General features: G+C 43.9%; 2 protein-coding genes and 1 long non-coding RNA gene across 5 annotated transcripts; 1 reads left to right on the top strand and 2 right to left on the bottom strand.

Annotated features, from left to right (window-relative positions):
- Window positions 1–5,031: 5,031 nt before the first annotated feature.
- On the bottom strand, window positions 5,032–6,064 carry LOC134459984 (uncharacterized). The gene is made up of 3 exons (XR_010036932.1): window positions 5,650–6,064; window positions 5,249–5,425; window positions 5,032–5,087 (listed from the first exon to the last, which is right to left on the bottom strand). It is a non-coding gene; the product is annotated as an uncharacterized LOC134459984 (long non-coding RNA).
- Window positions 6,065–28,191: 22,127 nt separating this feature from the next.
- Window positions 28,192–30,994, top strand: LOC134460205 (piggyBac transposable element-derived protein 4-like). The gene is made up of 3 exons (XM_063212657.1): window positions 28,192–28,346; window positions 29,278–29,608; window positions 29,897–30,994. Exons 1-3 carry the CDS (start codon window positions 28,192–28,194, stop codon window positions 30,992–30,994), a joined length of 1,584 nt encoding a protein of 527 aa, XP_063068727.1.
- Window positions 30,995–47,324: 16,330 nt separating this feature from the next.
- On the bottom strand, window positions 47,325–67,538 carry LOC134459211 (apoptotic chromatin condensation inducer in the nucleus-like). Of its 3 annotated transcripts, none has more exons than XM_063211511.1 (12): window positions 67,450–67,538; window positions 66,047–66,241; window positions 64,843–65,053; window positions 62,686–62,911; window positions 62,271–62,315; window positions 61,421–61,524; window positions 60,778–60,999; window positions 60,177–60,270; window positions 53,599–53,887; window positions 50,735–52,419; window positions 48,861–49,178; window positions 47,325–48,074 (listed from the first exon to the last, which is right to left on the bottom strand). In XM_063211511.1, exons 2-12 carry the CDS (start codon window positions 66,166–66,168, stop codon window positions 48,049–48,051), a joined length of 3,342 nt encoding a protein of 1,113 aa, XP_063067581.1. In that variant the 5' UTR covers window positions 66,169–66,241; window positions 67,450–67,538; the 3' UTR covers window positions 47,325–48,048. The 3 variants fall into 3 exon arrangements, with proteins under 3 accessions (XP_063067581.1, XP_063067580.1, XP_063067579.1); XM_063211510.1 differs by lacking the exon at window positions 67,450–67,538 and adding an exon at window positions 67,159–67,424; XM_063211509.1 differs by lacking the exon at window positions 67,450–67,538 and adding an exon at window positions 66,298–66,519 and having other exon boundaries at window positions 66,047–66,177.
- Window positions 67,539–72,089: the final 4,551 nt, after the last annotated feature.

Below are 72,089 nucleotides of genomic sequence, written 5' to 3'. Positions count from 1 at the left end.
CCTTGTACTTCTTCTTAAGGTTCTCCCACTTCTTTGAGGTCTGCTGGGAGGTTACCTTACCCTGGAGGCCAAGATCCTTGATCAGTGTCCTGTATTACATTGACAGATAACGCATAAAGGAGGAGTCACTTTAACAACCAACAATGATCATATGAACATGCAGTCATGCACATCTAAACCGTTTGCCCCCAAAAGTTGTTTATCGCAATAACACCACTATTATGATAACGTAGACGGGATCATAACAACCCAAAACACTGAGAAGAAACCTATGTCAACTCACTCCCATAGTTGTTTCGCACAAGCTTTGGACTTGAGGAACCGCTGCTCATTTTCGTCCCGAAAGCAAATCAGCCGCCGTGTTTCTTCTGGAGTCCCTGATGCTGGAAGAGAGATGCTGCACGCCTTGACAGACTGGTGAGGAAGGCGGGGTCAGTGGTGGGCATGGAGCTGCAGTCACTCACCTCAACAGCTGAGAGCAGAACACTGAGCAGACTGGACTCTATTATGGACAATCAGCCTCACCGCGTTAACGCCACCTTCACTAACCAACTGAGTCTGTGCAGTCACAGACTCCATGCTTTCACCTGCAGGACAGACAGGCTAAGGAGGTCCTTTGTCCCTTGGGCCATTCAACTGTTTAACAGTATACAGAAGGACACTAAGAAGGACATCATTATTGGGGATTGGACTGCCTGAGATGCCAGAGCTGGCCCAGATCTGGAACCTCTTGGCATGTGTGTGTGTGTCTGTGTCTGTGTCTGTGTTTGTTTTTATGTAGCTACTTAACACCTGAATTTCCCCCTGGGGATCAATAAAGTTTCTCTACTCTGTAAAGCACAGGGAAATTGTTATGTAGGCCTATTCCTTTAATCTGTCACCGACACGTAGTTGTACTGGATCAGGTGGCGCCGTGAACTTTTATTAGAGTCAGACCTATAGACAACAACCGTGCAGGGCTACCGTTCTCGAAACCTTCGTTGCTAACTAAGGTAGCAACTAACGACCCAGCTGCGACAAAACTGTTTCTGGAACACTTCGTTCGGACTTACAAAGTACCAATGTTTACAAGTAATGTAGTTAGTCGTTCGTCCGATGTTGGTGCGAACGACGCAGGTGTTCCTGCAAAACGAAGTAGGGGCTGTTCGTTAGTACTACTGTCGGAATTGGAACGACTAGCATGGTTAGCTAGTTCACCTTTGTTTTGGGAAGCACGTCACTCTTGCTCGTGGTTTGGGGCGGGTTCAGGCAGAGTTCAAGCAACATCGATCGATTACTGCCACCAAGTGCACAAGCCTCCGACCCATACTACACCAAATGTCTAGTCATGTTACGAACAGGGCTGAAAAAAAAAACCCCACCAACACAATATTCAAATAGGGGATAAAAATATTGTCCAAATATAGTAGGAAATTATATGTTCCACTATCGTGCTTCACAAGCTCCGATCAATCAAAGCTGCGCCAAAAAAAGAACCGTTTGATTACCATCGGGATTTGAACCCACACCAAAAGCAGCATCTCGCATGAATGCAGATTATTTAACCACTCACCTATCTCCACACATAACAAAGCCAATAGCACATTTTGATTAAACTCCAACAAGCATAGGCTACATGGAAATACATGTAGCCTATAAGTTGCCATTGCGAAATGCGCTGTTCACTATTATTTTTAAAAGGCACCAGTGTGCGGTGATCCTTCTTGTAGGCCTATTCCTTGCATTGTAGGCTATGTCTTAGTCCACAAGAACTCCAAACTACATCGTAGGCTACAACAAGTTCAAAAATGGACATTATGCAACTGCCCTAGTATGTTGAAATAGTGCGTAATGGAAAGGCACTCGGAAAGGCGAGCGTGATGACAAGAATAGGACACTTCTTCGCGTTACTAGGTCTTATGTCATAGCATTCATATTCTTCTTTTCATTTCAATTCTACTGTTGTAATACAAGTCTGTCACAAGCAGCCGGCCAATAGGCTACTGTTAAAGCAAATGTTGTTTCAGCAGTGAGCACACTCCAAATAGCGCCATGGCCCATGGCGCACGAAGTGCAGTGCAGTCAGGGGGATCAGAAAACAACACAGCGCATCGTGTCATTCTTTCTCTATCTGTGTAAATTGGGCCATCGTTTTGTGTTTTTGTAAAATACAGGTGAAAAGCAATTTGACTTGGCCTTAATGTGACTGCGTGCGTGGCTGCGAGGCAAAGACTCTCCGATGCCAGAGCTCCACAAGCGCGCCCAACAGCACGCGTGGATCGACCAATTTACGCACACACACAGAGGTTGGATAAACAGTTGCGCAGAGGAATAGACACCTGCGCTTAATGTAGGCCTATCTTACTGAGGGAATCGAAATCTTGTCACACTGAAAACGCCTTCGCGCTTACCATTCACCGCCCATTGCTCTTCATTGATGGTGATGTGTAGACCGACATTTGGTTACTGCATTTAATGGGGTGGATTTTGGGGATATGATTGCGTTAACAGGTCTTTTCCGACGTTGAAGGACTTTGATTGTGCCATGTTTACAGACATTAACGGCCCCTTCCATAGGTCCCTTCCTGCGCGTCTTTAGGCCTATGTACAACGGCAATAATGGCAGTTCCACCCGCTTACGTTGCGCGTAAAGACGCGTGCAGACTGGAGAATTAAATAAACATTCTGATATGTTTTATTAATTCTCAAGCGTAATTTCAGTTATCATTTCAAGCAGCATTTAACTGCAATCTGCCTGGCCATGACCTGTTGAAAGTGTTGCGTTGCGCGTGAGAATGACTTCGCTTGCCGTTCTGGAAAAAAGATGTGTTGGGTGGTTATTATAGTATATTCACCGGGGATTGAACTCACGCCTCCGATAAGGAAACGGCAAACGTGTGTGAAATTCCGACATTCTAACCACTCACCCACCAGCCGTGCTTCCATATTAGTGGTAGGCTATAGCCTACAATATTAAACATTATATGCAAAACCTAAGTAAAAATAATACATGGTGGATTGTAATGTCGCATTTGGTAACTGCAGTTGAAGAGGGTTGAAGTCGGGGACATGATTGTGTTGACAAAGATTTGCAGACTTTGATAGGCTAGATGTATAGCCTGAATTTGACAGGCACTGTGTGGTACAGCGTCACTGCTTTGCGACAAATGCACCCGAGCTGAGGCGAGACACTCCGAGCATTTCCGACAACTTCATCGTGCGTCTGAACTTACTTGGTTGGAATTTCATCGCACTTACTTCGTACCTACATCGGACCACGTTGGTCTGAGGGTTTCGAGAAATCATCGTTGTTGGTTAGTTGTTGTGTCGGACTTTGTTCGTACTTACTTGGTCCGAAGGCTAATTTTGGTCGGATTCGAGAAATCCACCCCAGGTCAGCGACAACCTAGTATTATTTCTATGAGCGACAACAACAACCCAACTGTTGCCATTGAGATACAGTATGTGTTGGCCATAGGCCTACTGATTCTATCCTACGGGACACGGGAACAGTCAGCAGAATAACACATTCAAAAAGCAGCCAGTTCAACCAAACGGAGTATTTGAATAATCTTTGGTTCAACAATAGTTCTAATTAGAGCTGATATAAAACCCGGAGGATCCGGTTGGAGAGCCGGATCAAGACCTCATCCGAACAGACCGGATGGCTGTCGTGCATTGATCCGCCAAAGGCGGGTCAGACGGCATTTCATTAATATGTCAACAAAATGGCAGTTACAGCGTGAGAAATTGTGAAACCGGAATATATCCTCTTTAGTTGACTACAACAGCCATTCTCTAATCTACCTAGTATGCTGTTCAGTCACGAACACTCACTGAGTAAAACTGAACCAACTCCCGCCTCGTCATTCATCGAGCCTGTTTGATCCGTCCAGCCTGTTGTGGCCAATTGAGTCGCGGATCCCCGCTCCCTATGTGTGTGCTTCTGACTCTGTTGAGGTCTACATTTCTAAATGTTAACAGTGCTCTGCCAACGCTTTAACATCTCAGTCTGTAGGCTACTCTTAGGGAAATTATGGTCTACAGACGTGACTCTACTATCACTCACTGCGTTACAGCGTACAGTCTTTAAAGCCACTGCTGTCACTCCCCTCGTCCGAGTCACTCAGCAGCGGCGCCCTCGGCGAGACGAATCCTGACTGAGTTGTTGGTAGCAGCGAATCCCCTATGGATCGGATCAACGCTTAAGTTTCGTTTTTGCCACGAGTGTGCGAGTCGCAAGGCAACTCGGCAGCGGAAGCGAGTGGTCATCTGCTGCTCGCCTCCTGACTGTCCCTGCTCAACTAGACTTCTGCTCCCAAATATTTGACTTTTAGTCTTCTTAAATACAAACACACACATTATTTATTGCAAAATCAGGAACATGCCGTTTCACTGCTGCCAAAGGCTGTTCGAGTTGTGGTTGCATGTTTAGTGAGGAAACCCAGGTGGGTCGGATCGCAGCATGAGTTTAGGAACTGTGACATTCATAAAGTGAGTTTTGTTGATCAAACTGTCTTACTCTTTGATTTATCAACGTGAATTGATAAATGGAACAACAAAGGCGAGGCGCATAGCTACTTAACGGCAGAAACGTTTTAAAAAATACATTATTATTATTTATTTATTTTTATTTTAAATAAGTGATCTGAGTGATCCGTCTAATCCGGATACCCTCCTTGGAATGATCCAATCAATCTGAATGCCTCAAAGATTCGAGTTAAGCATCTCTAGTTTTAATCATCACTGGAGTTACATTGCCTACAACACCTGTTGCACGATTAACTTTTTTCCTCACCAGCCAAATGTGAATCTTCCTTACCAAACACACAATCAGTGGTGAAAGTGGGTAATTTGGTGTTTTAAACCAGTCAAACTGACATTTCACTAGCATTTGGCGGGTTGGTGTTTACAGTTTTAGAGCACTGCTAATAGACTAACGGTTTCCATTTGCGTTTTATGGGGGAAACGAACATAGCGACAATGTTAGTATAGCTGCTCCCAACTTTTTCTAACTGGTTGATGAAAGTGCAACGCTCCGACTGATGGTTCCAAACGTTTTATTACAGGATTTTCCGTCGTACAAACGCCCAAGACCACCGTGAACACTGCAATAGAATACACGGTGGCAAATACTCATCAGTAAAACCGTCATGTTCCCATATTCATGAATTGTTAAACTGAAACTTATTACATAAAATATAAATGCTCTCAAAAACAATATTCACACACATACAAACACAAGAATATTTCCCTCAATTGTCCATACCGTATACCCCTCCAACCAGAAGGTTAGGAGTTGCTAGAAGTCCATTTCTTCATATTTCACAGTCCTTTGTCTTCCTATTACCGCTTGCACACGCCGACTGAGTATGCAATGAAATCCAGAACTTTCTATCAAAGGCATCACGTGACCAAGTGATGACCTAATTGCTGACGTGTCCATCTGACGTTATTAATTAAACAATTTTCCCCAAAGAATGTACATATTAATACAAAAATACACAAAATATGAAATGGATATTAAAAGAAAAAATATATTCATATTCACAAAATAAATAAATTCACACAGAAAAATGGTGATGTTACAGCGTTCGCTACAGTTAGCCTTTACACAATGCAACATTTCATCAAGGTTTTAAAACCCTAAATTACCCAAAAAATACTTACATTTGTGTGATGTTTTTCCTGCTGTTTCTGCCATTTTTAAAAGGAATCGTGCAATGTTTCTTCTTTTATGACAGCTGGTTTAAGATCCTGTAGAGCACACATAGAACTGTACCTCTACTTCAGAAGGAACCTGTGCAGTCCCACCTGAGGTTTGCCAACGAATATCAGACTGGTTTAGGATATGATAAGGAGGTGCTGTAGTCAGATGAAACCAAAATCAACCTGTTCGGCATTAACACAATTCAATGTATTTTGAGAAAGAACTGCTGTCTATGATCTCAAGAACACCCTCCTCACCATCATGCATGAAAGTTGTATCATTATGGTTTGAGGGTGTTTGTCTGGCCAAAGCACAGGACAACTTCACATCATCAACGAATGGATGGAGGGAGACATGTAATGTGCAATCCTGAGTGCAAACGTCCTTCCCTCGACCACTACACTGACGGTGGGCCATTTTTGGATCTCCCAACATGACAATAATACACAACATATAGTCAAGTCAAGTCAAGTAGGTTTTTATTGTCAATTTCTTTACATGCACTGGTCATACAAAGAATTTGAAATTACATTTCTTGCTTTCCCATACAGACATAGACTAATCTAGGTAAGGACATAGACAGTATAGACATAGACAGTACTTATACATGGACTTAAGACAGTATGGACATAGACAGTGCTCATACAGACATTTAAAGTGCAAGACTGGACAACAGAAGACTTGTAGAGGACATACATTAAGAGGTATTGTTGTGCTTTTGTGCTTTTCCTAAAAAAGTCCTTTATAGCGTTCTGACATGGTAATAGTAGCATTTTGAAGAAAAATAAATATTAAAAAGGTCTGTCAAGTACACCAGCAGCAGTGTGTGTGTATGTGTGTGTATGTGTTTAGTGCAGGTAGAAGGCGCGGTGTGCGTCTGTGTGTGTGTTCGTGTGTCTGTGTGTGTGTGTGTGTGTGTGTGTGTGTGTCAGTGTGTGTATGTTTGGGTTTAGTGCAGAAAGTGCAGTGTGCTTGTGTGTGTGTGTGTGTGTGTGTGTGTGTGTGTGTGTGTGTGTGCATGTTTTGAGTTAGTGCAGGTTGAAAGTTCAGTCACAAGTATAGTAGTGCAGGTGGAATGTTCAGTCGCAGATATGGTGGTGGGGGATGGGGGGGGGGGGTTGTCAGTGGCCTTGCTGGCTAGAGGCTGACAGTGGAGGGAGAGTGGGTTGAGTGTTCAGCATCTTGATCGCTTGGTGCATTGTGCTGCTCGCCAGCCTGGTGGTACGGGAACGGAGGCGCCTGTACCTCTTTCCAGAGGGCAGGAGGCTGAACAGTTTGTGTGCAGGGTGGCTTGTGTCTTTGATGATCATCAGTGCTTTCCGGGTGAGGCGTGTGGTGTAAATGTCCTGCAGGGAGGGGAGTGGTACTCCAATGATCTTCTTCGCTGTGTTCACAACACGCTGGAGTGTCTTCCTGTTTTTCTCCGTGCAGCTTCCTCCCCACACTGTGATGCAGTTGGACACGACGCTCTCTATGGTTCCTCTGTAGAATGTTGTCATGATGGAGGGTGTAGCACTTGCCTTCTTTAGTTTGCGCAGGAAGTAGAGACGCTGATGGGCCTTCTTCGCCAGTGATGTAGTGTTGGTGGTCCAAGAGAGGTCGTCGCTGATGTGCACTCCAAGGAACTTGGTGCTGCTCACTCTCTCCACAGCATCGCCGTCGATGGTCAGTGGTGGCAGTTGTTTTTGGACCCTTTGGAAGTTGACAACAATCTCCTTGGTGTTGTTGACATTCAGCAGGAGGTTGTTGTCTTTGCACCATCTGGCCAGCAGGTCTACTTCTTCTCTGTAGTGAGTCTCATCGCCCTTGGTGATGAGGCCCACCAGTGTTGTATCATCCGCAAACTTCACTAGATGGTTAGTGCTGTGGGTCGTTGTGCAGTCGTGTGTCAGCAGCGTGGAACAGCAGGGGGCTGAGAACACAACCTTGCGGAGCCCCCGTGCTCAGGGTCAGGGTGCTTGAGGTGTTGTTCCCTACCCGTACTGCTTGTGGTCTTTGCATCAGGAAGTCCAGCAGCCAGTTGCAGAGGGAGGTGCTGAAACCTAGTTTGTCCAGTTTTCTGATGAGTTGTTGTGGTATTATGGTATTGAATGCTGAACTGAAGTCAATGAACAGCATTCTCACATATGAGTCTTTATTGTCCAAGTGGGTGAGGGCTGGATGGAGGGCAGAGCAAATTGCATCCTCCGTGGATCGCTTGGCTCGGTATGCGAACTGGTAGGGGTCTAGGGTGGGGGGTAGGGTGGCTTTGATGTGTGACAGGACTAGCCGTTCGAAGCACTTCATGATTATGGGCGTCAGTGCTACAGGACGGTAGTCATTGAAGCATGATGGTGATGATTTCTTCGGCACAGGTATGATGGTAGCAGCTTTGAAAAGTGATGGGATGACTGCTTGCTCCAGAGAGATGTTAAAGATGTCTGTGAAGACATCCTTCAGCTCTTCTGCACAATCCTTCAACACTCGGCCTGGTATGTTGTCTGGGCCAGCTGCTTTGCGTGGGTTGATGGTGGCCAGTGTCCTCTTAACACTGGCAGAGGACAGGTAAAGGGGTTGATCATGGGGGGGAGGGGGAGTTTTCTGTGGGTGAGTGTCATTTTGTGTTTCAAAGCGGGCAAAGAAACTGTTCAGGTCGTTTAGCAGAGAGGTGTTGTTGTCACAGCTTCGTGGTGCAGGCTTATAGTCCGTGATGGCCTGTATGCCCTGCCACAGGCTCTGTGCATCTCTGCTGTCTTTGAAGTGTGTTGTTATTTTGTCTGAGTATTCCTTTTTTGCTTTCCTGATGCCCTGGGACAGGTTTGCCCTTGCTGTCTTTAGGCCAGCTACGTCTCCTGCTCTGAAGGCTTTGTCTCTGGCCCTCAGCAGTCGGTGAACGTCTCCTGTGAACCATGGCTTCTGGTTGGCCCTGGTGGTGATGTGTTTTATTTCTGTAACATCATCGATGCATTTTGTGATGTAGGAGGTCACGGTGTCTGTGTACTCCTCAATGTCAATGTGATTGCTGTGGGTGGCAGCTGTTTTGAAAATGTCCCAGTCTGTGGTTTCAAAGCAGTCCTGTAGTCGTGAGATGGCTACCTCAGGCCATTTTCTCACCTCCTTCTGAACTGGTTTGGTGAGTTTTGCCTTTTGTCTGTAAGCTGGCAGTAGCAGAATCGTTGTGTGGTCTGATGATCCAATGTGGGGGATGGGCTTTGCCTTGTATGCTCTCTTCTGATTTGTGTAAACGAGGTCCAGGGTGTTTTGTTCTCTTGTTGGGAAGTTGACATGTTGATGAAATTTTGGAAGTACTGTTTTGAGATTTCCGTGGTTGAAATCTCCCAGGACCACTGTGAAGGCATCTGGGTGTGCATCTTGTTGTTCACTGATGCCCCGATGCAGCTCGTTCAGTGCCTCGCTTTTGACGCTATTGTTGTTGCTGGGTGCGAGGTAGACGGCGACTAATAGGATAGCGGATATTTCTCTGGGTAAATAGAAGGGTCGGCACTTGATGATCATGAACTCCACTCGTGGAGAGCAGTGCCTCTGTACTACCGTAGCATTATTGCACCAAGCATCATGTGTGTAGACACATATTCCTCCCCCTCGTTTTTTCTCTGCAAGGGCTCTGTCCGCTCGGTGGCACGTTAGTTGTTCCAGTTGTAAAGCCGAATCGGGTATGCCGTCGTTCAGCCATGATTCGGTGAACACCGTAACGCAGCAGTTCCTCACGGTTTTGTTCGCTGATCTTAGTAGCCGTATGTCATCCATCTTATTGTCCAGAGATCTGACATTTGCCAAGAGAATTGATGGTATTGCTGGACGAGTTGGGTTGGCTGCAAGCCGTGTCTCGACGCCACCTCGTTTGCCCCTTTTCCTAATTCTGGAGCATCGCTTTCGGTGTCGGCATAGCGAGGCAGACGGGTCCGATGTAGTCCTATGCCGCCGCAGAATTCCTAGTTCTTCCAGAGTCTTCATTGGTACATCCAATACATTGCTTAAGTTGTCCATTCTTATCTGCAACAGCTGTTGCCGACTGTACGTGCGTTCCGACATATTTTCCGACGATAGACATTTCGAAAGACACATTTTAACACAAATAAACACTGAAAGTTGGGAAAGCAAGGGGCTGCTGCAACCTACGTGCGCCGCCGCCGGAAGTGTATATAGTCAAAGCAATGAAGGAGTGGCTCAAGAAGAAGCATATTAAAGTCGTGAAGTGGCCTAGACAGTCTCCAAATATTAACCCTATAGTAATTCTATGGAGGGAACTGAACCTCCCATTTGCTAAGCGACAGCCACAAACTATTAATGTTTTAGAGATAATCTGCAAAGAAAAATGGGAGCAAATCTTTTCCACTATATGCACAAACATTGTCATCAACTAAAAGAAGCATCTGACCTCAGTGCTAGACAACTAGGGCTTTGCCACAAAGCACTTTATCTTCTTTAGCTAGAGGGGTCAAATACTTATTTGCCTAAATGAAATACAAATAAATTAAAATATATTATTTGAAGTTATTTTCTGGAATTTCTTTTTCATATTCTGTCTCTCCATGTCTGATTACATATTATCATTACATTTATAGACTGATAATGTCTTTAATAGCGGGCAAACCGGCAAAATCAGCAAGGGATCAAATACATATTGGACTCGCTGTATATTGTAATAAATAATCTAACCCCTCTATTCTCGTTTAGTCAAGCAAGGCTGTTGAGGATGAGGTTGAGTGAGAGAGACTGAAGAGTAGACTAATTTTGCTGTCCAGAGCGTGATACAAGCATTTCTAAACCACCACCCAAATCAAGATTAATTGAAGAAAAATAGTTGAATGTAGTCACAGCACATTTACTGATGTTTTCTGTTAGCTGAAAGACTGATTTGTACTTCTGGCAGGTCTGCCATTTTTTGCATACCAGGTTTCACACTCTGAAACTTGCAAATGAGAGATCTGGATATGACTTTTTTCACTACTGTTGGTCCACTTGTGATCCAGTACTTTTTCCTGGCAGTGGAAAGAACATGGGCTGTGTCTCAAATCACACACTTGTGCACTTCAGGCACTGTTTTTCAGTGCTTAGGGTGCTCACGCTGAAAATTTCAGTTGAGCAGCCAGAGCACTGAAAGTGCCAGGATGATCCACTAACAATGGCGGACAAATGCAATGGTTGGCTGAATCTCAAATGGTGCACCTGTGCACTTTAGTGTTCATGTTTCAGTGTGTATGCCGTATTAGTTACGCACTGAAACATAGTGCCCGAAGTGCACAAGTGCGCCATTTGAGATCCAGCCGTTGACTGATGGACACTGCACGCACTAAACGGCGGCCATGTTGACAATGACACAGAGGAAATGTGGCATTCAGTTCAGTAGAAGAGTTTGGTCAACAGTCTCCTAATTCTGTAAGTAATGCTGATGGGACACCAACCTTTTCATGCCAACCAAAGTATTGAATGTGTGATTGTTGACCTTTGGTGTGAAGGACATGGAAATACAAACACCAGACACTGTGCATTGTAAACAGTAGCCAACTCATATTTTGGCGAGCTAATGCCATGCTCAGCCGTCACTTCCAGCGAGGACACAGTGCATAGTGCTCACATTTTTCCACGACACTATGCACTAAAGACCTCAGTGCACTGTGTGCACTATGCACTGACTGTCAGTGCACTGACAAAAGTGTGTCATTTGAGACATAGCCATGGTTTCTGCCACCGTGTCCAAGCTGTAGATGGAGGTAACGGAGGATTAGTTCAGAGATGTGCTGATCTTTGGACAAGATGAGGGGGTGTTTAATGTTCTCAGGAATAGCTGCTTTGTTCAGATGCCCCCCAACTCGTAAAAGCCCTCCTTCCAAGACTGGATTCAGCTTGAAAATGCTGCTACTTCTCGGCACATGGGATTTGCCAAGAGCTAGGGCTGAGAAGTCAACGGGAAATCTCTGTCTCTGGCAGAAAGCAATGATGGAGGTTTCAGCCTCCGAGAGATCTTCCAGGGTCACCTTCTGATTCTCAAGTGTCTTTGAGAAAGCTTGCAGCTCCCTTTGAACATCAGACACTACTGACCTGGTAGCATGAGTGTTTGATAGCTGCAACTCTTTCCTTTTCTGACTTATTTTGAGCAGTGTTCCTTTCAATTTCAGAAACCATACAACTGCAACCTTTAATCTTTGCCAGTCAGAGAAGTGAGTGATCAGCTGTGATGTGGCATTGGTGTCAGTAAGTATGGCGTTGACGGTCAGACTGTTCTTGACCTCTGGATCATCAGCGGTAACACTTACGTCCACAGGAAATGTGGGCCACCTTTCTTCAGGTTCACTTAAGAATTTTGGGCCTTCCATCCATCTTTGTTTCACAAGATCTTTTGCCTTACATCCACGTGAAGCATCATCAGCAGGGTTCAGGGATGTGGGAATGTATCTCCATTGCTCAACCTCAGAGTTATCCCTGATTGTGCTGATCCTGTTAGCAACAAAGGTTTGAAATCTGCGGTCCTCGTTCTTTATATACTTGAGAACTGATGTGCTGTCAGTCCAGAAGCATGTCTTCTCCAGTGGAATCTCCAACTCTGCCTGAATCATCTTGTCCACTCTTACAGCAACTACGGCAGCAGTGAGCTCTAAACGGGGAATGGTGACAGGCTTCAGCGGAGCCACTCTGGCTTTGCCAAACAGGAAGGCAACATGAACCCTCTTCTCCATGTTCTCCATCCTCAGGTAAGTAGCCGTGCCATATCCATTTACGCTTGCGTCAGTGAAGTGATGCAACTGGGCGCTGACCACTTTCCCAAATCCATCAGGCTTCAAGCATCTGTGGATCTTGAAATCTGCCACCTTCTCCAGATCTGCCAGTCACTTGCTCCACTTTTGCTGGAAAACTGGGGGTATTGGATCATCCCAGTCACATTTAGCCCTGCACAATTCCTGCAGCAGTAACTTGGCAGGTAGCACTACAGGTGCCAGGAATCCCAGCGGATCATAGACAGAACTGATGATAGACAACATGCCTCTCCTAGTTGGCGGCTTCTCTTTGACTTTCAGCTTGAACTTGAAAGTGTCTGTCTCGATGCACCACTGCAGGCCCAGGGCTCGATCTAATGGCAGTTTATCCCTGTCCAGATCAAGTTCGTGCAGGTTCTTGGACTTGAAGTCCTCTGGAATGCTTTGAAGCACTTTCCTGCTGTTACTGATCCATTGTGTGAGGGTGAAACCTCCCTTGCTGCAAAGGTCCGTAAGGTGCTTGACAGTAGTGACAGCTTCCAGTTCGGAGGGCAGACTCTGCAACAGATCATCCATGTAGAAATTACGGTTGACCGTTTTAATCACTTCTGTTGGAAAGTTGGCTTGGTTGTCTTCAGCAGTCTTTCTAAGTGTGTGGCAGGCTACACTAGGTGAGGACACTGCTCCAAATAAATGGACAGTCATACAATGCTCAACCAGATCTTTTTCCAGGTCACCTTGAGGCCACCACAGGAATCTTAAGTAGTCTCGGTGCTGCTCTGCCACCCTAACCTGGTGGAACATGGACTTTATGTCTGCCATTATGGCTACTTTGTCCTCTCTGAACCTCAGTAGAACACCAACTAATGAGCTGGTGAGGTTTGGACCTTGCAAAAGCTGACTGTTGAGAGAGACTCCTTTAAATTCTGCTGCGCAGTCAAACACCACTCGCAGCTTCCCCTTCTGCGGATGGTAAACACCATGGTGTGGGATATAGCACACCTTTTTGGTTGGTGCTGTGAGCTGTTGCTGAGGCACCTCCTCTGCATAGCCATTGCTGATGACATCGGCAAGAAAGCTTTTGTACTCATTGTGAAAGCTTGCGTCCTTCTGCAGTCTCCTCTTCAGACCACGAATACGCTGCACAGCGATACTGAGGTTGTTTGGCATTGAAACATCTTTGCTTTTGAAAGGCAATTCGAATGTATAGTGCCCCTCTTGCAGCTGAGCGGAGCTTTTCATTATCTCCATAAACCTTTTGTCTTCCTGTGACATTTCCTCCTGTTCATCAGCAGCTCGCTCATTGAAATCGTGATTGTACTGACTAATTAGCAGTTCTTCAATTCGATCAATTGCGATTCTGTTAGCATGAACTTGAGGGTGATCAGTTTCACAGTCGCTGCTACCCTTTAACGGCCAGTTAATTACCCACCCCAGTTTGCAACGAATGGCATACGGACCTTGTTCGTCTTCACGACTGTTGATGACCTCCCACGGTTCCATTAGCTTGGAGGCATTTGTGCCAATCAATAGGTCGACTCCAGCATTTAGGTGGGGAAATTTCACGGTCTCCAAATACGGCCATTTTCTCAGCTCCCTTTCACTGATGATGTTTGCCGTAGAGACAGGCATTTCTTCCTGAGTGCATACTTTGGGAAGTGGGTAGAAGCGGTCATTTGAAAAGGCTGATATTTCCAGGTTGTCAACTACAGAACTTTCCACCACATTGGCATTGCCTAACGTGCGAATATGTAGCTTGAGTTTTCGGCCTTCCACATTCAGCTTCTCAATGAGGTTCCTGGTGCAAAAAGTTCCTGTACTTCCCGGGTCCAAGAAAGCATGGGTCTCAATGACTTTGTTACCCTTGGAGCACTTCACTTTTACAGGCAGAATGGGCAGAATTCCATTGCAGTGGCCAGCCCCTGTAAGACCACAAGCGGAGGATGTAGAACAGCTGTCGGATGTCTTTGACGGCTCAGAATTCTTTTGTTCGACACCCATATGCACCACTCTTTGCTTGTCTCCGATGTGTAGTACAGTGGGGTGCGTTCTATGACACTTTTTGCAAGTGATGCGCCTGTCGCAATTCTTGCTCAGATGGCCTGTGCGCAAGCAACTGAAGCACAATCCATTTTCTTTTAAATATTCCAGTTTCTCTCTATGGAGCTTTCTTCCCAGCTTAAAACATTGATCCAGAGTATGACCGCTAATGTTGCAATACATGCAGGAAATGGAATCAGTGTTAGTGAATGCAACATGGATATCATCATCATCATCATCATCTTGTGCGCTGGATCCATCCTGAATGACCACCTGTGTGGCAAAGCTGTTGCGTCTCAGGTAGGGTTTAACACTAGAACTACCACGGAGGGGTCAATTGACCTTTTTACCTAAAAGCCCCACAAGAGGGTCATTTGACCCTTTGGACCCCCTGCGGACACTCCTTTTGTTGTGGAAATGTGGCTGTTAGCACCTCACAGCGTGTGTGTGTGTGTGTGTGTGTGTGTGTGTGTGTGTGTGTGTGTGTGTGTGTGTGTGTGTGTGTGTGTGTGTGTGTGTGTGTGTGTGTGTGTGTGTGTGTATGGATCATTTCCAATGCCTGTTGAGTGCTGTATCTCTGCATCTTCGTTCCTTGGAGAGGAGCTTCTTTCACCACAAAATTCTTGAGGGAAGTGAAGCAGTAGTCCACATGCACTGGTATTTATCCATCTAACAATTGCCAGGTTGCATTCACATGAGTCGTTATGGTAACATGGCATGGGAGATTCACACGTTACAGTTTTTCTCGATTGGTTTGGCTAATTTCTCGAAACTGAGATGACATTCTCAAAACAACACGGACAAATCCCCAAACCAACTTGCAATTTCCCAAAACAGAGTGGCATTTTTCATTGCTTTCATCAGATATCAAATGCTTTGTACATGTCTCAAATGTTTAGTACATCTCTGCAGATGGATATGTACAAATGCCCTTCAGTTGACACATTCAGCATAGATTTAGCACATTTTCCAAATAAATTGACCTTGCTTATCTAAACGAATTAGACAATTCTCAGTCTAATGGTTGCCCTCTCCAAAACACGTCAGCATTATTTCATTGTGTAAGTCATCATATGCAAAGTGGTCTACGCAATTCCCAAAACAGTCAAGGACATCATATTTTAAGAATTGCATTACATAGTAAATGTTCAACAGGTCAGATGGTATTGTAACTTTATTAGTTAGTAGAAAATAATTTTACAACCGTGTATACTAGAAATTCCTCTGTTATTTGGCTAATTTCATGACATTTTTTCAAACGACATTCTGTTTTGAACAATTGCTAGTTGCTTTGGCATTTGTCCATGTTATTTTGTGAATGTTATCTCTGTTTTGAGAAATGAGCCAAACCCATGAGAAACCTGTGATATATGGGCATTACTTTCTGTATATGAATTTACAGTAAAGAAAATCACTGATAAATGTCCTTGGTAAATTATCTGTGTTGTCAAACTTCAATGGTTTCACTCACTTTTTCATTTTTATACATAGTCGAAATCTGTTAGCTGAACGTAGATAAAACACCTAACCATTTTGACTGGCAGTGCTTACACAATGGCAAAGGGACAATTTATTTTGGGGGTACTGATGATATATGTGGGGAAGAAATTTAGTTTTGACACATGGGTAAACTGTTTTTGGGGTGATGAGGATCCAGTAGTTATGCTGAACCATCCAGTTTATTTTGACAGATGGACTAAATGAATGCAAATGAGCCAAAGCAATTGAGAAGGATCTATGCCATTTTGATGGTACTGACTATTTATATGTGAGACGGTTTAGTGCTGATGCAAGAATGAGGTGTTTTGGGAGGTATATGACATTTTGCTAGTTATCTGAACTGTTGTGCAGAAGTGTAAGAATGTTTGGCCAAATGACCCAATGGTTATAGGAATGTCATCTCAGTTTCAAGAAATGAGCCAAACCAATCGAGAAAAACTGTAATTCAACCATTATCTGGTTGCAGTCATATGATACGTCATGATCACATGGGACATTCACAAGTTCATTGATGACTTATATGAAGAAAATGTGCCGACATGTTTTCAGGACAACCATTACACTGAAAATCAACCAATTGGGATAGATCAGCAAGGTACATTCATTTGAAAATTCTACTAAATAGTGGAGCGGTTAACTGCCCATATACCCCATAATAGTTCACTTTGGTATGCAAGCATGAAAATTGGCACACGTGTTCTTTAGAATGCACTCTTTCAGCAGAGGGCGTTGTCCAAGCACAAATCCAAGATGGCCGCCATTTTTTCAAGATGGCCACCTTCTCCAATTGAAAATAAGGTCAGAAATAGTTCACTTTGGTATGCAAGCATGGAAATTGGCACACATGTTCATTAGAATGCACTCTTTCAGTAAAGGGTGTTGGCTGTGCAAAAATTCAAGATGGCCGCCATTTTTCAAGATGGCTACCATCTCCAGTTGTAAATAAGGGCAAAAAATAGTTTCCTTTGGTATGCAAGCATGAAAATTGGCACACATGTTCATTAGAATACACTCTATTGGCACAGGGCATTGGCGGCGTAAAAATCCAAGATGGCCACCATTTTTCAAGATGGCCACCCTCTACATTTACAAATAAGGACAGGAATAGCTTACTTAATGATGAGAGCTTGAGATTTGGCGCAAATGTCAACTATAATCAATGTTTCAAAAGACTGGCATTGGTTTCAGTAAAATCCAAGATGGCTGCCGTTTTCAAGATGGCCACCCTTTCCACGTAAACAAGACCAGAAATTCTCTAAGCTATGAGATAGGCATCTCTCATTGGCTCCCATTATAGCCCCGTTGGCGAACGCAGCCAAGTAAAAGATGAATGGGAGCCTATTGGGCTAAATGGCTCAGCAGGGATTTGTGACGGTTCTGTTCTCTGGTTTGTAAAGATGTGTGCACATTCTGTACCTTATCATAGAAGTTGTATTAGAAGTGAAGTTAAAGGTTCCTGACATGGCTTTGTTCTCCCAAAGACGTGTTAGTTTTGTCCTGCAACACGCTAGCATTCGGCTAATACCTGCTGGCTGAGGAATCTCTGCGACTATTCACGACCAGAGCTGACGAGAGACGTACTCTGACTGATCCTAGCAGAAACATCTACGGTCACACACCTCAAAACCCCCCACCGCCGTCCAACATGTTAATTGAAGGTGCCCAAATTCTTAAGGATGAGCACAGTCATTTCCTTTACGCAATGTACACATGCCGCTTTTCCACCACCTTAAATGCAATAAATAACAGGTGTCCGCAACAATCCTAACATAATTTAAACACATCGACTTCTGAAGTCAGACTTAAAACTACAAAACAAATGGCGTAGTGCCGTAAAGTCGATTGTCACGTGTTATGTCATTGCTATAGTTGAAATAAGGGTCATTTTCACGAATCTAACACTTGACAAGATGCAAACGTGTTGGCAAATGCTTTCACTTACTCATATCTACCGAACGCGACTCCATTGTTTCCAGGGAAAAAATCACACGGGCAGATAGTTCTATGAGAAGCGTACAGCCCCATTGGCACCCATTCATTATTTACTTGGCTGCGATAACATAGCTGCAGTGCCACTCCTGGCCACACCAGCTAGTGGTCGTTCTTGTACAAGATTCCATTTTCTTTGATAAGACCAAGAATACTTCGCTTAACGATATGAGCATGAAATCTGGCACAAATGTTCATTGGAATCCACTCTTTCAAAAAGAGGTGTTGGCCAAAGGGAAATCCAAGATGGCCACCATTGTTCAAGATGGCTTCACTTTCCACTTGTAAGTTGTAAGGCCAATAATAGTTCAGTTAAAGACGCAAGGATGAAATTTGGAACACATGTTCATTAGAATCCACTCTTTGAAATAAGGACATTGACCATAGGAAAATCCAAGATGGCTGAGATATTTCATGATGGCTATCATCTCAACTAATAATTCCTAATGTTGCCTGCTTTTAAGTACAGTTACTTCCATGGAAAAAACATACATACATCTAAAAAAGGTTGGTTGTTTTTGACAAAACCTTGTCAGGTGGAATATAAAAGGACCAGGCAGGTCCTAGAGTTACACTTTACATCTGCAATTTCACTAGGCCTTGCACGCAAGATCAAGCCTCTAGCATTCACACTTTCTACACTTAGCAAACTCTTCACAACTCTTTGCAATGGTTGCCTTCTCCATTCTTCATCAACCTTCTCCCATCTTCAGTCAGCTGGATTTGTAACTTCTGGCTGGCAGACTTGTCTTAACCTACACCCAGCCTGCTTGACTTGTTGCATCTTTAGTGTGATGTATCAGTTCAACTATTGTTTGAGGATTTTCTTCATATAGTCTTGCCTTTCTGGCAAAATGTTTGTCTTGTATCATCAATACAATCTGCAGCACTGAACTTCCCAATCATGAACACCACTACTTTCTACAGAACCCTAATGTCGTCCTCCTCAATGTTCGGGGAGAGATGGTTACTGGAGTGACCTCTGTAAAACTGCCCCAAGTCTGCTATGTGGTCTCCTTTTCTTTTTAAAATTTCATCAGTGGTTTTGAAGACTGAGACCACATCACAACTTGCGAAAGCATTAAAGAACAACATGTCTTTGACCTTCTCTAGGCCAGCAGTCCTGTTAAGGTGGTGAATGTCAATCAATCAAAGGCTCTGGCTTTGAGCACACATCAGCCACAGCTGCTGCACATGTATGCTTTGCTGAGTGGGGGAAATTGCCATTGGCACAATGGCATGGACACATATGTGGCAATTGGCTTCCTCTTGGGGAATATGCATCTCATTCAGAAATGTGTTTTTTTTTGGCGAGCCAAGTGCTTCAGGTAAATGTTATATTGTAAACTTTACGTAACCAAGTTTGGTGTAGACATCTGAACAACCAAAAAATAAACCTGCTCTAACTTGGTCAGGACACTCTCAAAACCATTACAGTTCTCCTGGTCAAACCTTTTGACCACAGTCAACTCGTCAACTCAATGAAAGGTGTAGGAGGTGGTGTTACCAGTATAGCATTATACCTGGATTCCAATGGCTTTCCCTTTGTAAACACGGTGTAGTAGCAAGGTCAAAAGGAAATAGCTGTGGGTTCCCTCAACTGGTCAGCAAAGAGTTAAAAGGGCAGTCACTACAATACACTTGACTTGTCTGGGGGTGAGAAAGTTGGCTATTCTGAGGTATGTTGGCATTTATCTGTGGATATGTCCAAGACTAGTTAAAATCCAGAAGATTGCTGAAAACTGGTAAGTCTTCAGGGCAACTGGACATCCCATTGCAGAGTTGAGAATATCTCAGACAGGTGCAAATGCTAGCTTGGTCTAATTTACCCAGCCTTATGAAGTTTAACATGTTCAGTTTAGTCTGTCTGATCCTTCTATACCTGTACATATTTCTGATAAGATTCTCATAACTTCAAGTGTTTTTTGCCATGTTATGAAAAAAGTTTGCTATTGCACGATTTTTTTTTACTTTGATTTATACGATCATGCTTTTCGTTTTTCATGAAGTAATTATAGATACTACAAATCAGTTAACTATAAGGAATCATTGATGGAATGAAGCCATCTTCCATTTTCCTTTGGCCAGCACCCTGTTACTCAAAGAGTGGATTCTAAAAAAACATGTTGTGCCTAATGTCATGTTTGCATCATTAAGTCAACTAGGCCATCACCGTATAGTATATGCATGAAAAGGGTGGCCATCTTGAATAAGAGGCAGCCACTATGGATTTTTTCCATGGCCAACACACTGTTTTGAAAGAGAGGATTCTTATGAACATTTGCCCCATATTTCATTCCTGCATTATTGAGGTAAGTATTCTTAGACTTATTTACGAGAGGAGAGGGTGGACATCTTGAAAAATGGCAGCCATCTTGATTTTTTGTGTTTGCCAATTTTTGTGAAAGAGTGCATTCTAATGAACACTTGTGCCTAACCGCATTCTTGCATCATTAAGTGAACCATTCTTGGCCTTATTTACAAGTGTAGCGGGTGGCCATCTTGAAAAATGGTGGCCATCTTGGATTTTTACGCCGCCAATGCCCTGTGCCAATAGAGTGTATTCTAATGAACATGTGTGCCAATTTTCATGCTTGCATACCAAAGGGAACTATTTTTTGCCCTTATTTACAACTGGAGATGGTAGCCATCTTGAAAAATGGCGGCCATCTTGGATTTTTGCACAGCCAACACCCTGTACTGAAAGAGTGCATTCTAATGAACATGTGTGCCAATTTCCATGCTTGCATACCAAAGTGAACTATTTTTGGTCTTATTTAGAAGTGGAGAAGGTGGCCATCTTGAAAAAATGGCGGCCATCTTGGATTTTTGCTTGGACAACGCCCTCAGCTGAAAGAGTGCTTTCTAAAGAACACGTGTGCCAATTTTCATGCTTGCATACCAAAGTGAACTATTATGGGCCTTATCTGCTCTGCTAAAATGTAAGCTGATTGTGTTAACTGTAGGATACTTGTACATAGCCATTTGCAAGGATGTACTAAATGATTGAGACATGTACAAAAGCATTTGAAATTTGATGAAAGCAATGATAAATGCCATTCTGTTGTGAGGAACTGCAAATTAGTTTTGGGATTTGTCCATGTTTTGAGAATGACATCTCAGTTTCAAGAAATGAGACAAACTAATGGAGAAAAACTGTAACACACTGTCCGCCAATCTGTGCTATCTGTCTTTGCTGCTGATATCTTCATGCAAGTTGCTATTTACCTGTGGTGATTTTGGAGGCTGACAGCCCTTGGGAAGAAGCTGTCTGTCCCTGTTTGTCTTGGCTGTTAGCAGTGTAAGGTGTGACCCCCTCACCCCTCACCCCACACACGGCCCCTAACAGCCTCATTACCATAACAAAATGAGTGATTAGTGTATTAGGTAAAAGCCGCCGGGTCAAATGACCCCTCTCTGGTACTTCTAGGTAGGCAGAAAAATCCTGGTAGTTCTAGTGTTAATGGTTGACTTGGTTGCTCCTTTCACAGCCGGTGAGCCATCCTGTATGTCGCCAAATACTGGATCCGAAGTGATTCTCACCTGGCGCTCAATGAAACTCACAATGTCTGAGAATTTTGCTCTTTGCTTCGTTTTCTCCAGGATGTCACATGCCTTTGTTCTCCATTTATCTCTGAGTTTATACGGTAGTTTTTGACTCAGGATCTTGATGTTAGCTGGCATGTTAAGCTCGGCCACTCCATGATCTTCTCCATATATGCAGCAGTGATTTTGAATTCATTTCCAAAATGCTCCTTGAGCAGCTTCTTTGCTGCTGCAAATCCTCTGGCAGCAGGCATGTGAAGGCAGCTACGTACCATTTCCCTCGGCTGCCCCCTGGTATATTGCTCAAGGTAGTATAAGCAGTCTCCTTTAGATGTTGTTTTGGCTTCCACACAGTGTTCGAAGGCTCTGATAAAGGTGTTAAACTGCAGAGGATCTCCGTCATAAATGGGCATTTCCCTGCATGGTAGCTGTTGTGCAGTTTGCATGTGAACAAGGAGAGTCGTTATGTCATTCTGTTGCTGAAGCAAATTGTAGAGACCTGGGGGCGTATTACAGAAACTTCCTATCTTGAAAATCTTATCTTATCTGTCTAGTTACCGCGGCAACGGCACTTTAGGACCGAATTTAGGAAAAGCGTATTACAGAACAGCGTTTCCTAAGTTGTTTTGCGCATCCTATCTTAAGTTAAGAAAGGGGTATTACAGAAGCATCCTAACTTCGAAAAATCCTAAATAATTGGTCCTAACTTTAGGACAGCCACCCAGCTGTCCTAATTCCAGTTATCCATTGATTTGTTAGCCAAAATTTAGCTGGTGTTCATCACCATTTACCCACGCTCAGCTTGCTGTTTCAGCAACAGTGAAGTCTATCCGGGAAAACAACGCAATTGTGAACGGATGAAATGTTAATTAAATTAGGCTATATTGACTGACCCAAACGATGTGTGAAGTGAAGAGTTGATGATAAATATACCCGACTTCGATGTGTATCAACTTCCTTATTTGACAGCCGACCATGGTCAAGTCAAGCTAATTGTCATTTATTTATAGCCTATACATGCGCTGGTCATACAAAGACATTTCATGAAATTACGTCTTAACTGTTTTGCGTGCATTCGCTTGGAAAAACAAAGCATTGGGATGAAAATATGGAAAATGGGAAGCACTTTATTGGGACTGAAACCAATGCATTTGGTCAACTTGAGGTTGCAGGCAGCGAGAGTGACCTAATTTCGTCCTCACAGATGTTGCTGTATTATAAATCCGTTCGGTGGAACGTCACTAATAAGTGCGTTATTTAAAAGTAATGAGCTTAAAAAGTTTAGCGAAATATTTACGTCCTCTTCCTCTCTGGTTTAGTATCACGCAGACCGCGAGATGCAGCAGCAGTCAAATCTGCTTGCGTCGCACTACTGTTGCTAGGTAGCGGTGCATTTGTTGTCAGGTAACAGACATAAAAAGTAGATCGTAGATGTTTAGATCGCTACTTTAGGATTCCTAACTCAAGATAAGATAGGATTTCCAAAGATAAGATAAGAATCCTAAATGAAGTTAGGATTTGTTTCTGTAATACCAAACTGGAAAAAATCTTATCTCAAGTCAAAAGTTAAGATAGGACGACTGAAGATAGGAAGTTTTCTGTAATACGGCCCCTGGGGCCTCATGTACAAAGAAGTGCGTGGATTTCCTACCAAGACTTACTGACAAAAAAATCTGAATGTATCAATAAGTGCGTAACCAGGTTTTGCCGTGAAATCTTGCGCACATGCAAGAGCACACACGTGCCCAAGTCTCCGCCTTGCCTCCTCCCTTAACTCCTTTTTTGGCTATTGGGCGTCCACCAGGGGTCGCCGGCGACCCAATTTTGATAAATAAAGTTTGCTGCACGTTTATGTAACTAATTTTGAAAATGCAGTCGAAACGGCCATTCACCTAGCTCGTATGACATCTGAACTAGGTCAAGTTGAAAAATCACTGATGCCGACCAAATGGCTAGCTAGCATTAGCCAAGTTAGCTGGGCATGGCAACCTCCATAAGATTGAATGAGAAATGCCACGCTCCCCAAAACATCGTTCAGAAATGTGTTTTAAGACCGTGTGTGGGCACAAATAAAGCCATAAAGTCATTCTTTACCTTTCGGTCGTCCGGAAAGTGGTAGTGGTTGTCTTGAAATGTCCAGGAAAACAGCTGATCTGCTTAATCCGTTTACAGTGCAAATCCAGCCCCTTTTGTCCATATGAATATGTGGCCTGCGTTAGTTCTGCCAGGGAGACTCAGAGCACCTGTGCATTTCGCAGAGCCAATCAGCGGCTGCCATTGCCTTTATAGCGACGTGTCTAAACTCTCCTTTCTTGCTGGCTTTAGGCATGGCCGGTCCGAAATCTCCTCCTCCATCCCCACCGCCACCAGTTGGGTCCAGTCTTCCTGTCCGGGGGGTTAAAAGTCCAGTTCCTGCTGCACGGCTACGGCAGGCTCTACTGGATCCGCCAGCGCAAGACCCGGGCTGATGATTGGACCTACGCCAAATACTGTCTACTTATGCCAATTCTATTGTCAACTATGTTAACAACATTAAATTGTTAAATACGAATTTATCTCTCTGAGTCTTAATGGCAGAACTACTGTCATGCAAACCAAGTCTTCCTACTTGCCCAAAAACGAGTTTAGACATATTGTCATACATGGTTAAACTCGTGAATAAATCCTTTATGAAATCCAAAGGTCCTTCTTTGCTGCCGACCAACTATTTTTCATAACCGGCGGCATCTTTCATCTGTGCGCCCGGCGAAAGTTTTGTAAACAAAAACGTGTAGCTCCATGCTTCAGACCAAACAAGAAAATAGACTAAACACAGCCAAAGTGCATCTTTCTAAACCAATCACAGACTTCCTTCTGAACAGTTTGAATGCTCATATGGCCCTATTGGTCCATCCATTTGTTTTCAGAGCTGCTGCGTAATAACGTGCGTAACTAAACAGCTAAATTCAAGCATATCAGCAATTTCTGCAAGCTTGTTGCAGCCATTGCGTTCTAGCCGTGTGTGAGCTCGCTATTCAGTCGGCACCCAGAAAATCTTTGAGATTTGTGGTCGGCTACTAGTAGAGCGGCTACAAGGCCAATTTGGCTTGAATCGTGCAAATTATGATACAAGCATGAAACTTGGCAGGTATGTGCTTAAGACCAATACAATCAAATCTACCTGATTGGCCACTTGAAATGGCGGCCATTTTCCAAGATGGCCGCCAAAAAGGGCTCTAGAAATGGATTTATTGCATAGAATTGACCTAGAAATTGATGATAAAAGCATGAAAATCAACATGTACGTGTTTAAGACATATACGATCAAGTCTACCTGATTGGCCACTTGAAATGGCGGCCATTTTCCAAGATGGCTACCAAAAAAGACCCCAGAAATGGATTTATTGCATAGAATTGACCAAGAAAATTATGATACAAGCATGAAATTCAACATGTATGTGCTTAAGACCAATGCGATCAAATCTACCAGATTGGCCACTTGAAATGGTGGCCATTTTCCAAGATGGCCGCCAAAAGGACCCCAGACATTGATTTATTGCATAGAATTGACCTAGCAAATTATGATACAAGCATGAAATTCAACATGTACGTGCTTAAGACCAGTGCAATCAAATTTACCCAATTAGTCACTTGAAATGGCGGCCATTTTCTAAGACGGCTGCCAAAAAACTAAAAGACCCTAGAAAATGATTTATTGCACAGATTCGGCTTGTATGTGATTAAGACCAATAGGCCTACAATCAAGTCTACTTTATTTGCTACTTAAAATGCTGGCCATTTTCCAAGATGGCTGCCAAAAAGACCCTAGAAATTTGCAAATTTCATATGTGCAAATTGCAAATTTGGTGGAAATAATTGTTCACTCTCCTTAAATATGTTAGCATGGATGATGAAGTGATACAAATATTAAAAATGTTCTGCAATGACACATAAGCCACTCACAGTATGACACACAAATAGCATGGTGATGACATGCCAGTTCTTAATTTAATATCAATGGAGGCAGTGCCCCCCCCCCCCCCCACCCCGAAGGTTATGAGATGCTAATAATACGATGACACTGCGGTAATAATATGTCAATAACGGCAATTCGTGGTTCTCTCGATGTTGCTGTTAAACATAAGGTACACCAGAAACAAGCATTGTCATGAATTTAGTTTATTTGCTCTGGACTTGACATTAACATGTTTGATTTAGCTATCACATAATGGCTTTGGCTTGTCAGCCTGGAACATTCAAAGATAAGAGCCTCCTCCCAGAGGCTGTGGAACATTCTGTGGAACGCAACTTCTCTAGTCAGTTGCGCCCTCTACCCGAGGGTGAGAAGGCTGATCGTGTCAAGGCCACCTGGATCCTCGCCTCTCCTAATAGGACGTATTACACGTGTCTCCCTTGGGTCTGTCACCCCTTACTGTGTGTGTCTCATTCGCTCAGCAGGAGCGCGAGTGTTGTGCTGCCTGGAGTGCTGTCCCTGGATAGGGCGACCGTGGTTAGCTAGACCATACTTCTCCAATGAAGTATCTCAGGCCCCTGCTCGACCAGGATGCATGATCGAGGGGAAGTGTATCTTTGATGTCCCCCTTGGACTTTGGGAACCATAGTGTGTGCCCTCAAACGGATATCTATCAGGGCTGGCTTGGCCAGCACGGTTGCACCTGCGGATGTTGTGTACTGAACATGCTGGAAATTCCCCCTTGTGCCAAGGCCTGGTTTGCCATTGGGGAATACCACTTGGTATAGGGGGCCTCGCTACACCTCTGTGGGCTCCACCTGCACATCGGTTACACCCAGACGGGTGGTTTCCGTGCCCTGGGTTCCCTCCACTGCATGCTCTCCGTGGTATTGTATGTCCGGAAGCTGCCTTTGTGCGCCTGGTGCCTAGCCTCTCTTCTTCGGGTTCGGAACGAAGACCCTGGGCCCTTGGGCGACTGTTGCGTCTCGGGCTGCGCGTTGGGTGAGCATGATGCTTATCACTGCTGATGGACGCTGCCTCTTCGCCTTCAACAGCTCTGGGCATCGGCAGGAGAATGGCCTGTGCCCCGGCCAAGCTTTTGTTTGTGCATTCTAGGTAAAAGCAACTCAATCTGGAGTTTTTCAATACCCATAGTGGATGTCGAGTGTTTCGACAGAAAGAGATCTGTAGGTTACCAAGGGTAACTCTGGTTCTCTGAGGTAGATGGACGAGACATCTCACTAGATTGCTACACTCACCCACAAGCTCAAAGGTTAGTTGCCTCAGATTGAAGCTCAGAGCCCAGCGCACCTGGGCTTTGTCCCCGAGGGGGCGGGATCCCCAGCTGTGCAGCTCATTGGCCTGACGGCATGATTGAAAGCAGGCATTACCCATAGTGAGATGCCTCAGAGAGCCGGGGTTACCCTCGGTAGCCTATAGTGTGCCTTTTTGCTTGATTGTGTTTCCTTCTATGATGAAATCATTGGAAATTCAAACAGTGAATGTTAACATTGATTTGGGCCACATCTGCTAGATTAATTGCAATTAATGAAGTTCTAGTGTCTTCTTTGATGGCCATCTTTAAAAATGGCTACCATACATTTTCAAGTTGCAAATGAGTGGATTTGATTATAGGCCTATTGCTCTTAAGCACAAACACACAAAATTACATACTTGTATCATCATTTTTTTGGGTCACCCCTGGGCTAAATTCAGCCTTTTTGTGGCCATATTATAAAATGGCTTCCATTTCAAGTGGCTAGTCAGGAAGATTTGATTGTATTGTTTTTTTTGCACATTCATGCCAAAATTGATGCTTGATCAATCTTGTGCAACAAATCCATTTCTATGGTATTTTTTGGCGGCCATCTTGGAAAATTGCCGTCATTTAAACTGGAAAATTACTTAGAATGTATTGTGTTGGTCTTAAGCACATAACTGCCAAATTTCTTGGTTGTGCTTGTATCATAATTTCCTTTCTCAATTCTGTGCAACAAATCCATTTTTAGAGTTTTTCATGGTGGCCATTTTGGAAAATGGCCACTATTGCAAATGGCAAATCAGACAGATTTGATCGTATTGGTCTTACTTTTCTAGGTCAATTTTATGCAATAAATCACTTTCTGGGGTCTTTTTTGGCGGCCATCTTGGAAAATGGCCACCATTTCAAGTGGCTAATCAGGTAGATTTGACCGTATTGGTCTTAAGCACATACATGTTGAATTTCATGCCTGTATCATCATTTTCTAGGTCAATTCTCTGCAATAAATCTATTTCTGGGGTCCTTTTTGGCGGCCATCTTAGAAAATGGCCGCCATTTGAAGAAGCCAATCAGGTAGATTTGATCGTATTGGTCTTGAGCACATATATGTTGAATTACATACTTGTATCATAATCTTCAAGGTCAATTACATGCAATAAATCAATTTCTGGTGTCTTTTTTGGCGGCCATCTTGGAAAATGGCCGCCATTTCAAGTGGCCAATCAGGTAGATCTGATCATACTGTTCTTGAGCACATACATGTTGAAGTTCATGCTTGTATCAAAATTTTCTAGGTCAATTCTATGCAATAAATCCATTTCTGGGGTCTTTTTTGGCGGCCATCTTGGAAAATGGCCGCCATTTCAAGTGGCCAATCGGGTAGATTTGATCGTATGGGTCTTGAGCACATACTTGCCGAATTTCACGCTTGTATCATAATTTGCACGATTTTTCCTGTAGCCGCTCAACTATACTGCCACACTTTGCTCAGAAGTGGTATTGCACCAGTTTTCATGCCATGGCGAGACGTAAGGGCCTTACTCTCGCGGAGGTTCATGCTGCGCTTTTCGAGACCGACTCTGAATCGGAGGAGAGTGGGGCGTCCGAAGCTGGCAGTTTCGACTCCGTAGAGCAAGATGCGTTTGAGGATGGCCTTGATGTCATCCTCGACAAGTAAGTAAATTATACGTATCTTTAAAATAATAATAATAATAGTAATAATGGGTATTCAGAAGAAGTTGAAGTGAAGCATATTATTTACATGCGGAAATGTGTAGGCCTACTGTGCACGTTTATGAAATTCACTTGTAGCATGCAGTGAAATTAAAGTGTAGTAAAAAAAGTAAAGTTCAATTGATATGATTGATGACAAAGAGTGTGTCCAGTAATCTGTGTAGGCCTGTATGAAATAAAGGCTGCCTGTTGCATGCAGTGAAATTACAGTGTAAAGAGTAAAAAGAAAAAAGTCAAGTTTCCAGATCAATTTACTTGATTTATGACAGTATAGTATAATATAGTAGGTTGTAGTAAAATATAATATAGACAGTTTGTAATGTAGTACAATGCAGCACAGTAGTACAGTATTTAGTAGGTTAGTTATTAGGTTATAATATGCAATGCAAAATATATTGTTTCAATAATGTCTCTATGCACAAACAGCATAATTAGTGGAAAATGTAACAAATTGTAAATGTACTATTCATTTTTTCCCCACAGTGTTGAGGCAAGAGCGAGCCCTGTCCCACCATCACTGCCAGTTCCCCCCAGTGACCCTTTGGAAGGCCCCTCAACTCTACTCCCTCCCCCAGCAGTGAGGCGTAAGACCCGCACCGCCGCCCCTACTCCACCCCCATCAGCAAGCACCAGGACACCTCAGCGCCGTGCCAGAGCTGTCAAGAGGCGCATAGCTCCAGCCCCATCCCCAACCCCTGCACGAGAGAAGGCGGAGGAGGAGAATGAGGGAGGAGGACCAGTGGCACAACATGGATGAGGAGGATGAGGAGCCAACACCAATTCTCTTTAGGCCTAAGAGGCCACCAGGCGTGCAGCTGCATCCTCACAGGGTTTACACGGCACTTTATGTGTTCCAGCTTTTTTTCACCAGGGAGGTTGTGCGCACCCTGTGCACACATACCAACCTCTATGCTGCAAAGAGGAAGGCAGCAGGCTACAGGGGGCGGTGGAAGGATGTCGTCCCGGAGGACATCCTCCATTTCATCAGCCTGGTGATTTATAAAGGGTTGTCGAAGACACCTGCTGCGCGGGATATGTGGAGGAAGCACCGCCTCTACAACATGAAGTTCGCCAAGTCAGTGATGCCAGGCTATCGTTTCGAGGCCATCGAAGCCCTACTTCACATGAGCAACCCTGCTGATGATGAGGTCAATGACCAGCTCCGGGGCCAACCTGGTTTTGATGGCCTTGGTCACCTGACGGTAGGGACACATACACGCGAATTTGCGAACTTTGCCATTCATTCCTATGAGAGAGGCGAAGGCAAGCGATGGCAAGCGACAGCAAGCGAACAGGAGCGAAGCGAAGCGAAATTATTAAAGAAAGTTTAATGTTATGCAAATGAGGAGCGAATTCGCCTGCCACGGCCCAATCAAATCAACAACATAACTGATCCATTCCATTTGATTCGCCGCGACGACCTGATGACGGTTGAATTTCGCCTCTCTTCGCTTCGCCTCCTATGTGTCCCTACCGTAAGGCCCCTACAGGACCAGATCCTTGACGCCTGCAGGGCCTACTACCATCCCTGGAAAAACTTGTGTGTGGATGAACGGGTGGTGGCGACAAAGGCCCGCATCTCAATGAAGATGTATAACAAAGACAAGCCATCCAAGTGGGGGTATAAGTTGTTTGTGTTGGCCGACAGCTCCAATGGTTACACATGCGACTTCGATATCTACGAGGGCAAGGCAAGAACGCCGTCTGGCCAGGGGCTGAGCTATGACTCCGTGGTAAATCTCCTACGTGTGGCGTATCTGGGCACTGGGTATGCCATCTACGTGGATAACTTCTATACCAGTGCAAAACTCTTCCTGCACCTCCACAGCATTGGCTTTGCGGCCTGTGGCACCATAAGGGAGAACCGGCTTGGCTTCCCCCGTACAACAGTGAATGCCTTGCCAAAGAGAGCTGCACGGGTAGACATGCGATGGAAGAGGAATGGGCCCCTCCTTTTTGTCAAGTGGAGAGATACGCGCGACGTCACTATGTGCTCCACCCTTCACAAGGCCTTTGCCGACAATACCTGCACACGCAGAGTGAAGGATCAGCGCACGGGTGTGTGGTCCACTCGACGCTTCACCATCCCGGAGCCAGTCAGAGCCTACAACAAATACATGGGAGGAGTCGACCTGTCAGATGCTCTGATCAAATACTTTACGGTGACCCAGAAGACGAAGCGCTGGTATTATAAGCTCTTCCTCCACTTTGTGGATATAGCTGTGGTGAACAGCTTTATCATCCACAAAGAGATGCTGATGGCCCGCAACGAGAGGCCCCTGACACAGAAGGCCTTCAGAGAGGTGCTCAGCTGTGAGCTGGCTGATGTGGGGCAGCAGCAGCCAAGGTCACCAGCGGAGACATCCTCTTCATCTGATGAGGAAGAGGAAGCGCCACAGGGGTGCTACCCTGTCACAGTGACCGAACCATCTTCTGATCCCAGGAAGAAGGCAACCGCGGGAAGGAGGAGGTGTGTGCTCTGCCAACGGAAGACCCTCTTCATGTGCAGGTCGTGTCAAGTGCCACTCTGCATCATCGTGGACAGACTGTGCTTCACAGAGTGGCATGACATGCAGGGTGCCCAGTGAGAGAGAGACTCACATGTTTTTGTAAATATTTGTAAATAGTTTCTCGTTCCAATTCCGTTCAGTTCTCCATTTTTGCCTCCTAAAACCCAACCCCACGTCCCCATCGTAGGAGGTGGTAACAGCAACAGCAACAAGTATGAACGTAACTGTGCTGGCAAACGGGGCTCTGGTATGGCACTGATTCTTGAGAAAGTGGCTAAAACAGGTTGTAATCTTGAAAGAAAAAAACGAAGTGAATTACAAAATAATATGGTATATCCTCGTAAACAAAGGTCTTAACTTTTCAGAAATGCACAAGGCCAATCTCCCCATTTTGATTTTTTTTCAGAAATCAGGTTTTTCTCCGATCATACCTTGTTTTTTGTCAACACCGTCAGACACAATTAAAAGCAATAAAAAGTGTATTGATTTGGTTGCATATGTATCTGGAGTTTTTAAGTGATTGTGTGTGTTTTTTGGTTCACACATACGCCTTTAAATGTTGAAAATTCACTTACATTCTATTTTAATACTGCTTCATGTGTTCTAATTTAAAAAATATGTGCTGTCAGACAATGCTTACTTAATGCCTAAATAGATCAAACATTTTTTTGTAATTTCACAAATATTCGTGTAGGCTTAAATTTGCTATTACTTTGATAATTCAACAACTCCAAAGGAAAATTTTGTAAGCATATTCATTTAAAATGTCCAAAACTCCTTCTTATGGTGGTGACTTAAGAACTGACGGTGGTGACAGTAATCTGAAGGTGGTGAAAGTTACCTAATTATTACCTACATTAAGCAACATAAATAGCCCACTCAAGTCAATGACATCTAGCATAAACACTTTATTTTTCTGTGTGCACAGTATGCTTGTGCATGTGTTTTTTCTTCATTTGTTAGATACTGTAGGAAGTAGGCCTAGATTATTGAAAATGTGGCATAAACAGGTTTTAAGTTGTTCAAATCCAAAATATAGACGTGTATTATCATAGATTAAGGTCTTGGCTGTGCAGTGAATGTATTGGCCAAGCTCCCCATGTTTTACATTTTTCAGAAAATGGCCTCTTTCTTGGTTTTGTCACCAGCGTCAGAAGGAATTAGAAGTTAAAAAAAAAACATGTTTACTGTATTTAAGTGAATTACTTTACAATTCAACATAATTGTAGATACTTATTGGAAGCATATTCTTAAAACGTGTCAAAAACATGTAAAACACATGCTTTTTTGTGAACTACATCAGATGTCACCACCATCAGGTTTTGTGACAAAAAACCCTCCAAATGCACCTCAGTGGAGGCTAGAGTATAAGTTTGGCTCACAATTATTACTAACATGTCTGGTAATGTTTCGTTAACCAGTACAATTTAGTAAAACATGGAACAAGATGATGAGCGGAACAAAATCTGACGGTGGTGACATCTGACGGTGTGAGACAAAAAAACACTCTTTTACATATTGTGCATTTTTTGCTCACATTAGCCACTTTGTTTTCGCTCTGTTTCTTAAGGGCTTCATGCCGCTTCTGAAAAAGTATATATAATTAACATTAATGTAACATAATACTATTAAAACCCCCGACGGTGTTGACAGTTTATGGTTGGGACAGCACCAGTGTCCAAACAAATTAACAAATTGAGGAGAAATTAGTAAATTCACAGGAGCTTCAGTGATGGTGAAGTATTCAGTAGAGCTAAAGGTTTGAAAAGGGGTCCTAAGTAATGACAATGACCTTGTCCATCCCTGATTTTATTGTCTTTTTAAAAAAAATCTGACGGTGGTGACCAATATGCTGGACACACTTTGAGCAATCAGAAAATAATAGTAAATATTGTTTTACACGCACTATGTGCATATCTGCAGAACCACTTCAATATGGACTTTCACATCATGGTGATATTATTCAATAATATCAGTGATTTTTACATTTTAAGTCAATTGAAATGATGATGTCAGTCCTTGGGACAGCTGTTTTTACAGGGTGTGGGCAGCTTTATAGCCATGAAAAGTAATAAAATTACACTTAAATATTTCAAACGACTGTACATTTGTGTAACAGACCCCTGGGTCTTTACCTGGATTCATTTTGTTCATGAAAATTTAGTTTATTTTCAACAGAATTGGCAGTTTATTGCAGAGACATGTTTTAGCCGCTTTCTCAAGAATCAGTGATGGACAGTTTTTTTCTTTACACCAGTGATACTCACTAATTTTTTCTCAAGAGCCACACAGGAAGAAAAAAAACAGGAGGAGAGCCGCCCATGTATATTAATATACCACGCCTTCGAAAATGTTCATAAAAAAGACAAAAAGCAACATATTTTCAATTAAGATGCATATTTTCATTTATTTCCTTAGTAATGGGATGCACGGAACAGTGCTTGCATGGCCTTGACCTTCTTGATGCTGTATTTGTAGCTTGTTACTATCACAGTGAGGCATTCAAGATGGGCATCTGTCAGTCTGTTTCTCTGTTTTCTTTTGATAGTGTTCATGGTTGAGAATGTTGATTCGCAGGTGTATGTGCTCACAAAAAAAGACATAACTTTCTGCACAAGGGGTTTCAAAGTTGGAAATCTTTCCTCAGAAACCAAACCCCAGAAGTGACCCACCCCCTCTTTGAGTTCAGCTTGGAGAATGGCATTTGTTTGCAGCTCAACTATTTCACACTGCAGAGCAGCACGGTCACCAGGGCAGAGCTGAGAGATGGATGGAGTGAGAGAGGACACATCCACATTGAAGGGGCTCTCAATAAAATTGAAAATGCTCTGGTGCTCAATCACATCACTGAATCTGGACTCAAACTCAAGCTTCAGTTCCTCCCAAACTGTAACAAATCCAGTATAGCTGAAATGCTGCAGCAGTGATGGGTCTCGTGTAGTTGTTTCTCTGAGTTTGGGGAAGTGGGTGAATTCTCTGTCAGGTATCCACAGAGCAGTTATTTTGCTTTGGAATGCTCTGACTGCCCTCAGCATGTCACTTGGGAGCTTGTCCCTTCCTTGGAGTTGCAGGTTGAGAGAATTCAGGTGACATGTAATGTCAGTAAGGAGGGCCAGCTGCACAATCCACTGTGGGTCTTTCAACTCTGGCTGTTGCTTCCCCTTGCTGTCCAAGAAGGTGCTGATCTCAGGAAGGAGGCTCAGGAACCGCTCCAGCACTCTCCCACGAGACAGCCATCTCACTTCATTGTGCAACACCAGGTCGCTGTATTCTGTTTCGTAGTCATCGATTAATTGTCTGAACTGTCTGTGATTAAGTGGTCTTGCCACAATGTAGTTAACCACATGAACAACAATTTGCATGATGTTTTGAAATGCTTGATTTTTCAATTTTGACACCAAGGCCTGGTGTATGATGCAGTGAAAGCTGGTGAAATTTGGAATTTCATCCCTTTTTTTCATGAGGCCAACAAGACCCTTCTCTTTGCCTCGCATGCTTGGGGCAACATCAGTACAGACACTTGCTAGTTTGGACCAGCTGAGGTTATTTTCCTCAAAAAACGCCAAAATTGCATTGAGGATATCCTCTCCTCTTGTTTGGCCCTGGAGTGGTAGTAAGCACAGCATTTCTTCTCGAAAAGAGCTTTCCTTCGGGAATCGTACCCAAACGCACAGCTGAGCTATGTCCGTGACGTCAGTACTCTCGTCTACAGCGATGCTGAAACAAGGGCCAGAGCGCAGATCCGAGAAGAGCTGTTCACGGACGTCCTTCCCTATATTCTCCATTCGCCTCATTATGGTGGAATCGGACAGTTGCAGTGCTTTTAATCTTTTGACTATCTCGTCTTTGTTGGCGAAGTCTCTGAAGACTATTTCTGCGGACGCCAAAAAACGGTGTTTAACGGTTTCAGAGTCAGAGAAAGGTTTTTTGTCCCGGGCCAAAATCCAAGCTATCTCATAATACGCCTCTGTCAAAAGCTCTGCAGTGGAATTTGTTTTGTGAATAAGTCGCTGCTGCTCACAAACTGAAGCAGTGAGCTGCGTTATTTTACTCTTCCTTTCGCCACTGCCAGGGGGGTATTTTACGTTGAATTGCGGATGTGCCGTTTTGAAGTGCCTCTCTAAATTGCTCCTTTTGAAGCAGGCACGGGTTTCGTTGCACAGTAAGCAAAGTGGGGCCGTGTTGTGCAGAACAAACAAAAACTCATCTGTCCATGTGTCTTGGAATTTTCTGTGCTCGTCTTGTATACTTCTTGTCTTTCTTTTCTTATTTTGACTTTCTGTTTGGCTGCTCGTTCCCTCCTCCGGGTCTGCATACTGATCCTCACGCTCTCTCCCTCTGTTCCTTTCATCTCTCTGCGTCTGTCCATCTCCTGTATCAGTTCTCACCGCACTCTGTCTCTCTCCATCTCCTGCCTCACCTATTTTTCGGCTCTTTTTAATAACAAAACGATCCATTTTTTGATAGTGATTCGTGCATTTCACATGATGTCCTACGTCGCTTAATGGCAATGCTGCCCACGCGCGAATTTGAACTTCAGTGCACGTATCGATAAACAAATGATTTTGAGGTGTGTTGCTAGGTAAGGCGGCTCCCTTAGGACAAAATTAGGTCGGGGTTTTGTCGTTGCATATGCTATTTATTGTAATGCGTAGCTGCGCCCACTATGGTCAGTAGGCTACTTATGGATGACTTCTATTGGTTATTTTTTTAATTCATTTTTTATTTTTGCTTGCGAGCCGCCAAGTAGGGCTTCACGAGCCGCCTGAGGCTCGCGAGCCGCGCAGTGAGTAACAGGGCTTTACACTTTCAAATTTCCCTGAATGACTCACTTGTATGTATGTGGAGGAGAGGAGTATAAGTGAAGAACCACAAATGTTCACTTTTTGTATGTTTCATGTCTCTTGCTTGGCCTGCATAATGAATCAGGGCACAGCTTACTTGCTTGGCCTGCATGACATAGCACAGATTGCCTGCTTGGCCTGCATGACACAGCATAGCACACTTGCTCGCTTAGGTTGCTTGGTCTGCATGGTGGTCTGCATGGTACAGTATAGTAAACATAGAAAACAGTAGCCTACTTACCTGATCTAGAATCTGTAAAGAAAAATACGTACTTTAATTAGAATCTGTAAAGGAAAAATAATTGTAACCAGCGCATTCCATGCATGTTTTTTGTAATATTCATTGTGTTTCATTTTTACACGTTGTTAAGATTCAAGAAGATTACAGTAAAGCACTCAAACTGGAATCCAGCCTTTGGTCGTTATTACTGTTCGCTATCTGACAACAATACCCCAGAAATGCCGTGTCCAGACCAAGAGCGAACTACGCTGCCTGGTAGCGTGGGTAGCAGAAGAAGTTTCGCCTTGAATTCGCTGCATTCGCTCCAGACGCAGCATTGACATGTTTGATTCAGCTAATCACATAACGGCTCTGGCTTGACAGCCTGGGACATTCGGAGATTTGAACGTTCCTATTGTTTTTCGCTGAGCAGTGTCAGAGTGAATTCGCCTACGATTAGCTTGAGTTTAATTGTCAATTGCTCTGGTCACGCAAGAAGCTTCACTCCTGGCGAATTCGCGTTGTTAGCACCGGTCTCGTGCCCTCCATAGAGCAATAATGACTTCCATCGCTTCGTTCGCTCCGTTGGCTCTTGGTCTGTACACGGCATAAGCCAGGACAGAATCGTCAGATTGATGGCAAAAGAAGGTTTTACCATGTTTTTCCATAAATAAAGTCCATGAGCTGGATTTTGAAAGCAAGTGGGTGTGTTAAAAACAGCTGATTGGAGAATTCACATGGCTTTTTTTTAAATCACGTACTACTTCAACCACTGAGTTGTATATACCCCGCCCCGCGATTCTGATTTGACAGGCTGTGAAATTTCTGATTCCGTTTGGGCTTGTCTAAGATTTCCAGACCCTAGTGCGAGCTCACGAAGTTGAGCGGAAATGCACGAAGGGTCTGCGTGAGAGCAAGGCTAGTATTTTGTAAGGATGATCAGGAAGGCAGGACTCAACCACCACCCTTTCACCCAGGCCAACAGACTAACAGAGAACATCCCCACAACAGGCATCACAATTTTTACATACATAGTACGTACATATTTACTTACCTGTGTTAACCCTCTTGTAAACACAAGATGTTAAAATTTGCCACGCTTACCTGATTAACGTCTTTATAATTTGTGAAAACAGTAGCCTACTTACCTGATCTAGAATCTGTAAAAAAAAAAGTGCTTAGCATCTCTAAAGGGAAAATAGTGGTAACCAGTGTGTTTCATACATTGTTTTTCTTATACACACCTAACATTCTGTATTATGAACATTTCATTGTGTTTCATTTTTACAAGTTGTTAAGTTTCAAGAAGATCTCTAAAGCACTCAAGCTAGAATCACGCCTTGGGTCTTGATTATTGTTCACTATCTGACAACAATACCCCAGAGTTATTGGGGTATTGTTGTCAGATAGCGAACAGTACATAGTATCTCTTAAAGAATTGAAAGGAACATTTGGCCTGATTAACAGAGCAGTGACAACCTGCATCGCACACAGCATCGATATTATATTAACACATTATATAGATAGATAAATAAATAAAAAAAATCACACTGAAACATGCACTCAAGTCAAGTCAAGTCAGCTTTTATTGTCACTTTCTTCATATGCACAGGTCATACAAAGAAAATGTAATTACGTTTTCTCTCCATACCATGCCAGGACATAGACATAAACAAGACTGACATTTTACAGACTGACATAAAGTGCAAGACAGGACAGGTAACAGTGATGGACTGGTAACAATAAGTGATCAATAATAAATACAGTACATATTAACATTTAACAGTGAACATTGAACATGTAGACCGAAGTTAAGATAAATATAGAATATAGACATTACAATAATAGACAATAATAACAGTGACAGTAGCAATATTAACAGTAATAATAACAAGTTATATAAAAGTTGTAGATTTGGAGAAGCAGCATGCTGTACTGTCTTATTGTTCAAGGACTGAGGTAGTGCAGGTAACGTGCAGTCTCATGGTGCAGTACCGTGTGTGTGTGTGTGTGTTCGTGTGTTCTTCTGGGGTAGTGCAGGTCCAGTCCAATAGTGGAATACAAAAAGTCAAGGCTGTGCGGTACTACACACCATGCAGTCCAGCATAGTCAATTGTAGTCCAGTGGTCAAGTAGCAGTATTTAGTAGCATAGTAGGAGGTGCAAGTCTCATAGTACTAGCAGTTCTTGGTAGTGGATATCTGAGAGTGCAGGTAAGCTGGAGCAGTCACATGGAGCAGTTCCTCTTTCCGGAGGGAAGGAGACTAACTCAGGTTGTGTGCTGGGTGGGTTTCATCCCTTACAATTGTGAGAGCTTTGCGGGTGAGGCGGGTGGTGTAGATGTCTTGCAGGGAGGAGAGAAGTGCCTTGATGATCTTCCCAGCTGTGTTTACTATACGCTGCAGGGCTTTCCTGTTGTAGTCAGTGCAGCTCCCGCCCCATACAGTGATACAGCTGGTGATGATGCTCTCAATGGTTCCTCTCTAGAAGGTGGTCATGATGGCTGGTGGGGTGCTGGCATGCTTCAGTTTGCGCAGGAAGTAGAGGCGTTGCTGGCTTTCTTGGCCAGTGATGCAGTGATGGTGGTCCAAGAGAGGACCTTGCTGATGTAGCCTGGTCCTGACCATCCCATAATACTACCATTTCATTTCGTATTCATGATCTGGAGGTTATTTGATCTGACGCGATTGCAAGAAGACATTTTCGGAAAATTCAGGATAAATTGTTGAACAAACTTGTCTGACGTCTATCTTTGGCGATGCAGGACCGTTTAACAGACATGTCTGACAGAACATCCTACCGTAGGATAAAATTACAATGTAGGACCGTTTGTCAGAACACCGTCCAAATCCTACCGCTCAACATCGCTCCACAGAAAACAGTTACGTAGTGCGGAGTCAAGTCTCTTGGGAGAAAGTACATAGGATGGCGCACAAGGCTATCGCGGTGATTCGCACTCCAAGGAATTTTGTGCTGCTCACCCTCTCCAAAGCAGCACCATCGATGGTCAGTGGCAGGAGTTGGTGGGGACCTTTCTGGAGGTTGACAACAATCTCCTTTGTCTTGCTGACATTCAGTAGGAGTTTCTCGCTGCACCACTTGGCTAGGTGGTCCACCTCTGTCCTGTGTATTTCGTCGCCGTTGGTCATTCAAGAAGTCATTCAAGTCATCGTGTGTCAAGTCAAGTCAAGTCAAGTCTCGAGTCTCAAACTCCCAAGTCCGAGTCAAGTCTCAGTATTTATATCCCCGAAACGCGGAGCATCGGGGATGTAATGGTTTTGCGTGCGCCGCCGCCGCGTAAGGTCTTTCGTGTTAACGCGATAACTTTTGAACGGATGTTTGGATTTGTCCCAGATTTTTGGGGTGAATGCTCTAGGGCAGGTTCATGAACTGATTCGAGTTTGGAGGTCAACACTTTCAAGATGGCTGAATTCAAGATGGCCGAATTTTTGTTTGGTCCATAACTTCTGACCGGGTGGATGGATTTGTCCCAGATTTGGTGTGTGAATGCTCTAGGGTAGGTTCATGTACTGCTTCGAGTTGGGAGGTCAACACTTTAAAGATGGCTGAATTCAAGATGACCAAATATTTGTTTGGCCCATAACTTCTGACTGGGTGGATGGATTTGTCCCAGATTTGGTGTGTGAATGCTCTAGGGTAGGTTCATGAACTGCTTGGAGTTGGGAGGTCAACACTTTCAAGATGGCTGAATTCAAGATGGCCGAATTTTTGTTTGGTCCATAACTTCTGACCGGGTGGATGGATTTGTCCCAGATTTGGTGTGTGAATGCTCTAGGGTAGGTTCATGAACTGATTCGAGTTTGGAGGTCAACACTTTCAAGATGGCTGAATTCAAGATGGCCAAATTATTGTTTGGCCCATAACTACTGACCGGGTGGATGGATTTGTCCCAGATTTTGTGTGTGAATGCTCTAGGGTAGGTTCATGAACTGATTCGAGTTTGGAAGACAACACTTTCAAAATGGCGGAATTTTCATTTGGCCCATAACTTCTGACTGGGTGGATTGATTTGCCCGGTAACACCTTATTTTAATGGTTCACCATTTCAGTGAATCTACCATATTAGGTACAGTGTAATAACCAATGTAATAACCAATGTAACAATGTTTAATACCATGTAATAATAGTGTAATACCAGTGTAACAATATGCAATTTATACAATATCAGGTACAGTGTAATAACGAGTGTAACAGTATGCAATACCATGTAATATAGTGTAATACCAGTGTAACAATATGCAATACCATGTAATACCACTTACGCACAAACACATGATGTAAGTTAAAAAAAAAATGGCGGTGTTACACTGGTATTACATTGTATTAAATATTGTTACACTGGTTATTACACTGTACCTAATGTGGTATATCCACTGAACCATTAAAACAGTATTACCATTTGCCCCATTTTTTGCTTCATTTTCACAATAGTCGTTTGGTTTTAAGCCTATGCACGTCATATCACGTCTGTATGTATCATATACGTTTACGAAATGGTGGACGGGAGTGGTAGGAATGATGGGGGACTGGAAGCGTCGCGTTTCGGGGATATACCTTAAGCAGTCGAAGGCGACTGCACAGGCAGTCTAGTTTATATTTTGTAAAGTCACGTCACAACACCGACTTGAGTCCAAGTCTCTAATCTCAAATCCCTGTATCTGATTATAAATCAGGACAGAATAGCCAGATTGCTAGGAAAAGATTTTAACATGATTTTTTTCTGTTTCTCTTGGGTTGTCTTTTTTTGTTGGGTTGTTCTTTTTTTCCTACTTATTTATTGATTCTGATACACAAGAGTTCTAGTGTCTGGACTACTAGTTAGCACAACTTTGCGAACTTAACTGAATTAACTTTGAAAATGTTACATTGACCAAAGAGGAAAAGCATTTGAGTGGGACCAAAATGTTACCTGAAATGAGTTAATTTCAATTCTCCAATGTTTGGGTCACTGGGGAAATGTTGCCAGTTGATGCCAGTTTGAAGTTTGAAAAAAAAAAATCGCCAATAGACTGAAAGATATTTGGACCAGCGTCAAAATAATGTTTCTTCCCAAAACCACAGCTTGCACCTCAATGCCTTGGGCAGCCTGCATGGCCAAAACAATAAAGCCTTATTGATGTTTGTTTTTTTTGTTGTGCCTGATAATGAAGAAGTTCTTCGCCCACAGTGTGTGTGTGTGTGTGTGAAGTGGCTTCTGTTGCCCTCAAAACATTAATGTGAACATTATTGTCATACTCTGTGTGTGTGTGTGTGTGTGTGTGTGTGTGTGTGTGTGTGTGTGTGTGTGTGTGTGTGTGTGTGTGTGTGTGTGTGCGTGTGTGTGTATAAACTGGCCTGACATCTTCCATCCTTCTCCAGCAGCTCTGCCACTCTTAGTGTTTCTCCGATGGTTCCCAGGATTTATCTGAGATGTCCACCTCCTTGTTTCTGGGCCTCTGCTCTCTTTCTCCTCAGCTCCCATAAGGTACTCCATGGGCTGGTGATGGACCTCTATTTTGTATTGAGCCTCTGCTCTCACGTTCTCCATCTCTCCTCTCATCTCGGTGATCACCCTCTGCAATTTCTCCACCATGGAAGTGCTGATGTGGCAGCCGGTTCTGATGCCCTGTCATGTTTACTTTTCGATCCATTTCTGTTGAGAGAGATACAGAACGAGAGAAAGTCTTTTGTCTTATTTGTTCTATTGTGATCAATTACGGCATATTTTTCAATCACAGAACTTGACAGACTTAGAATTTGACCCCAAGTAATAATACATGTGCTGTATCATATCATGCAAACAAAGTGAATTTTCTTAGTTTTTATAGACACCTTTTCCATCATGATGTCATTCTTATAACTTACAAAGTATTGACATCAATGTTGTTGAAGTTCCCAATCTTTTTAAGCCTGGGACCCCATTTTGACATCCCAAATTTCTGGGGACCCCGTGCACACAGAAAAACAACGCGATTAAAGCTATTGATATTTCTGAAAATCTAAGATTCTTTTTTCAGACATTTCAGGCGACCCCATTTGGATTCCAGGCGACCCCAGATGAGGTCCCGGCCCCACTGTTGAAAAACGCACATAGAATCTTAATTTGGAATGGTGTGTGTTTACGCCCGATTTGCAAGGGCTATCAGCCAATCACAATCAAGAACCAGACCGCACAGTGTTAGATTTTTTCACTTAGCAATGTCATTATGATGCTTTAATTTCTATGCCTACAGTATTCTGCTTGACATTGTGCACAGAAAATTACTCTGATTGGAAGTCAGGGTTCCACGCCAACCAAATCCTCCAATGAGATTTGTTAGATTTCATATGCATTAAAAGCCCCGCTTTTTTCCCCAGTGTGTTTTTTTCACCCCAGTGGAATTAGAATGAAAAATGAAAACAACAGTCGCAGACCTGGTCTGACGGAACAGATACTTATCACAACCTTCCTACCAGGTGTATGAATGCATAGTTTCTTTCATCCATCATAAATTCCACTGTTAAAGGGACACAACCTTCCTACCAGGTGTATGAATGCATTGTTTCTTTCTTCCATCATAAATTCCACTGTTAAAGGGACACTGTATAATATATTTAATAGTTTATTTCCAGAATTCATGCTGCCCATTCACTAATGTTACCTTTTTAATGAATACCAAATTCTAAGTATTCATTATGACTGGAAAAATTGCACTTTTCATACATGAAAAGGGGGATCTTCTCCATGGTCCGCCATTTTGAATGTCCAAAACAGCCATTTTTAGCTGCAAAAATGGGACTACTTGGACCATACTACAAAATATTTGTTTATTATTTAGTGAACCTTCATGTAAAGACCAAATATGGCAATAGGCAGCCCAGTTTCATTGAGCAGCATAGTTGCAGTACCTTTTTTGACCATTTCTTGCACAGTGTAAGCTTACCTTTAAGTCTTATATGATTTTAGGCCTACGTTTATTGTGGCTGTAGGCCTAATTGAAGACCTCTTTTCCAAAACACTATGAAAGACATTATAAATTTTTCTTCCTTTTTTTAATTGCTGATTTTTAGACAGCATCAGGAAAAATGGAACTGGATCAATGTTAACTGATATTTTCATAATAAATTGAAACATTAAAACACTGATTTCAACTATAGGCCTATAAATTCAATGAAGCTGTCTTTTATATTTTGTAAATGGATATACAGTAGGCCTCTAGTGTTTAGGAAAGAGCTGTTAATATATCCATCTCGTCATGTAGGTCATTATATTTCACCGACAATCTGTAAATACTCTTTATGTGAGCAATAACACATCAACACACACCTTAAGTTGAGAATTAGCCTCATTTCCTTATGTCACTGTGCATAAAATAACTCTTTTTGTAATAATGTAATAATCTGATCACAGCTGAACAAAATGTACTTGACAATTGATTTTCCAATAAGGGCAAATGTCACTCACTGCCCTCAAGAATAAATCACTGGTAGACTTAAAGAAATAGGCCTATTTAGGCTACTTTTCAGTACAAAAAAGAATACATTTTTATTAATAAATCACACATTTGTAATGTTCTTAACACAAATTGTTAATGACAAAACGTAAGCAGTCAAGTAACTTACCTCTATCTCTGGTTTGCTGCTGTGTCTGCTGCTGCTGCCGCTGAGTGTCTCTGGAGTTCTCATGACCAAAACAGCCCATACTGCAATGGAACTTTGGTTGTTGTGACATCACAATAGGCTACATATCTGAATTGAACAAGCTGTCATGAATCAGTAGTCACCTTGCCTGGTTAACACCAGACCTAATCACAAGTGAGATTAGGTCTGGGGAGTTGCCTATTGTAAATTCCGTATGGGGCCGGAATACTTGGCTATTATGACACACTGCCCTGCTCTCTGATTGGGCAGAGAAACTGTTAAAGTCGGAATGCTTGGCCATTATGACACAGATCCCATGATCTTGTACGTTATGAGTCATCCTCGCCATACTGTCTTTCAGATCGAAACGATTGTGTAGAACTAAAGGCAGTATGGGAGTTCCCAGGCTAGTAGTCACCATGTGTCTGCTCTGAAATAGTAATATGAGAAATGTCAATGTTTTTTATCAGTGTATCAATGTATTAAATAAAATTCATGGTTACAATTTTGGATATCTGAAGATTACTCTGGAAGCTAAATCATTATGATGTCAGGGTTCCACGGCAACAAAATCCTCCATTGAGAATTGTTGGATTTCATATGTTAACTTAAACTATATGCATGAAAAGCCCTTTTTGAAGTAAGATACTTTGGCTATCACAACCTTCCTACCAGGTGTATGAATAGTTTCTTTCTTCCATCATAAATTCCACTGTAAAGTCTCATATGATATTGGGCCTACTTTTATCATGGCTGTAGGCCCAATTGAATACCTCTTTTCCAAAACACTATGACAGACATTTAAATACATTTTCTTCTTTTTTAAATATCTGATTTTAAGACAGCATCAGGAAAAATGGAACTCGGTTAATGTTAACTGATATTTCCATAATAAATTCAAACATTAAAACACTGATTTCAACTATTGGCCTATACATTTAATTAAACCCTTGTTCTTTTCAAATATATATTTTTGAAAAGGGATATGCAGAAGGCCTATAGTGTTTAGAGAAAGAGCTGTTAATATATCCATCCTGTCATGTAGGTAATTAATACAATTTACAGCCAATCTACGAATACTCTTTATGTGAATGATAACACATCAACACACCTTAAAGTTGATAATTAGTCTAATTTTCCTGTGTCACTAGGTATATTAGAACTCTTATTGTAATAATGCAATAATCTGATCACAGCTGAACTTGACAATTGTTTTTTTAAATAAGGACAAATGTCACTCACTGTCCTCAACAATAACTCACTGGTATACTTAAAGAAATAGGCCTATTTACTTTTCAGTACAAAAATTAATATATTTTTTATAATAAATCACACATCTAATTACACTCTATAATTGTTATAATGTTCTTTACATTTAACAATTGTTAGATTAATGACAAAATGTAAGCGGTCAAGTGACTTACCTCTATCTCTGGTCTGCTGCTGTGTAGAATGAGTGTCTTTGCAGTTCTCTCTGGCCAAGACTAGGCTCATACTGCAATGGAACTTTGGTTGTTGTGACATCACAATACGTATATGCATTGAACCAGCTGTCATGAATCAGTTAGTCGCCATTAGCCTGGGAACTCCCATACTGCCCTTAGTTCTACACAATTGTGATTAGGTCTGGTCTGGGGGTGGGTGGGTGCTTGAGGTCGAAATGGTGGGACATTTCATAGAAAATGTAATACTGCCATTCTGAGAATTGATCGTCGATGTCGGAATGGCGGTAGCCTATGTAACCGGTGTAGGCCCCTACTTGTGTGCACTTGTGATTTTAATCCCTGGTTAGCTTTGGAGATGGCTTTGTATTTCTTTATTTTGATGTTGGCAGTGAAGAGATGACAGGAATTGGGAGTTGGGAGAGCGGATGGGGAAATGAGACTGGAATGTAACCTGGATCCCTGACATGATAGGACAGTGCCCTAGCCATTTGAGCCATGGCCACGGCTGTTTTATACACTCGTCTTAGCAGCAGAGGCATGCTGCACTCATCTCATGTCTAGACTTTTCTCTCTGCTGCTGATTGGAATGGGCATTTGCAAACAGAGGCCCTTAATAGAGCCATAGAACACATGTATGGAGATAACCAGGAGAGACAGCTGCTGCTGTGGGTACTCCTCCAAAAGATGGTCACACTGCCCTCTGCAGGGGAGATGGCATAACCACAGCCTTTCCACTGCAGTTCCATCAGTGATGCAAGTTTCTCAAAGCACCAAATCAGTGCAACACTACCCCTCTGTGGCTAAAAGAGATATTACATCTAAAATACAATTAGTGGTAGTGAATGTGCATGCATACAGTACAGCTGTCTATTAGGCCATAATGTAACACAGCATGCTGTAATGTGAATGCAATAGGTTCACTCATTTCATCATACTTTATTTTTTAAGGAGACAAAGGATAATGATTCATGGTCATCGTTTCAACATCAATAGTAGCCTTACCTAATATGTTGATATGCTCACCATAGCAAACAAAAGAGGAGCATCACCAGCCTAATATGGCTACATTCAGCAATGCTCCAATTCAGCTTATGCCTATTATGGGTGTCATCTCTTGTGCTGTACTTTCAGAATAGCTGCTACGTAATATACTCACTTTAGGAACCTGAAGAGTCCATTTACCTTGCATGTGGCCCACTCTTTATCCGAGATGGACAAACATTAAGGCATGACGCGCAAATTGTTATTTGTTGTGTTTGTCCCACTATGCGGGTCCTCTCACACTCAGAGTAGGCTTAGTAGTAGCTGATGTGTGATACGGTGGAAAAACAATGTAGGCTATATGCTGGTGTGTGTTAATATGCTCACTAAAGAACCCATTGCTTGTTGACTGTGATCACCCGTTGGCACGTAGTGGCTCTGGTGCACAAAAGCAAGAGTGTTCTTGGAGCAACGTCACAGTTTTATTTTTATAAAAACAAACCAGCAGCAATAGGTGAAATATGAAATGGTACCAACTTCAAGTAACAAATAAAATAATCTAAGCCTAGGCTATTTACAACAATGTGGCAACAACGCCCCTGCGCGCCCGTTATACACATGCAACCTTTTAGAACTTTAGATACTCTTAGAATCTCTGCAATGACTGGCGTCACCTGAGCAAAAGCAAAAGAAAGCTCACAATTGCTTAAAAAAGGTCAGTAAACAGAAACGTGGCAGTAAACCATGCAAATGTGAACAGTGTGCGGGAGCTTTCTGGTGACCCAGGGGTTCCACTCATACGCACCTGACAAAGGTGTGCAAGAATTCTTCACTTACTAAGTTGTCACCTCAGCAACCACGTCCCAATATGCTGCTGTGACCATGATATACAGTCTCTCTGGTCATTGGCAGTGGCCTAAAGGGTACGGAGTTGGTCTGTCAGTGAGATTCCAACCTGCAACCCTCCTACCCTGTCATCTTTGTCTGAAATGCCCTTAAGGCAAGGTACCTGTAATCTCCCCACACACACATGCATGCACGCACACACGTGTAAGTATGTTTGCATTAGCCACAACCATACTAATACTATAACTAGGCTGCGTTTTCGCTGGGAAAACAGGCTACTATTTGTGTCAAGATCCAGTTAGATATTACCAAAACATTCTGACAGTGTCCCCTATCAATGTAGAAAGACGATACATATGACAAGTCCCATCTATGATGTTGTAAGTAACTATATATTTAGTTTTACAACAATCCAGGGTTTAAAACACAATGGATATGGATATCCATCTGAACAACACCCACAGTTTTCCGATGAACTTATTAGTGCAATGCCGTTACAGTTCATCTGAAATGTGCACAGATCATCTGTATGGTTCATTTTAGTTTGAGGAAAGCAAACATATAATTGCCTCCTATGCTGATTCGGTGAAGTTAGTGGGTAAAAAAATCTACAGAAACCAGATTGTTTTTGTCATTGATTTTATCTCTGCATGTTCAAAAAAGTAGAAACAACAAAAAATATTATTTACAGAATTTCAAATAAAAAAGTTAACATGAGTAAAAAAATAAATGTCTTCATCCAACATGCAGAAATGATTCAAACTAAATATCTCAATACATAGAAAGGGTTTAAACCCATATTAAAGCTAGAAAAGAATAATAATAATACTAATAATAATAAACAGGAAAAAATGAAGTCTTGACAAATCAAATTCATTTACTTTTCATAGAGGTCAAAGTTACAGAGTGTGGTGTAACTGAAACATCTGTCCCTCTCTGCCTCTGCCTGGTGAGACTACCAGTTGTTTCTGCGCCACCTTGTTCCTGCTTGTGTTTATTTGGCGCAGCTTCCCATTAGATTTCTCTGCCGTGTCACAGGAAGCCAGAGTTGTGGGTCGCAGGAAGTTAGGCTGCCGTTGTCGCTGACTTCACTTCCACCCGGAGCTCCTTCAGGAAGGTCACTCTGATAAACAAACACGACGAGGTCACATGAAGGTCGCGCGCTGGTCCTCCCGTCTCAGCTCAGGTCAGCGGGTACACAGCCTGTTACCAAAGAAAACAGTTGCCACGGTCAACGTTACGTAAACGTTGGTCTGTGTCTTGCGTGCGTGACACTGAATAACCTTCTACAGGAGGTATTTTTAACCATCATCAAACAATGACATTTACTTGCTACAGGGAATATAAGGAGCACAAATTCACGGACGGACACACACCGGATATAAGGAACACAAATTCACGGACATACACTACACACCCACACACGCCTGTCCCTGTTTTTTTACATGACAGATAAACATGCTCAATCATAAATGTCCATGTTTGTGTAACAGTGTGCATCCGTTTAATCTACACAACACATGGAACATACACATCCTGATGCAGTTGGTGTCCTTTTAAACCAGACATGTGGATGTGATCATGGAACGCCTCGCTGCAGAAACAGGATTAGACAAAGATTTGGGCACGGCAAGCAACTAAGACACAGACATATCCTTATATTCTTAGAAAGGTCCAGCCTGCAATTTTAATATTTGATTTCCATAATGTACATGTTTGCTGCCCATTCACAAATTGTATCATTTTTCAGTGCAATTTACTGCATATATGATGTTATATTTACTGATGTAACAGAATGTTTTCATTTATGAAATAATGGGTCTAAAAAAGTACAATACTCAATACTGTTAAAGATCAATATATATCAATACTGTTAAAAGTTCAGATGCTGCTGTCTTGATGGTAAATACCCACAGATACATATCCCGATTTTCATGGGTTAATATCCACATAACAGAACTGCACACTCACACACACAGACTCACTCACCGTTGGTGCGAGGCCTGTGTGTGTATGCGGGGGCCCGTCTGATGTGCCTTAGTGGCCCCAGTAGGCGTGGTGAAGAGTGGGCATTGAAGGCCGCCGTGAACCGCTGTGCCCTCTGGGACACCGCCAGGGCGAACAGGGACAAGCCGCCCGACGCAGGAGCATCCGATGGCGGACGGCTCTTGGCGGAATGGGGGCCTGTAGGGCCTGGGGGCCTGGCAGGTGGAGGGGCCTGGAGGGCTGGCTTGGAGAGGGGGGGAGAGGCTGGGGTAATGTCCACTGTGGGCTGCTGTGGTTCGTCTGATACGGAGGTGTTATCCACTGGGAAGAGGAGACGGGAGGATAGTTAAAGGCCAACTTCCGATAAAACTCAGTTTTACTCACTCCTTTCGAAGATCGGACGGTCACCCCAAGTTAAACTCACTTGCAAGGCTCTCATAGCGGTGCGTCAACTCTCCTGGCTGTGTTTCCCGGTGTTTCCCAATTTACATCAATAATGCAGAGAAACGAGCGAATCACGAAAGCCTTTCTGTGTTTCGTCACGTCGAAAGAAGGCGTTGCCCACAAAGGTTTATATCGACCCATTTATCTAAAAACATGTCGAGTAATTTTTTTCTGCTTGTTTTCAAAACAAGCAACGTCTGGTGGTCCGAAACATAGCTTAGCTTAGCTATCAGCTGGTTGCTACTCTCAGGTACACACACAGCACAAAGCCTCATACATAAAGCCTGCTCACTCCGGTTGCTCCGTGCCTACAGCTCGCCTAGGGGTCGCTGTCGAAAGAGCACAGCCCTGAATGGAGCCTGCACGCCTCCGTTGGCGCCCCTATAGTGCAGTACCATCCGGGGAAGTGGCGACTCTGTTTCCCATTACATTCTCTCCCAAGGCTGGAGGACTGAGCCAATCAGAGACGCGTTTCTTTGAGAGCAGGAGGAGTGAGCCAATCAGAGACGCATTTCCACGAGAAACACGGAACACTCTCTCGTTTCTCCACAAGCCACCTTGCCAGCTTGCAAAAACGTCTTGAAACAAAGCAACCAGAACGTTTTTTAAAACAGGACCAACGCGTAACACATTCAATAACAATTGGGAACACGGCAATATTAATTAAATTACGTTGAGAGGCGATCTTTAAGTCAAGTCAAGTCAAAAGTAAACTTTCTGTTATTGTCAAAAAGTAAACTTGCTGTTATTGTCAAAATACGACGCATCATGCAAGACAGAAATAACGTTTGACCAGATTCAAATGTGTAGTTAAATTGAAAATATTGATATAGACATTAACACTATTAAACACACACGCACACCAGTGTTAATTTCGTCAACCATGACTATGACTAAAATATTTCGTCAAAGCCCTTTTTTGATTTTCGTCATTTAGACTAAGACTAAGACTAAATTGGGAAGGCAATGACTAAAATATGACTAAGACTAAAATTGATTTTCGTCATTGTGACTAAGACTAAGACTAAAATTTAAAAAGCTGACTAAATTAACACTGGTGTTAAATAAAATAGAGAAAAAGAGAACCAGTGTGTGAAGAAGTTTCATTCTGCACAGTGTGATATATGTTAAAAAGAGAAGCCGTGTCCGGAGAAGGTTTATTCTGTACAGTCAATGATATATGTTAAAAAGAGAAGCAGTGTGTGTAGAAGTTCTATCATGTACAGTGTTGACTAAAATGACTAAAATGACTAAAAATTGACTAAGACTAAAATTGATTTTCGTCATTTAGACAAAGACTAAGACTAAATTGGGTAGGCCATGACTAAAATATGACTAAGACTAAAATAGATTTTCGTCATTGTAACTAAGACTACGACTAAATCAAAAAAAAGCTGACATAATTAACACACACGCACACAATGCCTGGGTACCTGCAGAGGTGCCCTGATGTCCTGGTGTGGTGGGGGATGGAGATAAGGCAGTGCCCTCAGACCAGAGCGTGGGTGGAGGCGGAGGAGGAAAATCTTCCTCTTCTGTCTCCTCCTCCTCCTCTTCCTCATCTTCATCTTCCTCTTCTTCTTCTTCTTCTTTCCCTCCTCCTCCACTCTCCCCCACCTCCTCTTCTTCGTCCCCATTCTCCGTACTCTCTTTCTCACTGCCATCAAATCCCTCATCTACCTCTTCTCGCTGTTCCACACGTTCCAAAGGTGCCTTGACCTCTGCAACAGCCTGCTCCATCCTGTCTTTCACAAGAATCTTCTTCTTCTCCTCCTGCTTGTGTTGTCCTCCTCGTTTGTCTTTGATTCCATCCCATTCATCCTCTTTCCTCTCCTTTGCCTTCCCTACAGTGGTCCCGCCTCCTCTTTTCACCCCCTCATCACTTCCCCTCCTCTCTCCATCCCCCTCCTCCTCTTCCTCCTCCTCCTCCTCCTCCTCCTCCTCTCCGCCATGTCTTCTGTGGTGGTGCCGTGCGGTGTCCATCACTGGTACTCTCTTCTGGAGCTCCTCCATGAGGGAGCTGTGCTGGGCCGAGCTCCGCTGCACCACTACCCACCACGGGGATGGCAGGCTGGGCCTGGCCTGGGTAAACAAGGGCCTGAGACACGCACGGGGCTTGGCTGTGGTTGTGGTGCTGGTGCTAGTGGTGTAGGTTGGCATGGACTCCTGTCCTGGCTTGGCTGTGTCAGTGGTAGGCATGGAATGCAGAGTCGAGTTTGTGGCTGTATTGGTGCTGGTCGGCTCTGAACTTTGCTGGGTTGTTTGGTCTGATGGCATGGAATTCTCAGTACTAGACTTGTGTCTTTTTGTGTATGTGGCGCGGCATTGAGAGATGGATTTGGTTCTGGGGTTGGCAGTTTTTGGGCTGGAGAACGGACTGGACTCAGGTGTGGCGGTGGCATCGGCGAGGCACTCCAGTGCTCTCCGTTCCTCCTCTCCCAAAGAGTCATCCTGCTCTGAGCGTCTACGATGTGGTCTTTCCAGACTTTGCCGCTGTGGAGAGGAGGCCCTCCCTCCAACACTCCCCTGTCCCAACAGAGAGCACCTGTGCTGGGGAGAGCTCCCCTCCACACTCCCATCGTCCAGGGAGCCACGGTGCTGCTGCTGGTGGTCCTTGAGCTTGGGGATGACGGTGAAGGTGGTCAGGCCTTCCCTGCTCTCACTGCGCAGCATTCGGCCGGACAGTGGGCCATGACTAGGGCTCCAAGCTGAAGCAGGACCCGAAGACTGCGGGGCACGACTGGGGCTGCCCAAGGGGCTGGAGGAAGAAGGCCCAAGAAGAGAGGCACGACTGGGGCTGGACAAGGCAGACTGGGGGACACGGATGGGACTTGACACCGATTGTGTGAGCCGACGGTTGAGGTTGGGCGAAAGTGAAGCTTGTGGGGCCCGGGAATTAAAAGGTGCCCTGGTGGGGCTAGATGATTCAGCCTGGGGGGTCTGGGCGGATGTTGCCCTGCTGGGGCTAGGGAGTGTGGAGCTAATGGCTGACGGTGTATGGGGGGAGGGTGGCTCATCCTGAGAACTGAGGGAGTGTGAGAGCCACCACACTCCTGACGGTTCGCACTCCGCTCGCCTGGTTTCACAGTCCGCACACACACAGAACTCGTCACATGGCCTAGGGGAAATGTGACAGGGTAATTTATTACACGCAATACAGGGCTTTTTACGCATGCACATGCTGCAAGTGAGCAAAAAAACTTTTTAATTAATTAAACTGCACAAAATCATGTTAGCAAGTGCAAGCTGTGTCTGTAGTCACTTCTGACAGCATTGTGGAAAACTTCTTTGCTTGCTTCCACTGACTGGTAGCAAAACAAACATAAGGCAGTGTGTGAATTTAACAATGGATTTTAGAAAGGTGTGCTGTGTAAGATGGTGGCCAGAGTAGATATTGCACTATGCTGCTCATTGAAACTGTGTTGCCAAATGTAATCTTTTCATGAATATTTACTAAATAAGCTAATATATACTAGTATGACCTAAGTCTAGTAATGAATACTTAGAACTCGATGGTGGTTTCATGGAAAGTATTCATGGAAAATTGACATTTCTGAGTGCATTATGTTTGTCAGGAACGGCCCCAGCTTATCTGAAGGACCTACTAACGCCTTATGTTACTGGAAGAGAACTGCGCTCATCCAGCACAAGCCGCCTGGCTCTGCCTTCCAGTCGCTCTAGGTACTCCCAGTCAAGATTGTTCTCCGTTGTGGTACCCAAGTGGTGGAACAGTCTCCCAGAGGCAGCAAGACTAAGCACATCTCTTGCAGCCTTCAAGAAACAACTAAAGACATTCCTCTTTCGAGAGAATCTACTAGACTAATGCTTGAACTGGCTTTGCCCCAGGGCAGACTCCTGACATGATGTTTAGTATAGTTTAGTTTAGTTTGTGTGTGTGTGTGTGCTTGTGTGTGTGTGTGTACTCTTTATTTACTCTTTATGATTTAAAAAAAAAAAAAAAAAAACTAACCCTCTTTGCAACTGCACTTGTTGTTCTGTATATCTCCTGTGCACTTTGTATTTGCTTGTGATGTTGGCTTGATTATGTCCTCTTTTGAAAGTCGCTTTGGTTATAAAGCATCTGCCAAATGCAATGTAATGTAATGTAATGTAACATTCTGGAAATAAACTACTAAAAATATTACACAGTGCACGTTAATTAGTGGCTCTGAACGTCAATGTCGGAATGGCGGTATATCGGGATGGCGGTTGCCCCCTGTGTGCAGAGGGCTTTCAAATCGTACTGTTGTCACTACTAGCTACTAGATGACTACATAATTAGCATCAGTATTCATACCGGTCACTGGTGTCCTGGTCGCTACACTGGCTGCCGGACTTCACGTGACTCACATCGGAGTGCACGAGTGCCGTGGTTGCGTATCCTGGCAATCGCTCCGGCTCCTCCATCCCACTTCCGGAAGAGGAGGATGTGGAGCGCCGCTCGTTAGGGTTAGGAACCCGTTGCTGCACGTTAAGGTCGTTAAGGGATGAAGACTTTTGCCTCCTGCCAATGCCTGTGGATGATTGGTCCCGTTCGTCAGCATCCTCTGGAAGCTCGTTCACCGGGTCCAAAGGGCTAGAGGGGTCTGTGGAGGTAAACACACAGTCTTGGCCTTGGATGTGCACGTGGGTGTGTGCGTTTGTCTCTAGGTCACATGTATGACACAAACATTCATAAAAACCTGCATCTTCTCACACTCTGCTCAACGCGCATGCGTGTGTGCATTGAGCAGAGTGTGAGAAGATGCATGAGTGTGAGAGGATGTGTGCACTAGCACATGCGAGCACACACACACGCACAACATGGCATCATGACAGAGCGTTAAGATGACACACTGATTTGAACAGACTATCTCGTGTGTCCACTACGCCTTTGCAAGTTAAGGCGTGCTCCACAACGCCCTGTGAACGGTTAGGTTTAGGGATGGTTTTGGTCTGGGCACAATTTAGCAAAAAATTAGCCAATCGCTTCTTGGCAAAAGTAAAGCAGCAGAAACATTGCTTTACTGACAGGTTAGGTTTAGGGAAAAACTTAGCAAACCTCGTCACGTGACAAAAGTGCATGAAAGTGCTTTACCTTTGCGTTTGAGGAGCACGCCTTAACTTCAAAAGGCGTCGCAATACCACGCCCGAATGCACTAGCATGCGATACATTCGCTAAAACATGTGGTCAGCCCCCCCCAAACACACACACACACACACACACACACACACACACTTAATTATAACAATATTTTGCAGAATCTAAATAGGCAGGTTTCTGTGTGGAATGTGAAGATGATGTGGCTTTAGCAAATGCAAGTGGAATATACTGCTCTCTTTCCGCAAAGGTCTGCTTACCTTAGTTTGAGGGATGCACACACATTGATTTCAGTGTGATTGATTCAGTTGATTACTACTGTATGAGGCAGTGAGGAGTTTATTGTTTTTTTCACATTCCACTGGAGTAAGTCACATAGACATCCATCATCAGTCACATAAAAACACATTAAAACTGGTGTGGCACTTAACAGTCATTTTGCTTGATTTCATATTCAACAATTAAAAACGGGTTTACAAAGAATTTCAGAAGACACAGATCACAGACACAGTCACATTTTATACTGAACAAACTAGGAGAAGTATGACGTGATAAAACAAAGTTAGAAAAACGACTAAAGCACAAAACCCATCTGACAATAGCCACCATTAGCATCTGTTCGCTTGTAGAATACCCTCTGGCAAATGTTTAGCCACTAGCGTCCTCAAAACACCACTGAATCAGAACCCTTGATGCTGGTCGGCAATCAAGTATTGTGACAATTTGGGCACTTTGCAGTTTGCTAGCTCAGAACAGGAAGCAGTTAGAGTTGATGATGAAGTTGATACTTCACACCAAGTGTGTAGAAAATGCAAAAAGTCATATCAAGTAGATGCTGATTAACATCTACGGAGAAACAAGCTTTTCTTGACAGTCACGGTGGTTGTTAAGTTTAAATAGCTCTAAACTCCACAGAATTCCGTCAGAAATTACGTCAGTCTTCCTGAGGTCCCGACCTGTCTTGAAGGCAGCATTAGTCCTACTGATGCTGAGAGGAATACACAAGTGTTGTGAATGTCATAACCACACCCATGGCTTTACAGTGGGTCATACTGAAGACCTCTACCTTTGACTTTGGCTTTAAGAGTGCTGAGCACTGCTTAGTGGCATTCTTCCAAAGAGGACACTGCACATCCTGATTCATCGTTTTCTTTGGCTAGTTACAGTGGATTCTTTGTTAGGGTCTGACAAGAAACCTGGACATTTCGCGAATTAGTTTTTGTGCTTTTCATGCAATATCCAGGAATTGTTTTATTTTATTTTTTTTCCAAGGGGGCATACTGTTTAAAACCGGGACAAATCAGGTAAAACCTGAAACAGGTGGCAACACCATCCCTGTGGGACTGCTCTGCTAGCAGGCTAAAGCTAAATCTGAAGTCAAGGACAGTTTAGTCCCAGTTCCTTTGCTATGAAAGAGGCTTACGGCAGAAGCTGCTTCTTGCACTGTAAGGTCAGTTTCTCAATCGGGCAAAAGGTAAAGGCTTGCAGGTATGTCTAGCCAGAGTCTAGCCAGAGGCATACAGGTATAACGATGGAAGACTTTTACAGACAGAAATAAACATAGACAAGTACATAGACGGGTATACACAAGATAACTAACACACGATAATGGCATACATTTAAAAGGAAGCACAGACATAAGGCGCAGACAAAAGACAAATGTGATTGTGATGGAAAGTAAAAGAATGACAGTGGTGTAAAAGGCATCTCTCAAAAGAGAGCTGGACACAAAATGGAAGATGTGACACAGACAGCGGTAGAGGAGAGGACAGGAGAAGAAAAAGGAAGGACACGAGTGGAGGAGGGTGAGGGAAGAGGTGGAGGATGAAGGAAGGGCAGAGGAAAGAGGGAGTCAACTGGTGAAAGAGGAGGATGATGCAGGAAGAAGGAAGAGAAGAAGAAATGGAGCTAGGACAGCAGAGGGCAGGAGTAGGAGTATGAGGGGAGGATGTAGGAGAGAAGGCAGAAGGAGCAGATACGTAGGTGTGTGTGTGTGGGGTGGGGGGGGTACAAAGGGAGGGAAGTGGAGGCAGGTGCGGTAGGGATGGTAGTAGGGAGCCGGGGGTCTCTCCTCTGTCCTCTCTCATTCTGCCTCTGCGGGGGGCTCACACTCTAGACCGAAGAAGAGCAAAACAAGACAAGGGAGAGGAAAAATCAGGAGGAAGGATACAGTACAGGACAGGGAGGGGGAAGAGGGGGGCGGGGGAGAGAAGGACAGGAGTTTGTCTAGGGCAGTGTTTCTCAAAGTGTTTTTAGACTGACAAATACAGTACTTCACCCCCACCCCGACTTTAACAGCCCCTTCCCCCACACGACTTGGTGCAGCATCACATATCTACATGAGTATAGCATGCATTTTCACATATTGATCATGCATACATCTGAAACCTGACACAAAGGATATTTTAACACAGCTGTTAACTCCACTACTGTGAGAAACACTGGACTAAACATGGTGCATGGAGGGGACATAAAACACTGGACAGACGCACACAGACACACACGGCTTCTCCCCATCAGTGATCCTATAAGGACGGTACAATTCCAACCATCTACCAGTCGCTCCTTGTTATACGAAGAGCTAATCTGACAACCACTGGCAGCATAACTGACATTATGCTTCCACCGCAGGTCATTTTTATATTGTTACTATAGCAACGGCTGCAGAGGACGTCAGCAGATAGCAGCTTTAGAGGTTATTTTATTTTAAAATACATTGCCAAAGTCATTGCCAAAGTAAAACATTTTTTTCGCCTATCATCCTGTCAAGATCCAACTCAGGCAGCCTGTCCCAAAGCAGTGAATCTGGCAAGATGGAGCCCAAATACAACGCTTAACCTCCCTATCACCACAGGACCATACATCAATGCTAATACACTCAGAGGCAATATATTGATAATTAGAAATAAACGGTAACAATATTTCATCATATATTTTGAATATCTATTTACCATAATTGACGGCAAAGGGCTGAACTGAGGCCCAAGGCACCCTTGGTATGTAGATACACAAAAGCACATGTTGTGAGTACTATCATGTAACATGTACTACAGTGGCTGTACCGATTGACTAAATGCACTATACACTCGCCTCCAAAAGAGTTGTCGCCTATCCATCTGTTTGGAATAACAGCTAATAACCTGATTTTCAATTAATCACTTGGCTTCAGAAGTCACTCATATGAAAGCTACAACCCTCTCGAATGAAAATGAATGTACAAAAATAAATTTCATGCACCAAAGAAAGATTGACCCTTCAATGAACACAGACAGGGCAGATTTTGACAAGACAAAAGTTTTGTCGCCTATCGAACATAATGTGAAAATGAGCAGATAAGTCACTTCAAAACACTTCAAATACGCAGATCGGGTGTCATACTTAATCACTGATTCACTCACACCTCCCCAGAAAATCAACTTTGGCCTTAGGTGTATGTTTAGGGTCATTGTAATCATGGAAAGCAACACAATGAAAATCAATGGAGTTCAATGAGAGATGGTGACATATTTGCTATTCGTAGAGCAATACATTTTTAACTTCATGATGTAATCAATGATAAAAGCCCTCACACACCAGCAGCATGCATGCAGCTCCACATAAGAGCTGTATCCCTCCCATGTTTGACTTTAGGCAACATGTATTGTTTCCAAATTCTTCACCTTTAACACCAAAGAAGTCTCTCCCACTGCCCTGTCTAAAAAAAGCCAGCCAAGAGTATGTCAGGCCTAATTCTGACAAAAATGAAGGCTAATGGGACTCATACTCTGAAGTCAAGATCCCAAGATCAACCATTTTAGAACTGATAGCATGAAAACTATATGGTGTTGGAGATGACAAATATGAAAAAAGATAAATGGTGCATAAAGTGAAACATGGTACAGATACAGCTCTTATGCATGCTGCAGGTGTTTGAGGGCTTTTATCATTGATTAAATCATGAAGTTAAACATGTATTGCTCTACGAATAGCGAATATGTCACCATCTCTCATTGAACTCCATTGATTTTCATTGTGTTGCTTTCCATGATTACAATGACCCTAAACATACACCTAAGGCCAAAGTTGATTTTCTGGAGAGGTGAGAGTGATTCAGTGATTAAGTATGACACCCAATCTGCGTATTTGAAGTGTTTTGAAGTGACTTATCTGCTCATTTTCACATTATGTTCGATAGGCGACAAAACTTTTGTCTTGTGAAAATCTGCCCTGTCTGTGTTCAATAAAGGGTCAATCTTTCTTTGGTGCATGAAATTTATTTTTGTACATACATTTTCATTCGGGAGGGTTGTAGCTTTCATATGAGTGACTACTGAAGCCAAGTGATTAATTGAAAGTCAGGTTATTAGCTGTTATTCCAAATAGATGGATAGGCGACAACTCTTTTGGAGGCGAGTGCAATTTAAGGCTCCTTAAAAATAAGTGTCACCAAATAACCCAAAGAGATTACCTGCATACCGTGCATTAACCAGAGAGTAAAGAATAATTAATTCTTCCCTCTCCATCTTAACCTCCATATAATGAATTGTTACATACATATCTAGATATCCAATGTCCTGGAATAACCCTGATTACGAGACTCTTGCCATGGTAGCAACACAGGCTATGAACTCTTCCATTTCCTCTCCAAATAGGAAGTTATCTCACCAATTTGTCAGGACATTTGAAAGGGAACTGCCTTCTGGCTGAGCTATTTTAAATTCGCTATCAAAATATTTTTCGGGCAAAGTGACTGGCGGTCCTGTGAATGTAAACACGGAGCCTTCATGGTGAGGCCGTTACGACTGCACACCATTGTCAAAATCCAAACTCACATTTAGATTGTTTGCCGTCTGCACACATTATTTATTTTACAGTTGTTTACATTTTATACCTACGTAGATAAATAAAAAGATGAAACGAGACATTCTCCCATCTATGCCAAACAACCTGCAGCAGCCAATAAAGCACTCAGCTATTCCCAGGAGGACATTTTTTTCCCCAAGGAGAGCAAAGCCACAGGATGGCTAAACTCTGCTTCTGATTGGTCGAGCTTCAAGATAACCTGCTGATTTGAACTGGCTATCGCATGTGTGCACTACAGCGTTGCAAGTTAACACGTAGCTCCTCAAAGCCCTGCGACAGGTTAGGTATTTGAAAAAAACGCTTTAAAAGGGTAACTTCCTTGTTGTGATAATGCACTGTATGAATACATTTTATGTTGGATTGTATTGTAATATATTGTAGTAATGGTTTCCCAGTTCCTCTGCTCCATACCCTCTGTGAAATTGGCTAGGAGTAACCTTAGTAAGGACCATTTTGCTACATAATAGATAATGCAGTTAAAGGACTCAGTTGAGAGCCGGAAATAATAGGACTTACTTTGGAGGGGGCGGCATGTGTGTGTGAGTGTGTGTGAGTGTGTATGTGCATGAATAAGTGCGCGCATATGCATGCATGCACACGTGTACCTGGGGAGGGGGGAGATAATCAGTCTGTGGTCTGACCTTTGTAAGGTGGGTGGGGGTCAAATGCTAACATAGCCAAGCGCTTTACGCTAGTGCTGTGCTTGCTAGGTTGGGAGGGGTCAAATGCTAACATGGCTTAGAGCCTTAGAGCGCTACGCCTGCCATGCCTCTACACCGGCACAACTGAAGTTGCGTCAGTACACACAAACACTCCCAACAGGCGATAATCAAACTACATAAGGCAATGACTTTGGGAGCAGGGTCTATGGTGTGGGATGTGTCAGTGAGTGCTGATATAGGGAGTGACCTGTGGTGCTGTTTGTGTGTGTGTGTGTTGCTACACAACCTCACCTGTGGTGCTAGCTGGGGGGATCGAGACAGGTGGAGGGGGGGCCCGGCGCTTAGTTCTCCTCAGAGTCGACTCCGCTGAGGATGTAGCGCTGGTCTACACACACACACAGATACACACACAGACACACAGACACACACACCAAGTTAGTTAGTCTGCTGTTGAGAGTGATCTCATGATCTTGTGGTCTCGTGACAACGTCACAAGACATCTTTGACAACAGAAGTTTAATTCCATATCTCGCAAAAGCGCGGTTTGAAGGTCATTTTCTCATTTGCAATCGGGATGTTGAAAGGGGACAATTCCCGCCAAAATTCTTGTGCCCTGGCTAACAGCGGACGGGAGTTTGGATAATGGTATTGGCTCAGGATAATGCTGCAGGAACCATCATAGCAGTTTGATTTCCATATGACCCCAAGGATTCTCCATTCCCAGTATCATTTACTCAAGACACCCAGACACACCCACACCCACACCCACACCCACACCCACACACACACACACGCGTGTGTGTGTTGAGGGTGCTAAAGCTGGAGTTGAGGTGTGGGTGAGGGGAGCATATTGTATATTATACGCTGTACACACACAAACACAAATACTCACGGCGGTGTGTGTGTTGAGGGTGGAGAGGCTGGAGTTGAGGTGTGCAGGGAGGCTGTGCGAGTTGAGGAGGTTGGGGAGGGGGGGCATGGGGGCTCTCCTCTTCTTGCTAGGCCGGCCGGGGTGGGACTGGGCCGGCTGAGTCGTTCGGAAGCTCAGAAGGCCCAAACTTAGGGTCCGCCGCTTCTGGTGGGGCGGCGAGTTGGGGGCACTCGAAGACACATTCTGGGGAGCGGGAGTATAGGAAGAGATGCGCAGAGATGGAGAGGGAAAGAGGAGGCGATACAAAGGATGGCATGGAATTAAATATGCAGATACAGGGAGAGTAGAGATGCAGGGAAATGGAGAGATACAGGGAGAAAAGGATAGAGGGGAGAAGGAAATCGGTGAGGACATTGTGTTGTGGTAGCCTAGCGAGCTAAGCCCCTACAGCTGAAAGCTGACAGCGGCCACTAGAGGCGTCTAGATTTCTAGGCCAATGTTGTGGCATTCCAGACATTAAACACATAGGGCCTACTTAGAGAAATTTGCAAGGCAACGCACTCAACAAACATGCTGAACAGAAGGACAGACATAGGACTCATTGAAACACCCACAGGCGCACACACCCACATCAGCACACACCCACACCTGCACACACACACACCTGTGTGGATTTCTTCTTGCGTATCCTGAAGATGCTGAGGAAGCCTTTGCTCTCCTTTCTCTCCTTCTTCTCAGGAGCAACTGGCTGCAGATTCTCCTTGGACCCTACACACACACACACACACACACACACACACACACACACACACACACACACACACACACACACACACACACACACACACACACACACACACACACACACACACACACACACACACACACACACACACACACACACACACACACACACGAAATGCAGACACGCCAGGTAAGACACAAGGCCTGCCTGGGACTAAAGGTACATATCTGGGAAAAAAGACTGACTATCTCACTCACTCACTCACTCACTGTCACATGGGAGATTTCATTTGGTAGGTCTCGTAGGGGAGAGCTCTGACTTGCAGGAGTTTAGATGGCTCTAATTCACATAATGCAGGACAACAAGACTTCATTCTGACAAGCTCTCTCACACATCGGGGAGGGTTCATTCTGATTAATTCTCTGTTTCATATGGGACTTTTCATTCTGACAACCTCTGTCTCACAATGGACTGTTCATTCTGACTTGCTTTCTGCCTCATGGGGAAGTGTTTATCTCGAAAAGCTCTCCGTCTCCGTCCTGACTAGCGGTAGTTCATGGAGGAGAAAGTGGTCATTCCAACTAGCATTAGCTTGCAGGGGAGAGTTGTTCTAACTAGCTAACTACTTTTAGACTTCTGACTAGCAGTAGTTCCCACATGAGAGAGTTCATTCTGACTACCACCATTTCATAGGAGCGATAGTTTATTCGGACTACCACTATCTCATAGAGGGGAGAGTTCATTCTGACTAGCAGTATATCAGACTTACCTTCAGTGTCCGCCGTGACCACCACTTCTGGAGGAGTAAGGATGACTGTCAGAGAGAACAACACATCACAATATGAGAGCCTGACCATTACACACAATCTACTGGTCTGTCTTCTCTCTCCTACAGGCACACCTCTGGTGTATTTGACAAGCAAACAGCACACAGAAATAAACATACACAAGATTACCAAAAGATTTCGCCAACCTGCCTTGACTGCAAAAGGTGAACTGATATTATATTGAATCCTATGGGTTAGGAAGGGGATGGCAGGTACTGTAAGCTCCCATATTAGTCAAGGCAGGTTAGCACAGGTTAGTACTTTTGGTAATGTAGTGTACACACACACACACACACACACACAACACACACGCACGTGTACGCACGCACACACACACACACACACACACACACACACCTCGGGTGTCCTTGGCGAAGAGCTCCCTGATGCCGTAGTCGTTGAGCGTCTTGTCGAAGTCAAGCGGCTCCTCCGATTCGCTGTTGAGGAAGAGGAGGGTGTGTTCCGGGGGGAACTCGCACCTATCACAGATGGCCGGCAGCAGCTCCCGCAGCGCCACCTTGGGGCTGACACGCACCACTGCACGATGTGACTTCCTGTAGAAGATCAGCAGCCGCACAGACACCTGGGAAATGGAGTTCATACCGTATATGGTCAGAGCTCTCATAGGGCACACACAGGTGACGGGTATGCACACAACACACAGACCTGGAAAATCCATATTGAAAAAAAGCACATAGGACCATAGAGGTAGAAAATAACACTAGAGAGGACCCCGCCCCCCTTTTACGGCAATCTGTAGCGGCCATTATCTGTAGGTAGATCAGAGAAATGGAAATTAACGGAGAACGAGGCTCACCTCTGTCAAAAATGGCTTAATCATGTGAAAATGTCCATCAACACACTATACAAGGACAATAGTTGAAGTGTGTTGCTAACTATGTTCATAAAATATATTATTTGATTTTTAAATGTATTTTATCGACTCATATGATTTCAGTAGATATGTAGCCTGACATTTCAAATCTGGTCTTTGATTAAAGTGTTACTTTATATTTACACAGTTTTAGTTAATTTCTTGACAGGTGTGGGCGTGTTCTCCATTGACTTGCATTGCCTGAAAGTACCTACACTACCTACGGAAGTTGGGAAGCTCCAGCTGCCATTTCCCAGTGCTGTCGCAAATTGCTGTGTCCTCTCTAGTGTTATTTTCTACCTCTATGACCGTATATGGTCAGAGCTCTCATAGGGCACACATAGGTGACGGGTATGCACACAACACACAGACCTGGAAAATCCATATTGAAAAAAAAGCACATAGGACACACACACACACACACACACACACACACACACACACACACACACACACACACACACACACACACACACACACACACACACACACACACACACACACACACACACACACACACACACACACACACACACAGGTAAGGAGTTCATATACATGTAGGAGCAGTACTCTCATAGGACACACACAGGTATGCACATTGACAACTGGGGGTATTCCAAGAACATGGTTAAGTGATAAACTTGACCACTAAGTTAACCTACATGAAGTGGTAAGCCTGTTCATATATATTTAGCCCACAAGTGTCATTTAGTGAAGAAAACGTGAACCCCAGGCTCTTCTAGTAGAGGATTTAGCACTACCACAAGGTTGACTTAACCTGGTTTATTACTGAGCCAGGTTCTTGGAATTATACCGTCCTGGAAAACGGAATGGATGAAAACCATGTTTGAGATGCCACACTCTGTGCATATCCGTGCAGCACACAAGTGCAATGCGCAATCACAATGCAATCTGGTTAGAAAATTCTAAATTCATTCACAGTGAGCTTGTGTGCTGCGCAGATGTGTGCAGAATGTGTAGTCAAGAATGTGTCCATTGTTGGGGGCGCTGTGAGTCGCAGCGCAGTAAGCCCCCCACATTTGGGCTTACATTGCCCACGGGGACCCTGGTTCGAGTCCGGCCGGGGTCATTTCCCAGCCCTGCCCCATCTCTCTCTACCAATCATTTCAAGGTCAAGGCCTCTCACACGTGCGCACACACACACCTTAATATATATTAATAATACCTTGAGTTGTAACACATCTACACATGCAGCAACACACACAAGTACACACCAACTACTTACCCTTCACATCTACATGTATACATTTCTTAGCACAGGGCACACATATCACAAACACAAACGCTATATACCTCCTTTTGTATAAATAAAGGAGTCTTGCACAACATTGAAAGGGTCTGTTCACTCAGTGTTCTATGGACGAAGGCAGCACCTGTGTCACCTATGCTGGATACTGACCAGAATTGGGTACATTTTTGTCCCTTTTTTTAAGAGAATCCACAGATCTGTAAGCCACGCACACACATTGTTTTTAGATTGACATTTCAGTATTTTGGATGAATAACACATCTCCATGTACCAGGTGTAAAAGACCAGCCTATTTCAACTACAATAGCCGCCACACATACATACATACAAACTCACGCACACACGCGCACACACACACACCACTTCTTACCTCGGGCACGTAGGGATCCCTTTTCTTCCTGGGCTGATAATCATCCCCCCTGTGTTTAAGCACCACCCTCTCGGCCTCCAATGAGCCAATCAGAGAGTTGGGTTTGAACTTGATGAGGTTCTGATTGGCTGAGATGAGTTCCATGGCGTGCTCTGAGGGGTTTAAGTGGTGTTCGGCACACAGCGCCACGAGCATGTCCATCACTGGTTTACTGAGGAAGCAAAACAAGGTGAGGCAATGTCATCTGTCACTATCCTACTCTGGCAAGTCAGACCATAACATAAAAAGTACAGTCCAGAGGGCTATAAGAAGCTTGTTGAGGAGTACATGACAATTAGAAGAGTGTATGTGTGTGTGTGTGTGTGTGTGTGTGTGTGTGTGTGTGTGTGTGTGTGTGTGTGTATGTGCCTGCTCCGAAGTGTTGAGGTGGTGCTAAGCACACAGTTCCACTAGCACAGGGGTGGGGAACCTATTATATGTCGAGAGGCCTGTTTGCGTTCCTTGAGCCTGTCTTATCCAGCCCCCGATATCATTTTAATGTTATGCAGCTTCACATGAAATATGACATATTTTGTAAATGAATCCTAGAAAATGCATTTGCAATACAATTAATTTATATCCAGGGGACCTAGAGATTGTGTGGTCTGTTTTAAATGTGGCTGCCTTCAATATAGGCCTAAAGTGCAGGGGGAAATCCTGGTTTGTGTTCATAGTACGGCCCTCGGAGGACTTTTACGGCTCTCGGATGAATTTGAAGTGGCCCTTCGAATGAAAAAGGTTCCCCACCCCTGCACTAGCACGTCCATGGCACACGCACTCACGCGTGCAGACAAACACACGCACACCCTTCCCTTGTCACTCCCTGGGGTCTCCACCAGAAAGCTGGCACCACCCAAATAAACTTCCTCTTTCAGAAGCCACTCAGACGAATCAATGGCACAACATGAGGCCTTTCAGTGCTAGTTCCTGCTCACACGCGCACACTTAAGCTCAGTGGCACTGCACATGTGTACACCCATACCAAAGGTTTACTGTGACTGGGAAGTTGCGTGTTGGAGCCCTGAGTGGTGAACTGGCACAACATGACATGACAGTCACATGTCAGCGCAGTGTGTGTGTGTGTGTGTGTGTGTGTGTGTGTGTGTGTGTGTGTGTGTGTGTGTGTGTGTGTGTGTGTGTGTGTGTGTGTGTGTGTTTGTCTCACCTCCCATATACAGTAGTGACCTCCTCAGTGCCATCGGGAAGAACCACCGTCAGAGAGAGCTCTTCCTCCTGCTCCTCCTCCGTCTCCTCCTCTTGCTCCAGCATCTCTTCACACACCTCCATGGCACACTGCTTTGAGTCGGTGTGTGTGTGTGTGTGTGTGTGTCAGGGAGATTGTCAGTGATAATTGATCCTCCTGCAAAGAACATGACATAATAATCATAATGATAAACCTCTGCAATCTGGCCCCACCGTGGCTCTAACGGTAGCTGCTACGCCGGCGACCCATGTTCGATTCCAGCCCGGGTCCTTTGTCAATCCTTTCCCATCTCTCTCTCTCTCCCCACTCATTTCCTGTCTCTCAACCATCCTGTCGCAAATAGTCTTAAAAATACCAAAAAATATGTCGCTGAGGCTCAGCATAGCCAAGCTATGCCATGGGACTCCGGTTTGAATCTGGTCATGGTCACATGTTTCAACCCAGCCCCACCTCTCTCCCCATCACTTTTCCAATCATACCATCAGCTGTCCCATCATCAATAAAAGAAGGCACAAGATGATTAAGGGGGAAAAAACCTCAAAGCATTTAAAATATATATAGGCCTATAGAAATTATTAAATTCAAACATGCGCACACACACACACACACACACACACACACACACACACACACAGTCACACACACACACACACACACACACACATTTGTAGAAAGGTCATGTGGCCTCTACACCATGCAGACTGGTTACTATTGTTTATAAGCTGCTTTCTAGCAAAAATCTACACATCAATTGCGATCACCTTTAGTATGTATACCGTCAGTGTGAGCTCTAAATTATGATCATGATATGAAACATCTATAGACCAATGAAGGAACCATCTGATGGAATCATTTCACAGATCAACATCGATTAGCCAAAATAATGTGGTGGCTATGGTGATGATTTCAATTTCCCTGTCTCCCAGCATCCTTCATTAAAGTAGGCCTACCCAAAGCAGCAACCTTTTGGAACACTGACCAGCCAACAACAACAGTCAGTAAGGTCGTTCAAAACATCATTCTCATTAAGATAGAAAGAGGCACCAGACAGCAATTAATAAACAGTTACTCACAGAAACCCCACGAACTCAAAGATGACAAGTGATCTTCATAGGCCTAGGCTAGCCAATTCCCACAGTCTGTTCCCTGACAATCGCCTTATTTGATAAAGTTTAAGTAAGACCTCAAGTGTCAGTAAAACTCCCGTTTGAGGCATGCAAAACAGCCAACAGTTGTTATTTTCCAGGCCAACGCCCGCGATGAGTTCTGTTGAGCAACAGTGCGTTCAGGGGCGCTAGCAACTGAGCAGAGCGTGGAAAAGACAACACTCTCACTGCTCCCTGCAAATCATCACACACACACACCTTTCCTGTTTGCCACAAATATCGACAGCAAACTGTATGCTACTGCTTCTAAACTACAAAGGTTGCAGGGTCGGTTCAGCTCGTGACGGCAGGTTGGCAGCGCGCGACACAGGCGTGGATGGAATGTGACACATTCTGCGCAACTATGGCACGCGCCCGGGGAATGCACCTGTTCGCAATGAAGCGGCGAAGTGGTAATCAAGAGCCGCTCGGCCCTGTCCTGTCGAGTAGAACTACTATTAATTTCCATTATCCTAACTCCCCTCGACCTCTGCGTGTGCCTCGCACTTCGCGGACGTCCCGCCTCCATGGAGAAAACAACAATGTTTCTCCCGCTGTCAGCCTAGCCACAACAACTTTAGGGAGACTTTTTAACATCCGGGCTGCAAATGAGAAAATGCCCTTTAAATTTCACATTTCGGAGATATGAAATGCGACGTCATGACGGGACCACAAGCATCAAGGAAGGATGGAAGTGTGGATGATGGAAAGAACAGAAAGACTTGAGCTATCGCTGGCTTTTGTCAACATCAACATATCGTGACACGATCAAACCTAGCATTTAGATGTGATTATAAAAAGTAGGGGCCTACGGAAACAGCTCTGTCATTAGACTACTCATGTAGGCTACTGTCAACTGGAGCCACTACGTTGACCAGCCTACGTTATGATGTCAACGTCCTTTAGAAGTAGGCCAACCAACCTAGAGACAATAAAAGTAACCATGTTGAATCATTGGCCTGGCAAGTGGTGAATATTAGGCTACCTACTTACAAGGGCACATACAGGCTAGACTATACAGGGTCTCCCTTGTAGCATGTCTATTAGGCTACTTAATGAGGGTAGCCTATGGGGGGCTTGCAGGGTGATGTCAACAAGTGTGGTGTAATCTAATTTGGTGTCTGGAGATGCCAGTCGTCTGAGGCAGGAGGGTTGGTGAGTTAGTCCCCTGCAGTGACCCCCATGTGTGAGTGTGTGTGAGGTAAAGGGGGGGATTCCTCAGCTGACCTAATGCTGTTCTGAATGTGCCAGCTACCAGGTCTTCAGCACACTACACTACAACACAGGATTATCAACGCACGGGACATTCGCCAAACAAACATCTCTCTGAAAGCCAAGGGCATGGTACATTATAGGGTGCGCCTGCTTTTCTGCAGAAAGAGAGAGAGAAGGGGGGGTCCTTACCTGTCTTAGCGCAGTCCTTACCTGTTTGCTAGTAGTATTCTGGCATCCTCATGTCCCTGGTTAAAGTCCCAACATTGTCATTTCTGCCATTTGAGAGCGAAAGCGCAAAGGACAGAAAAGGCACACACCCTCACATACACTCTCCGTTGAGGAGCTAAAAACTAACACACACACACTTCAGGGGGCTTATGACACACACGGACACACAGAAGACAAGGCCAGTTAATCCTTCTGATCAGCCTGCATGCACACACACACACACACACACATTGCACACACAGCTTATGGCCAAGTCCAGCCCAGAGGGAGGGGAAAATCTCTCTCTGTCTCTCTCTCTCTCTCTATCTCTATCTTACTCTCTCTCTCTCTCTCTCTCTCTCTCTCTCTCTCTCTCTCTCTCTCTCTCTCTCTCTCTCTCTCTCTCTCTCTCTCTCTCTGTCTCTCCCCCCCCCGTATGTGTGTGTGCATGCGTGCACAGTCTATGCACATAGGTTAATAGGCTTGTGCGTGCGTTTTCATGAATGCCTGTTGAACGGTTGTCTCTTCCTCCGTCAGTGCAATAAGTCCTCTTCTAGTCTCCCTTCCCGAGTGTCATCCCCTTAGCGTCAGTACATCTCTTTATTTCTGTCTCTTGTCATGTCATATATCTTGCACAGTATATCAGCTGTTATGTTGGCCACCGTGCTGTATGCATTTTGAATTTTAAATGAATGCCCGAAACTGGCTTTACACAGGTCGACAGTGAGATGGAGCAGGTCGGAGCAAGCACAAAGGAAAGGATATAAGTCTGGGGTGCCGATTTGGACCTCATGCAATGCGATGCACTTTCTTTAGTCCACTGTTGCTCATCATGTGACTGAATCCCTGAGTTGTGCACGAAACTAACTGCGCACAACTCAACCACTGATTGTTGGAAACCGCTGTCGGTCAAAAAATTAGGTCACGTGGTTGGCTGCCAGTATCTTGCCCCTCCTCACAACATCGTGTTTACAAACATTTTGAACCCATGTATGTCTCTCTGCGGAGAGTGTGTGTGTGTGTGTGTGTGTGTGTGTGTGTGTGTGTGTGTGTGTGTGTGTGTGTGTGTGTGTGTGTGTGTGTTTGTGCATGGACTGGGCCAGTGTTTTTGTTTCTATTTGTAAGTACACTGATATCTCAGAGAGAGAGAGAGAGAGAGAGAGAGAGAGAGAGAGAGAGAGAGAGTGTGTGTGTGTGTGTGTGTGTGTGTGTGTGTGTGTGTGTGTGTGTGTGTGTGACTGGGCCAGTGTGTCGTCTCCTGAGAAGCTTCCTGAAGCTCGTTCTTCATCAGCCAATCAGATCCAGGCTGGCAGCTAATCAGCTTAATAACCCCCGCCCTACTGCACCATGCACACACTTGAAGCACCAGAGCATACACGCACGCGCGCGCGCACACACACACACACAGATGCACACACACACACACACACACACACACACACACACACACACACACACACACACACACACACACACACACACACACACACACACACACACACACACACACACGCACACACACAGTGTTTGTGTTTAACCAAATATCTTACATATCCGTGAGTGTGCGAGTGTCTCAGGGCCAATGGAAATTGCATATGCCTGGGTTTCTTTGCGATGGAGTGAGAGAGTTTGTGCCTGTATGTGAAAGAAAGAGTGTCAGAGAGAGAGAGAGAGAGAGAGCTGGAGAGGGAGAGAGAGAGGCAGAAACATGAACAAATGAAAATAAATAAACTGTAATTTCCTTGGGATCAATAAAGTTCCTCTTTAAATACAGGCAGAGGGAGAGGGAGAGACAGAGAGAAAGAGAGGGTAGTGGGGGTGGGGGGCAGGAAGAGGACATGGGGCATGGAGCATGGAAGACACAGAGAAATCTAAAATAATTTTACAGATAATTGAGTTTCTGAAGAGGACACTCGCACACAACACACACGCACGTATGCAAGCACGCACGCACACACACACACACACACACACACACACACACACACACACACACACACACACACACACACGCACACACACACACACATGCTTGCTCCAGTGAACCCATCGTCACCCCACCCAGTCCGTCTCCACCCTCCAGTGTGGGTGTGTGTGTGTGTGTGTCTGTGTACGCTCTTCATACCAGCCCAGCTGGGTCCTCTTGTCATCGCAGCTGTGTCTTTACTCTGCATGGTTACAACTGCATAAATGTGTGTGTGTGTGTGTGTGTGTGTGTGTGTGTGTGTGTGTGTGTGTGTGTGTGTGTGTGTGTGCGTGCGTGCGTGCGCGCGCGCGCGTGCGTGCGTGCGTGCGCGCGCGTGAATGTGTGTGAATGTGTGTGATGAGGGTGTGTATATCTGCTGCGGAAGTGACAGTCTGTACAGGGAGTGCCTGTAGTTTCCCCTGATGTGTTTGGCTATGGAGATAGGCATAAGGGGAGATAGGCATTCCAAGAACATGGTTCAGTGATAAACCTGGCTAAGTTAACCTACAGGAAGTGGTGGACCTGCTAAAAGTGTCATTTAGTTAAGAAAATCAGAATTCCAAACTCTTTTATTAGATCAGTGGTTCCCAAACTGGAGGTCGGGACCCCTAGGGGGGTCACAGAGGTACTGCAGGGGGGTCACCGGTAGAAGGGACTGCTTGCCTCTATCTTTGAATACATGAAGAGCTCTTTTCCAAAACACTATATCCACCATTTTTGACTCTTTGCATTTTAATATTGGAATTGACTGTTAAGAAGTCCTATCATCTATGTGTGAATTCTTGCCATTCAAATGTTTTGAGAACATACTTTTTAAACCTCTTTAAAATGCATTTTGCAATGCAATTCAATGGAATGCCCAATACAAAAAATTAAAATTCCCAACATTCTATAAAATGGATATATCTCATCAGCTCTTCATATGTTTCTATACATCCTTAATATTTGTATTTTACATTTACATTTTCTTAATTTCCTCCGGGATGAATAAATGTTACTCTACTATAGGCTAGAATATAATCATGAATTTGAGATCAGTGTTCATTTGTTCGTTTATATATGTATTTACTTTTCCTTCGAATTTGACACTAAAATGTAATGGGAGGGGGTCAAAAAAGAGAGTTTGGAAACCACTGAATTAGGTGATTTCTCACTACCTCTGAGTTATCTTAACCTGGTGCACTACTCATCCAGGTTCTTGGAATAACCCCTATTGGGAATGGGGACAGGGACTGGTGCAGGGGTGGAGGAAGACTCCACACTAACACCTACATCATTTCTCTGATTATGATACCCTACTGGTATAGGCCTATTTTACTGAGTAAGTAAGGACAGCAAAAGGTAAGCCAAGGCAAATGTATGTGTATTACATACTGTAGCTAGAAAAAAATGATTTACATCAAATACGTGAAATGCAGATAGTAGTCTGTGACCTAGTCTTGTACAAAAACTAAAATAACGTATCTTGTCT

Source organism: Engraulis encrasicolus, chromosome 12 (assembly GCF_034702125.1).
Source record: "Engraulis encrasicolus isolate BLACKSEA-1 chromosome 12, IST_EnEncr_1.0, whole genome shotgun sequence".
In the NCBI taxonomy this organism is placed as follows: Eukaryota; Metazoa; Chordata; class Actinopteri; order Clupeiformes; family Engraulidae; genus Engraulis; species Engraulis encrasicolus.
Note: the sequence above shows the minus strand (reverse complement) of the source record. Positions and strands in the feature narration are given on the sequence as shown.

What these genes read in the sequence shown, in the direction of transcription:
- LOC134459211 (XM_063211509.1), bottom strand. Translation starts at nt 66,468, where the DNA reads ATGCTGAGCCTCAGCGACATATTTTTTGGTATTTTTAAGACTATTTGC. An exon ending in CCCCCCAGCTAGCACCACAG is followed by an intron (nt 53,888 to 60,176) that starts GTGAGGTTGTGT and finishes TTACCTCCACAG; the next exon opens with ACCCCTCTAGCCCTTTGGAC. An exon ending in ACATCAGGGCACCTCTGCAG is followed by an intron (nt 49,179 to 50,734) that starts GTACCCAGGCAT and finishes TCCTCTTCCCAG; the next exon opens with TGGATAACACCTCCGTATCA.
- LOC134460205 (XM_063212657.1), top strand. Translation starts at nt 28,192, where the DNA reads ATGGCGAGACGTAAGGGCCTTACTCTCGCGGAGGTTCATGCTGCGCTT. An exon ending in CTTGATGTCATCCTCGACAA is followed by an intron (nt 28,347 to 29,277) that starts GTAAGTAAATTA and finishes TTTTTTCACCAG; the next exon opens with GGAGGTTGTGCGCACCCTGT. An exon ending in ATGGCCTTGGTCACCTGACG is followed by an intron (nt 29,609 to 29,896) that starts GTAGGGACACAT and finishes AGGCCCCTACAG; the next exon opens with GACCAGATCCTTGACGCCTG.